At 37.9% G+C, this 72,089-nt stretch overlaps 2 protein-coding genes across 2 annotated transcripts; both read left to right on the forward strand.

Moving 5' to 3' along the window:
- Positions 1 to 2,098: 2,098 nt before the first annotated feature.
- LOC145994328 (uncharacterized) lies at positions 2,099 to 11,356 on the forward strand. Its single transcript, XM_083130436.1, has 5 exons — positions 2,099 to 2,209; positions 3,733 to 3,804; positions 7,145 to 7,262; positions 8,468 to 8,575; positions 11,233 to 11,356. The coding sequence occupies exons 2-5, from the start codon at positions 3,755 to 3,757 to the stop codon at positions 11,326 to 11,328; spliced, it is 372 nt and encodes a 123-aa protein (XP_082986562.1). The 5' UTR covers positions 2,099 to 2,209; positions 3,733 to 3,754; the 3' UTR covers positions 11,329 to 11,356.
- Positions 11,357 to 27,214: 15,858 nt separating this feature from the next.
- Positions 27,215 to 37,435, forward strand: LOC145994069 (uncharacterized). Its single transcript, XM_083130155.1, has 5 exons — positions 27,215 to 27,282; positions 31,161 to 31,232; positions 33,052 to 33,169; positions 36,189 to 36,296; positions 37,200 to 37,435. The coding sequence occupies exons 1-5, from the start codon at positions 27,215 to 27,217 to the stop codon at positions 37,293 to 37,295; spliced, it is 462 nt and encodes a 153-aa protein (XP_082986281.1). The 3' UTR covers positions 37,296 to 37,435.
- Positions 37,436 to 72,089: the final 34,654 nt, after the last annotated feature.

Consider the following 72,089-nt stretch of genomic DNA (forward strand, 5'->3'; position numbering starts at 1 on the left):
ATGCATTGCCATCTGTATTCAAGGCATTCATCTCTAATTCTCTAAAGCAGGTGAGAAATCCTTGAAAACCTGATTTATCATCATTTCTGTACCTCGCATTATCAAGAACATATACAAAGTTTCCTAGAGTCATTAGTCTCTTTATTCAATAACTGTGAATTGTACAGAATATTATTTTTCAAGCCACCTCCACCTTGTGTCAGCAAAACATTGATTTTGCAAATTCAGACATGCAAACATATGAACTATCCATATTTTATCCTTCAGTTCTGATGTGCATGCCTTACTCCGCCTGATGGAAATTGAAAGGCAGCCCAAAATTATATGTGCGGGTTATTTTTTAGGAAGGCCCATTTTGGCAAAAGAAATACTGCGCTGCTGAATTTTTAGTGAAAATGTGTTTTGTATTAGATTCTACATGCCTTGATCTATTTTTCCACATAGTTTCCATAGTTATTTAAACACTTGTCATAAGCACATAATGTACGATGAGCTTTTGTAGACCCTTCTCATAGAAGTCAGCCAGCAAGCCATTCCCCAACTCCCGTTTTCACTTCTTTGTTGCTGCCGAAAAACTTGCCGCTGAGGAACTTCTTTAGATGCTTAAATGTCGGAAGAGATGTAGTCACTGGTTGCAAGATCTCAGATTTAAGGATGATGAACCAATTGTTCCCAGCCAAACGATGTGATCCAAACGTCAAACCATGAGGCCTTGCATTGTCATGAAGCAGTAAAACCAGGGCTGACAGCAGGTTGCAGCACTTATTCTGGATTGCATGCCAAAGTTTCTTCAAAGTCAGGCAATACAGCTGAGTTTATTGTTGTCCCTTGTGACATGAAGTCCACTGTCCCAAAACATGGTTGCCATAATCTTGCACGTTGAGATTGTCTGTTTGCATTTCACTTTAGTCGGAGATGACATGTGTTGCAACTCCATCGACTGCTGCTTGGATTCAGGAGTCAAGTGCGACATCCATGTCTCATCCTCCTTGATGATGTGGCCAACAATTCACCGCCTTCCTCCTGGTATCAGGTCAAAAATGTCAGAGCATTGGCCAGTCTGCTCTTTTTGTGAGCACCCATCGAGAGAATAATTTCCTGAAATCAAGTGTTTCAGATATAATTTTGTACAGCACTGAACTTAACACTTGCGGATATTCCAATGACAGCATGGAGATTGTGACTCATCTGTTTTTCATGGATTTTGGAATCTACCAGATGCACAAAATTGTTACTGATTACAGATGGCTGTCCTGAGCATGGCTCATCATGCACCTTTTCCTGCCTGTCCTTGAACAATCTCACCCATTTCCGCACTTTGCTATCACTCATTGCATTGTGGCTGTGCACTTCACAAATCTGGCAATTCAATTTCAATTTCAATTTCAATTTTCCTTTATTAAAGGGCGAGGTTCAGCCTGCGGCTGTTCTACCACCCAACCCAATGAATTTCTGCTGCTGCCAAGAACCAGAGACTGACTGTATCTCACAGTCTGCAGGTTACTTAATCATCTTAAACATTGCAATCACAAACTGGCAATGTGGCACCAAACAGTGTCTGCTTCTGTGCAAGGGATGCCACGAGCACTATGCCTGCGTAGTTATAACAAGTTATTGACCTTACTTAAAAAAAAGAAACATGACACATATATTTCAATTGAAGCTGTGTTTTGGCAAAAAAAGGTCTCCCCTTGTAAGAATTTCCTTGTTTGATCCCCTCCCCCCTGAAAAATCTTGTGGATACCCATGCCCCTCATACATTCACTATGTTTTACACAGCAGCCATCAGCAAAGAATGAAATAATGTACCATCAATACTAACAGAAATTTCATTGTTACAAGAATTTGAGGAGGGAAGCTCAAAGGTTACTATCTCAACAATGATGTATACCGATTTAACAGAATTTCTAATTCTGATTCACATTTGAATGTAGTAAGAGGAAAAAAAAAAATTACAAAATAAAATTATACACGAAAATTTAATTACAAATTTTTACACAGCATCCTCCTGAAATGAGCTTCGTTTGTAAAAAGGTTCGAAGTTGATCATATTCACTGGGGAATCCTGAGTGAAGCATTATCTGAACTTCGGGAAGGTGAAGAGTTGAATGCATTGGCTAGTGTGAGAAGACATTTGAGTGAATTCTGTGGAGTAGGTGCCCTCTTCCTTCATGAAAAATAGCTACTTTGAAAATAAATTTTAAAATCTGTAAGTTTGCCTGTGTCACAGGGAGTTTGGGTATTTAGTATTGGTATAAGGATTGTTTTTTGTAGGTGTCTAACAAATAAAATGCAATGACAAATAATGGCTAGGAAACTTAGAAAGAAAAGAGTTTAGTGTAATGGATGCTCAACTTGATGTCATCACATAGTGCATTTTGGGAAGAAATCGCATGGATTCAGGAAAACATATTCACAGGTGTTAAGGAAAGCATATGAGAAGCCTTCTTATAGTGAGAAAATTTGTGATATTTTGTATGTATACATTCCTCATATGATCATGATAATCATATGCTGAATCACTTCAGTAAAGATCACATGCACAGTGCTTACCCGGCATGTTTCCAATTCAGGATCTGATATCTTTGTCCAAAATATGATGATTTTACACAATGAATTGTAGGGGAAGTTGTTTGCTGAATATCATCCAATAGGTTTGAGTGACATTCAATAGACCAAATGGATACAGCTTTCAGTTTAGGAGAAACAAAAGATTTGTAAACTTTGCTGAGAGTTGAGATATTATTAATTTCTGTAAATCAATAGATCAAACCACATAAATAGAAAAGCTTCATCCTAAAATCAATACAATTATTAAGGAAATTAAGCTAGCATTAGCCTGACAATAAAAGCAAATTCTCCTACATCTTGAATAAATTTTAAAGCAAATTTGCTCATGCATTCATTATTTAGTTAACTCAAGGGTGTATTTGTGGAATAATATATACAATTTACATATCAAAATGGTGTAGTTTTAAGCTTGCCATAAAATGATCTTCAATCTATTAACTTTATTTTTGTACAACTGCTAGTTGTAAAAATGGTAATTTGTGAGACACAAGAATTTAATCGAATAAGAGGACATCTCTGATGATGTTTATACTATTCTTGTATTATGTCTTATATTTGTGCCAATGACGACATCTATTGCATTATTGTAATGCTTAATGATGAATAAACATATTGATATTGATAGTGAAGTATTGTCTTTGAAAACATGACTGAATGTACAGTAGTATAATTAATACACTCTAGAGATCTGACCTCCATGGCAGAGTGGTTATCAGAGCATGCTATGATGCTGGGGGTTCCAATTTTGAATCCCAGTCTGGGCATGGGTGTTCTTTGTGAGGGCCCCTTCATCAATATCATCATTCATTCTTATCTATGTGAATAGCCAAAAGTGGCAGAAGTGAAATGAATCAAACCAATCAATCAACAACAAAAACCTTTAGAGACGGATCTGAAGGATATTGGTAAGGATGGTGAAGAATGGATTGATTTTTCCTGGGTTAGGGACAGGATGCTACTGTGCTATGGTAACAATCCTTCTGGTTTAGGAATGCCATATACACTTTTAGTTACAATAGAAGGATTGCAAGATTGAACTAAAAATACTAAAATCTCAACATATTTAGTGGTAATTAAATAGACCTTTAATGGAGATAAAACCTCATTAGAATTGAATTACATAAATAGAAATTGAATTAATTTGTTTTTTCTTTACTACAGGAAGATAATTTAATTTTTCAAGATGAAGTTCATATATGTCATTGTAGCTTTCTGCACTTTTGAATATGTCAGGTAAGATTTATTTTATTGATACTATAAAAAGAATCAAGTAATTATTGAATCTGATATATATATATATATATATATATATATATATATATATATATATATATATATATATATATATATATTAATGTTCATTAATATTTATCAGTGCAAAATGAATATCAGCACGATAACTTTCCATCAATTGTGCAGAATGTGTAAAATTAAACTGTAGAAAACTTTCAAATATTTATGAATATTTTGTAGGTGTATGTGATGCATATAATTTATTTTATATATTTATATTTTTTTGTTAAAATTTTATCTTATCAGAGTTTATACTCATTCATTACAACTTGCAAACTACAATATAGGATTTTTAAAGAATAAAAATATATTAATATGAGTAAATTGAATTTCTATATTATTTCAAGGTGAAAATGACCTAAATTAACACAAGGAAATGTTCTTTTTCAAAATAAAAAATGCACTAATTTTATATTTTCATAAATTAAAGAACTATCGTTAGGAATTTGTATTTTTTATTTAACAATGTATGCATGACTTCACATGTGCACATATGTAACCAAGAATGCTATTTTTCTCTATATGTTTATATTAATACAGTAAGTAATAATGCTCCTTTCTTGTGAATATTCCCCTAGAATATGAAAATACCTTCTCCTAATTTGAATTATATTTTCTTACATTTATCTTGCTTCAACCATAATTATTTTCATTTATTGTTCTTTGCCAGTAGACAGTTTTTTTTCATGCAACCTCAAGGCTTTCCTATCTTGTGCTTTACGTTTCAGGATCCACTGAATTTAATATTATCTAATCATCTGACATCTTCTTTCCTGGATCCATTGCCCACTAGCATTCCTTCCAGTGCTTCTTTTAACAGCCAGTTCCTTCTTAGCCAGTTTGTTTCTTTTCTTGATCACTTCAAGAAAAGAAAAAAAACTTCCAGCATTGCTCTTCTTTCACTAACTGTTTCCAACACAGTTTTATCTCTTACTTTGTCTGTCCACTTCACACACTCTTTCTTCACCATACCCACATTTCTAAAAGCTGCTTCTCTTCACTTCTTTGTAGCATTTAGATGTCTGCGTCATACAATGGTACACTCCACACAAATTCATTAGACTCTTTTTAGTTGTTTGTTCAGAGGTCCATAAACCACACTTCATCTTCTATTAAAGGCTTACTGCAGCTCATGTCACTGCTTATGATATATCTCAGGTATCTGAAGCTGTCAAATTCAATACTTTGGACTCAAATTCTCATGTTAATTTTCCTTGTTTTCTTCTCCCCAACAGTTATCTTTTTTTACAAATAAGAATCCTTCATAGTAAGTGTTCAATGTGAAAATTGAGCCCGATCTGCTTCTTTTATTAAAGTTGTGAATTTCTGTATTTGAAAGTCTCAGAAGGTGAAGTAGTGAAGAATCTGCCAGTCAGCTTTTGTAGCGGTTCTTGATGAACTTCATTGAAGAAAAAACACTTTCACACGTGTATGTGCTGCCGAACATTGATGTCATTCTTTGCCCAAAACTACGAAGGTTTGGAAAGCGTTCCTTTGAAAGATATTTGAAAAACTCTGGCCCCTTTTCTTGCCTAGTTTGAAGGAACACATCGCCTTGCAAATCACGCAATTCAAGTTGGAGAGACGCTATTTTAATTTTCAATCTTACGTTTTTTGGAGATATTGCTCATTTCGATATTTGCACAAACTTTAACAATCAGTCACAGTACAATCCGAGTTGGGACACTGGAAATCTCTTCGTACTTTGTGCGTAGTAAAACAGATCTCTATAGCGCCTCTCTGCAGTTTGTTTCTCAACACAAAGAGTGAAGCCTTCGCGGAAGCAGGCGAGTTCATTCCACATAGCGAAGGGATGGAATGCATGGTGTGAAGAGAAAGTTACGTCACTTTAGATTCTTCTGATTATCATTATTGACGGAAAAATTGATTCTACCTGTGAATCTTTCTTCACAGAGCATCCGTTCCTTCAGTAAAAAAGAACGTATTTTAATAAAAATAAATAAAATTAATGTATTTTGCAAACTGGCTTCGCGGGCCGCAGAAAAAGGCAATGGGGGGCAGCATGTGGCCCACGGGCCGCCAGTTGGAAACCCCTGATGTAGGTGATAGGCAGGTAACTCCTCTTGTAGTTTCACCTACCTGTGTCATTTCTTATTATTTTCTCACTTTTACTCATTGTTTCATGTACATATTGCTTACAAGTCTCCTCTCTTTCCAGTCAGCAATTAATTTCTTAAGTATCTTTGTAAGTTTCACTGAATTCACTCTATCATATCGTTATGGTGTAAGGTTCTGTCCCAGGGCAGTTGCCTGGAGACTCAAATGGGGCTGTTCACCTTAGCCATACCAGATTTCACCCTCTATCCTGGAGCATAGGCGTAACTTGACAGAGGCAATGGGGAACACTTGCTCGTCAAAGTTTTCATAAAAGTTTACAAGTTAATGGCACATTGTTATCCTTCAGAAACTGAGGAGGAAAGTAACGAGTAACTTTTATGATTTTTCAAATTTAACAGTTAATTATCTGAATAGTCCTGGATAATATTTTTATGGGCTTGAAAACTTTTTGATTCTGCCCCCAAAGTTAAGCTCCAAGTTCGATTCTGGCCCCACCCCTCCCCCAAAGTTAGGTCCCAAGTTATGCTATGTCCTGGAGGGTAAGTCCCCTTGACCAATTTGCAAGAGACGGAGGTAGAGCAAAATTTCTGTTACACAAATTCAAATTGAATATGTTTATCCTCATTAGCAATATAAGAGCACCCTACTTATGTTCAATTTAGAGAAGAAGTTAGAAGGGGTGAAAAGATGAGCATCTTAATGGGACAGGTACTTACCACGGGTCCCTGGATCGAGCCTCAGTGCTGGAAGGGTCAGCTGGATAGTGGTCTCACTATCTGGTTTGAAGTGTCTTATCTCCGGACAAGATCTAGCTTGAACCCCACATCCTCTGGCTGCCCCGTTCCTCTCCTCGGCTGGCAGCAGTCGAACTTAAAGTGGATGTCTTGATCTACTTGCCCTCTCCTGGCCGTCTCCGTGTGTTCTCCTCCTAAAGTAAGTTGCTTACCAATTTTATAATGCTCTTAGGAGTAGGGCAATGTTGAGAATAGGTTTCCGGGGATCACCGGTAATGAAATGCTTTCTCTGAATCCACAAATACTATAAATACTTCCTTTCCTTTCTCTAAGTCTCTTTCAGTCCCAATTAGCCTATTTGTTCCTAGGCATCTTTCACCAATTGTCTACCGTAATCCAATACTTATGCATGCAATCTAGATAAAGGTTGTTGCAAATATTAGCAAAAGTATTTAATTTATCAACAGGGCTACGGAATGTGAATGTGCAGTCTACTTTGACGAGGACCAGAGTGCACCAGTCTATACTTCATCAACAACACAAGTTGGAAGCTGTGAAGAGTGCGCCTCAAAATGTCAAACCAGTGTGAGTAATTAGTTGGTTTGTTAGTTCCATAACATTTGAACTCACATTCCTGGATTTTGTAGAAATCAGCAAATATTTTTGTTTATTTTTAGATGGTGTAAAGGTTGATTTAGCACAAAATATCAACAAAAATTAGGACTTCATGCAATATTTTAGGGCAAGAGAAAGCAAAGGTAAATTACAGAAATGTTCATGGATTTCAGAGGTATGTTGGATAAATAACTGATTGCATGCAATGTGGGAAATAACTGTCCCTGTTTTGTGATGTTTCCAGTGTTCAAAGTGAAGTGGATGCAAGGGGGTGGTATCACCCAGCTAGGCAGAATTACACAAAATGTCCCCTCATCTGGTAAATTGTCCCCAAGAAGCCCCCTTCCTCTCAGCTAGTCTCAAGGCTAAAGAAAATATCTTCCCACCTAACAATTTCCACTTTGTCTACTGGATGTTCCATCCTACAGTTGATCAGGGTTGGTGGAGATAGTTGGTAAACCAGGCACCAGCCCACCACCACTACTACAGGGCACCATCCACCAACGTCTCAAGCAATGTCGCTTATTTAAGAGCAGACATGGTGAAAGTCATGAAGTAAAACAGAAATTTGAAAAGAATGGAAGTTATTATTTACAACATTATAAATCGTGTTGAACACATTCAAATAGTGTTAATTTAGGGCCATCATGAGATATTATTAACTTCACTCGAGAAGTAATAATTTTGAGATTTAAGACTTCAAATTACTATTTTTCTCTCAAGAACAATATTTTATTGTAATCTGGTGTTTCATTATTTGTTTAACTCTAATGTTATGATCAATATACAATTTCTACCAATGATGTCTGTTGGGAAGTTTATAAATTCGTACATTGAGAAAATATAAAATTATGGAAAACTAAAGTTACCTTTAATCTCTTTGAGGAGTGAAATGTTTTATAAATATTGGCCAAAAATGCTTATCAACAATAAATCGTGCTTTATTTGCATGTCTTATAATACCGGAAAATTCAAATGAGGCAACCTGACGGTTTTTCAAAATTTATCATTTATTTATAACTTGTCAAAATGTAACTGTTTAATAAATTGTTACTGAATATTTGTTGTAACCAGAACATTGAATATTAACAAAAAAAAGTTTAGTCATTGCAAGAAAAATATGTTTTCTATTAGTTCTACTGTGAATGGTGAGTGCTATGTCTCTTTTCTTCTAGCTGGAAGAGAAGACTAACAATGGAGACATGGACCATGAAACAGATGATGGAGAGACTGTAGGTGAAAAGGTCTGCCAGGCTTACAAGGGTGATATCAACAATGGACATGTAAGTAACTGATTAGCTCTTAGATTGATTGATTGATTGATTGATTTAGTTTATTTTACTTCGTGTTTTGTGCCTCTTGGCTAATTTGTGAAGATGGGGATGAGTGATGAAATTATGAAATTGATGAATGGACATTCACAAACAACCAAGCCCAAGCGGGATTCGAACCCGGTACCCTTGGCATTGCAGCACGATGTGCTAACCACTCGGCCACAGGGTCCGGCAATTACCTCTTAGACATTGTTAATGTATTATGGCACAAATTCACATATTCAACACAAAGCAAAATAAATTTACACACTTTCCTTTCTGCGTGAAACAAACAGGATGTTGAGAGGCATGGTCTGCCAACCATTTTTTTCCAAGTACGGTACATTCCCAAATAACCTCATGATACTGGATCAACACTGAATATGAGCTCCCATAGGGAATCGAATCCTGGGACCACTTGCATCCAAAGCAAGATATGGGAGATCAAATTTACACACTCACCATAATAAACAGAGATGTATAGGACATTATAAGGAAAGAACTCCCTCCCTGAAAGCAATAAATACACAATACTATCTCCATGTTTCTGAATTTACATGAACTGAAACAATATTTTTTGTTAAATTATATGTTATAATTATTGGATATTTTTCTTATCTGTTTTTATGTGTGATGTTGGTACAATACATTCTAAGATGCACCGAATGATGTGTTGGTTTGATGTATTTTTTTATAGTCATTCCACAGTGTTTTCTTCTGCGAAGAAAGGTTCCCATATTCTTAAGTTGTTTGTTATTATTCATCATAACAACTACTCAAAATACTGTGGTATGTTCATAAAAAATCGTGTATCATGTAGTCACACACGTACATTTCTTTCATTAAAATAAAATATTATTCCCTTTATTCTCACCTGTAAAAAGGTGCTGGTATGATTTACTGTAGTGTACTACTAGAAAAAAAGCACTGGTATTTCATATTTTTGCAGTGTTGTTACGGTTTCATTGTTAACAACACTTAAATACACATACTTCAATTTCTAGCTAAACCTTCATGGCGTGGTGCTAAGCACAGGGAAGCACTTTACCTTTTTTAAACAATTATACATATTTTTGCAGTTATGTAAGTAACAGGGGATGTACATTGTACATGTTTTGAGGCTGCATGTTGTGCTGTTCGGGAGAAAGAAATGGGAACGCTGAGAGCATCAAAAGTGTTTGGAGTACCGAGATCAACGATTCAAGACTACATTAAAAACAGTGCAACAGGGGAAAACGAAGAAGAAAATGCAGTGATAAGAAAGAAACTTGGAAGGAATCCTGTGATGACACCCGATTTAGAAAAAGAACTTGTTCAGTACTGCAAACGAAAGAGTGGAGAGAGCGTGGTGTTGACGAGCTCTCCTTATAAGAAATGGCTAGAAGACTTTTATACTGCTGAAGGCCACAAAAATTCTACTCAGGCCTCAACTAGTGGGACAGCACAACAGAGGACTCCTGCTGTCAACAAGAAGAAGAAAGTTAAAGGGAGGAAGCGTAAAGTCTCAAGCTCTTCTGACAGTGAGGATTCAAATGAACTTCCACTAGTGGACACTGACAATGATCTCGATGTGGACCTTGACGATCCTGATTCTATAGATATCACCTGCGTGTTTTGTAACGAGGAGTTTTCAGACGATTTCAGTGGGTGGCTTATGTGCTCTTCGTGCTTCAACTGGAATCACAAATTGTGTGATGCAGCAAGAGGCGAGCAGCGTAAATACACATGTTCGTATTGTGTGAATGCCTGAGTTTTTTTGGGACTAGATTATGATGTAAGTGTAGGCCTACTAATTGTACACACGTTCTTCAATTTTTTAATACATTATCAAGCATTTTTCACTGTCCATCTTTGTAATGTAAGTCTTTTTTGGTGGAAAAGTTTGAACTTAGTTAACAAAAGGTTGTGTGCTCCCTAGCAACTCGTTTTTAACAGGTGCTCCTAATTTTGCCTGGTGGGCAGTAATAGGAACAGGGGTAGGCGATATTAGGAACACAATTTTGAAAATTCTCTTGGGACATTTTCTGACATTTTGCTACTTAACTTAAACTGGCATAGGTTCAGAAGCGATTTGAACTCTGGAAACCAAAGGAGAATAGTTCCTAGTGATATTCATTTAGTTTACAGCTTGATTTACCATCCCAGGAGGCTGAGATACAGAGAAATAGTTAGGGTAGGTGATATTTGGGACACCTACTCTAATAAGATGAAGACAAAAAAAAGTGCTCCCCTGTGCATAGCACCACGTCATGAAGGCGTATAGGGGATGTGGGGGTAATGCCCCACACTTTCTTGATCCGGTCGTGAGTGGGGGTGATGTGATCAGCATCACGCCCCTGACCGCCTTTACCCCCCAGGGTTTCCCCCAGGTACCCATGTTATTCGACGCTGGGTGGGCGCCGGGGCCGCTTCCATCGTTAGAAAAGTTCCTGGATTTGAACCGGCCGGGGATCGAACCCGGGAACTTTACTTGCAATTTTTTTTCAAGTAAACATTTTATTTAATAAATTTCTTGATTCTTTAATATATGTGTAACATATCCTTGGGACAGGTAAATGCATCCATGCTCTGATGAAATTCTTTACAATATTATTGGTCCACAAATGCATGTCTTTCTTATTTTTCAGACTGGAGGTTACTACAATTGCAATGGAGATTGGAATCATATTAAATCATCTCAAGAGCCAGTTTGCTGCAAGGGAGGTCACAGAGTGGCATGCTAAATAAAAATACCACATTTTTTTTTTTCGTGTTTCACATGTGACTGTGAAACTGGACTGATCTTCTCTTTTTATACACACAATGAATTAACTTGAAATTCAAATTTGTTTTTGCAATTTTTCGGTTATTTCTACAATATTTTGGTCTGTTACGTTTGTTGATAATAAAATCTTCAATGCATTAAGAACTATTTTTTTTAGTGTTACCTTGAAATTAAAACACATTTTATTCAGTTGTTCAATAACCTCTAAGTGCATTGTAATTCAGAAATAAATTCATGTAGAATGTATACAAAGATGTGAGAATTAATGTGCTAGGTATATTTAATTTTCATCTGAGGAAACAAGACATGCATGAATTCATATTTGTGCGTGCCTATACATTATCTTTTCACTGAAAAAAACAACAACAAAAAAAAACATATCAATTCACAAACCAGAGCTGTAACTATGAAGGGGCAGAGGGAGCACATTCCCCAGATGAAGAGAGGCACAGGTTGCCAATAAAGGCATCAAGGAATAATGGATTTCAAAGGAATGATAAATCTTGAAACATAAAATTAAATTTAAAAATTATATATATATATTGATTTGATTTGAATTTAAATTTTTTGGTGCATCAGTACTTAGGCTATTTTGCACCCATCACACTATACGGGCTTAGCCCCTTATCATAACAAAAATAAAAGCGTGTCTGAAAACTAAAATATCCTTACCTGGGTTAAAAGCTGAGGCTGTACTCAGCACAATGAAGGACAAAACACAGGACAACACACATACAGTCCTACGAAGATTATACTCTCCGTAGGTCCAGATGCCAGAGCCTCGTTAGTCTGCAAAATGCGTTCCAGGGTGTACTATGTGGAAGTCAGGTTGACATTTGGGCTTACCACATGGAAGGATCGTCCCTTACACATCATATGTAGTGCATATTGTAACATATTTTTTTCTTTCAAAATATCATGTTCCCTATAAAAGCAACAAGTTGCACTTACTGAAGCTCACGGGTGTAGTTGAGAGTCGAGTAGTAGAGTACACCCTCTGCTTAACCTAAGTTGTTAGTGTATACCTTCTACTACTAACGTGTATATCTTTATTTATATTTATTATTGCCCATTACTCCAGTGAGCTTATTATGGTCAAATACTTCTGGTTTCACATGATCTGGAATATATTGTTGAGAAAGTGAGAGGATATGAATACATAATGTGTGTCAGCATTTTATCCCCATCACTTCAGTACTATAGTGTAGGTACTCGAGTAACATGAGATCTGGCATTTGTTAGGAAATCCAATGTACAGAGTAGAAGTTTAACTTAACTTGAGATTTCGAGGTATCGACTAAGCCCCATGCGAAAGCTTCAATAATGTTCTTGTTTCTTTTTCTCTCAGCACTTGCAGTGGACATAAAGTCTCTTATTGTTAAACACGACAATTGAAGTATATATTGTTACAGTTTTAAACGCAGAGAGAACAAAAAAAAGTTATTTTGTAAGAATTTTTCACGTTTTCCTTTTTAGTGAAATTAGCAGTATTATTAAAATTGTTAACAGTATACAAACTGATGATGCACAAAAGCTACATCAACAAAAAAAAAAAATAAAGTACATAAAATGATGTTCTGTAGCCCATAAAATACTACTGTAACATTTATATTTAAATGCAATTATTAAAATATGTCTCCCATATATTTTATATTTAAAATGCCTTCTCTATTGTATAACATGCCTTTCTTATACCAATTATTGGTATCAGTGACGTGCGGTGACGTCGACACTTGGGGTAGCAATCAGTGGCGTGCTCAAGGGGGGGGGGGGTTGGTGTGGCTCATACCCCTCCCCCTTTAGGGGCCAGTATTCCTAAAAATAGAACGTCAATAACAGGAAAAGATTGCAAAATGATGAATGAGTACTAAAAAAAAGTACACGTACCCCCCACCCCCACCCCATTTGAAAATAAAAAAGATTTGATATGACTACTAAGGGAGAGATCCTGGGTTCGAATCTCGGCTTGGCCATGGGTATTCTTTGATTGTGTCCCTTCATCAATTATATTGTATTATCTTCGCGATTAGCCAAAAGTGGCGGAAAAGCGAAGTAAAATAAACCAAATCAAGCAAGCAATCAATGATTTGACTTGATTTTTGTTACCTAGCGTCGCTTTTTTGTCATATTTGGTTAATTTCGAAGATGATACGATAAATTAATGAAGGGACAAACACAAAGAACACCCATGCCCAGGTCGGAGTTCGAACCCGGAACTCCTAGTGTCCTAGCGCGCTGTGATAATCACTCCCGACGGTTGGTTGATTTGGTGTTTTAAGTCCACTTTATGCACAGAAACAAAACAGGTAACAAAACACACTTTTTTTGTAGTTTCTTCAATAATATTCATTTGGCTTTTTGAGTTCTGAGATACATTTTTCATTTTAAATTATTTCATTATTCACTGCAGAGTACAACACAGGAACAAGAATGCACGCTCATCACGGGTTCGAATCCCGGCCTGGATTGTTCGAGGTCCCTTCATTAATTTCATCACATCATCCTCATTTTCGCGATAACCAAATGTGGCAGAAAAGCGAATTAAAATAAACCAAACCAACATCGTGCGTTCTCTTGCCCAAATAAATACATCCGTTGGAGGCCAAGAGATTAGTAATTTTTTTAAAAAAAAAACACTACTAAAACGAGAGCGAGAGAGAGCCTGAGCAAATATTTGTAATTTAATCATTATATATTCCATATTTGAAAAAAAAAAAAAAAGAAAGCATAACATTATTGTCTGCACATAACACGTTCCCATTTCATAAATAATAAAACTACATCCCATATTATACATACATATTGTACAACGTGTAAAATGTTGTGTAAATACAGAGAACATAAGTACTGCAGAAAATTTTCCCTTGAGTTCTTTAGAGGATTTACAAAGGAATCGAATGGAAACCAATCCCGTATCTGTCCTATAGGAGATAGACTAGGGAACCTGAAAGCACGGGCTTTCAACCATTGCAGCGGGGGCGAGAGGGCAAGGGAGGTAGAGGCAGAAATCTTCAATTTTCCTTCGGAAAACCCGTTTCTACCTGGAACTGCTAAGGCGAAAGAAGAGCGAGCTAGGCCAGTTTTGTCCGCGGATCACACCGAGGGACGAGAAGCGCGTGAAAAAGAAAGTGTTGCATATGAACTGTGGCTTCAACAATACAATAACTATTGTGATTTGAAAAAATTAGAGATGTGAGATTGATTAATCTATCTCTGCTAGACTAGCTACTCCTCAGTGCACGTCACTGATTTGTATATCATTGTCATCAGCATTCTACCATGAATGAAGTCTATTTCATACATGTATTGATGGAAACATGGTCTCCAGTTAAAGTTTCATGCAACCAAGCATCAGATCCATAGCTAGAATTAATCTTCCAGAGAGGGCTCACCAGTTATTGGTGGGGAGGAGGCTTTGTAAACAAATTATATTTTTCAAAAGTTTAACAGTATTAAATGAGGGTAAATTATTATTAAATGAAGGTAAATTATTTGTGTGTGTGTGAGAGAGAGAGAAAGGTCATTAATTACACATAAAATTTAGAAATATCATACAAATACTACAATTTGTGTGCAAGTTTTCTTTACTTCTTGCTTTAAATTAATATAAATCAATTAGATTTCTTAGTTATTTCTGTCTTGCATTCTTGTTTTTACTTTTATTGTGAGTATATTGTTATTGGTATAAATCTGTTAATGATGTATTGAGAGGGAGAGAAAGCATTCAACATTTACAACCACACCTACTTTGTGGATATTTCGATATTATCTTTAGTATAGTATATTTGAAGTCAAAACTAATTGGTTATCAATTGTTTTAACAAAAACTCCCACCCGAAATTTTTGGTGGGAGGGATTTTTGAGACCAAGATTGTTGGTGGAGAAATCCCCCCCTGCACCCCCCAGGATTTTGCACCCTGGTTGTAGGGATGTCTCAGTTTACCTGAGGCATCCCTACAACTCTTCCTTCTTATGCATGTGGTAAGCTAAAATAACATATTTTGCATACTCCTAGAAAAATAAACAGGAAATTGTCCAAGGATATTGGCATAGGAATAGGCGTAACTTGGTGGGGGCAAGGTGGCACTTGTACCCCCAAAATTTTCAGCTTTATTAAAATTTACAAGTTAGGGGACCTGAGGAGCAAAGTCTCAAACGTCAGTTATTTAGCAAATAATCCTGTCTTTATGGGATGGAAAACTTTTCGAGTCTCTTCCCCCAAAGTTTAGCTCTAGGTTTGATTCTCCTGCTCAAAATTAGGCCCAGTTTGATTCTGCATCCTCAAAATTAGGTCCAGTTTGAATCTGCATCCTGAAAATTAGGCCCAGTTTGATTCTGCCCCTCAAAGTTAGGTTCCTAGTTATGCCCATGGGAATATGTATCCAAGCTTTAGGGAGCTGATGTCACTCATCTCCAATATAATTACTCCTATTCCTGTTCATTTTCAAATATTGAAGCAGTTATCACATTTTTTGACAAATGTTTTAAAACATGATGTGTTCATATTCAGTGACTCAACTAGCTTTGTACTCTGTGATGATGTACACAACCACATACAAGGGGATTTCTTCCAAAGTGTCAGGAACAATATGGGGTAGCTGCTCTGATGATTTCATTATACTTTATACTTAGAAGAAAATGGAATGCATAAAGGAATTATAGCATGTAGATATGGGGTGGTAAGGGAGAATAAAATTGGTGTTCTGTAATTCTGTTGCGGAAGACAACAAGGATACAGCATATTCTGCAGGAACTTCCATACAGCATGAGCCACCTGATGCCAGAAAAGCCAGTAAATTTTACTGAAAACCATGTAGCAATGCACTATTGTCAATTTGTCATATTTACCTACACTCACCCATGGACGACCGGAAGGGGGGGCAAGGAGGGCCATGGCCCCTCGAAAATGAAAGTCAACCAAAAATTATATATTTCACACGATAATTTCATTTCAGCGACAATAATATATGTTAATTATTGCATGAACATGATTAATTCAAATTGAAGCAATGTATTTTTGGAGGGTCATTAGTATTGGGGAAAATGTGCCTCGTTTGCACCCCCTGGAAAAAATATATCTGGCTTGCACCTCCCTGGAAAAATCCTGCAGGCACCCATGCTCTCACCTTATAACAAATACCTCCTAGATGAGAACCGGGCTGGCCCTAGGTAGCTGGGCATATAAACAAACACAAGGCACGTAGCCAGGAGGAGGTTTCGAAGGGCTGAAGCCCCTCCCCCGAAATCCTACAAATCTCTAATTTAAATAGTATATGATGGTAATTAATTAGCTTCGTTAGCAGGCCCGTAGTTAGAGGGGGGCAACTGCCCCCCTGAGAGCCTGCTTTGCCCCCCTGTGAAAAATACAGAACACATTCCTACCTGGAATTCTCACTAATCTTCACAATTATATCATGTGTTACTCTAGCAACATAACAAAGACACATTGATTTTGTGATTTATTAGGGTGTATAGGATTCCGTATAATGTCGTATTAGGATTGGTAGGGAAAATTTCCGTCCAGATTCAGACTTCGGGAAATGAATTGGAAATTTTTAGTATCTAGAACAGTTGTGACAGTTTGAGTAGTCTTGTATTAAAGGTGCCTAATGTGTTCGGACGATTTTCTTGGATGTGTTGTTATGAACTTGGAACTGCTAAAATTTTTGTTTTCCAAGTCTGCCTTTTGATAATAGTGATTCATGTGGCAGAAAGAGGGAGTGGATATTTGATTTTTGTTACTTAGCGTTGCTTTCTGCCACTTGTAGCTAATCGCAACAATGAGTGATGACGTGAAATTGATGAAGAGACACTCATAAACAGTGCCGCAACCACAGGGAGCAGGGGGCTTTGCCCCCCCCCCCCCGACCTTGGACGGAAGTCCATTCTAGGGGAAGCAAACATTGAAGTAAAAAACAAGACTAGGAGAATCTAAGAATAGCAGGACAATTGGGTACTCATGATGAAATTAGTTTCCATGTGTTCCTTGCATTTTTCTTCCAGACGGCCAAGGGCACTTGCAAGGGGCAATTGCCCCCCTCCATTTCAAACACAAGGCAATTAGCCAGGAGGAGGTTTCGGGGGCTGAAGATGGCGCCGAAGCCTGATGGACGCGCATTTAGTGTTCCGAAATTTCAACTGTTTTCCGGTTGCTTGGGTGCTTCTTTTACTTGTGATGTGGACTCGAAGTATTGCAAGAGAAGAAATGCTGGACAACTGCAAGTGTGTGGAGGACTGGTCGCTTAGTTACAGGCGATTTTCTTTCTCGGCCATGAGCTCGGATCGAAGTCTCGTGTGGACAGCTTCTGGAAGCCGCAAGAACAACGCTTCCCGTTCCCGCCAGCCGCGTGGCTCGACCCAGCATTGCCTCTTGGTTGCTTCGTTCTCCCTCCTGCTGGCAGGCGACATTCATGTCAACCCCGGTCCCCAGGCGGTTTCCCGTCAAGAATGTGGTTTCCGTATATACTATCAAAATGTGCAAAGTCTAACCAAAAAGTTATCGACTCTGGAAATGTTCTGTAGTGAATTTCACGAATACGACGTGATTGGTTTCAGTGAAGTGTGGTTTAATGAAACGATCGGCGATAGTGAAATACCCCTGAAGGAGTTTCAGGTATTCCGCAACGATAGAGGTTCACGTGGAGGCGGAGTTATGTTACTCGTAAACAACAAGTGGCCCTGCATCAGACGTCTGGATCTGGAGACGTCATGTGAAATAATATGGACTCAGGTAAATATAGGCTCACAAAAACTATTAATCGGTTGTTTTTATAGACCCCCAAAATCTGGCACTGCAACCTTGTCAGCATTATTAGATTCTGTGCTGAATGCTATGAAGGAAACTGACATCATTCTTATGGGCGATTTCAACCTTCACATAAAATGGCCATCGTCGAACTATGGCCTCTGCACAGACAATGATGACAGGTGGTTTTTTGATCATTATATCAAAGCGATTGGACTTCATCAATTTGTAGACTTCCCCATAAGACGTACAGAAACTCTCGACCTGTTGCTGTCATCGATCACAAAGGTCAAGGCCAAACCTGGTGAGCAATTCATCGCCTCGGACCACACCATACTTACTTTGGGCCACACCCCCGTCCATGCCGAAATCCAAGTCCCTGGAAAAGCCCCCAGGCCCTTCCCCCTCCTCCAGACGAGTCTACAACTGGAAAAGAATCAACTGGGAGCAGCTTTCTCTTGTCACCAGCCTTGTACCGTGGACAATGATGGACCCCCTCCCAGCGGAAGAAGCAGTGGATTTCCTCGTGGACTGTGTGCAAGCCATAATTAAAGATCACGTGCCCCTAAGGAAAACAAAAACATCCCGATTCCCACCGTGGTATAGTGAAGAGACGAAACTTACGCTGAAGAACAAAAATAATTCGTGGATCCTGTGGAAACAAGTCCCAAACGTTCATACACGGAACACGTTTACTCAATTAAGAAAACATAGCAAAAACTTAATGCAAAGAGACTATAATATTTACATTCAAACTGTGACGGGAAGTGCTGCTAAAAACCCCCAAAATGTTCTGGACGCTAATTAACTCACGCCGACAACACGACCGTATTCCCGTTCAAGTCTCCTGGAACGGTAAGTCTGCTACAAAGAAGGAGCGCACATCACTTTTTAACTCGTATTTTCACAGCAACTTTACAAATAATACCGCTTCTGCACTGCCTGAAGTCAAATCCATCACTCCTTACACACTCTCTCAAATCTCCTAACGCTCCTAATGATATCCCTGCCATATTTCTACAACGATTAGCCCATATTCTATCCAAACCAATCAGCATAATTTTTAACAAATGTTTTTCCGAGGGTGTATTTCCTCTTGCATGGAAGCAAGCAAATATAGTTCCTATACTCAAACACGGAAACAAAACTCACGTTACTTCTTATCGTCCAATTTCCTTACTTCCTGCACTTGCACTACTAGCCGAAAAAATAATTTCCAATCGTATTCTTGCGCATGCTACTCCGTTCCTCTCTCCCACTCAACATGGTTTTCTTCCTCATGCTTCATGTGACACAAATCTTGCTTGTTTGCTCACCAACGCGGTTAATTGCCTGAGTGCCAAGCAAGACATGGATGTCGTTTACTTAGATTTTTCTAAAGCCTTTGACTCTGTCCCTCATACACAACTCATCCATAAACTTTCAAACAGATTCAACATTCACGGACCTCTTCTTAAATTACTCTCATCTTACTTGCACAATAGAAAGCAAAAGGTTATCATATCTGGTTGCTCTTCGTCATGGCTCCCTGTAGTTTCCGGTGCGCCTCAAGGAAGTTCTCTAGGGCCCCTGTGTTTCACTCTTTTCATGGACGATATTCATGAATATATTTCTCCAGAATGCTCAATTTTATTGTATGCTGATGACTGTAAGTTATTTAGAAACATCGCTTCAGTTGAAGACACATGTTCCATGCAAGGCAATCTCACACACATTGAACGCTGGTGCCAAGACTGGAATCTGAAAATAAATCCCGAAAAATCCGTTTTTATGAGGTTTACCCTCAAATCCAATTGTACAACACCATCCTATAGATTATGCAACAAAATTATCCCGTTCGTACAACAGCACAAAGATCTTGGAGTCATTTTCGACAGAAAACTCACTTTCAGCCACCATATAGATTACATAACTTCAATAGCCATGAAAACCCTTGGGCTAATTTACAGATTTACAGATATCACACATGTTTCTGCCCTCAAAACCTACTTTACAAGGTGCGTTGTACCTATTCTTGAATATGGTTCCTGTATTTGGTCAATGGCCTGTAATAGCAATATAAAGAGAACAAACAAAGTGGTAAATTTCTTTATCAGAATAGTCAAACATAGATGTCCAGCCCTTGTAAACTTTTCCAAACATGAAATTGTAACCACTGTTCAAATTCACGATCCTTCCCTTCGCCGTCAAGTTTGAGATCTAACATTTCTTTTCAAAATCATGAATGGACAAATTTTCACTAACGAACTCTTGCCACATCTTCACATCCGGATCCCACGTACCAACAGCAAATGCAACAACTTCTCTTACACAATAGCCTCAAGGCTATCCCTAGAACAAAGGTCATTTCTTTATAGGCTACAAACAAGATATAATACACTAAATGATCCTCCAGGCTTCCATCTATCTAAGCAGGCTTTCAGAAATGCGTGCATCAAGCAGCTGAAGAGAAATTAATATTTGTTACACCCTTGTTATTGTTTTATTATTATTTTTTATTATTTTATTATTCTTGTTACATATGTGTGCGTGCTTCTTATTTGTTAATTTCTATTTTTCTCTCTGTTGATATCCTGATATAAAATGGATTCTCTCTGTATTCAGGATTTCTCAAATAAATAATAATAAAAAAAATTATGCAAATGAAAATACATTTCGTAAAATTTTATTGCTCGCTTCGTTCGCAATTTCCGCTATTCTTATAGTCCAAGTTCAGAGCCATATGGAGCGGCGGGAGTCGGCCCTGGGAGCCAAACAATCTCTATGAACAAAAAAAAATGTTGAAGAGAATGCAATGGTTCCCCGTAAAATTATTTGCGCCCTATTAAAACAATTTCTTTCTATGAAACTTAATATGAAATATTAATGATGACACTGTAATCCAAGAAGTCAATGATCAATGAAGGGATTCCTATTTCTTTGTCAGGTGTCAAAACATGTATTTCAACTATAATATATATAATACAATTCACACAATATTTTGCAAAATGGTTAACGTAACCAGTAGGCAAACATTGTCTGTAGTGATACAAGAATTTCCCCTTTGAAGGAAATAGAGTCTGTGGGGGACTAAGGGACCCATGTTTTTTTAATGTTTTAGCAAGTACAAAAAATGTAGCTATTACAAATTTTTACACAAGTCATCAAAGTGTAGATAATATGTAACCATTATTATTTAATTAATTCGAGTTTTCTTGCATAACACAACACAATGGTGTTGTTGGATTCTCGTTAGATTACTTTGTGCGTAAAAATCGTGCATACTGGAAACTAGAGGCATGATTTACAAAGGGTTCCCTTAATCAGTTTCTGCAGAGAGCCCCAAAGCTGTTGGTACATATTAATCGTCTATTAACATTATCGACCTGTATATATCAAGTAGATACAGTCCCTATTAGCCTATTTATGTTAAACCTTATATTCTTTGGCAACCTGGAAAGGTCATTATCGAAATATTGCTATTTGATGTTGCTCGAAGTGTATTTTTTGTTTGTTTGTTTGTTGCAGTTTCTGTTACTTATCTCTTTTGGGGGAGAAGGCACGTGCCTCTGTGTACCCTGCTATATCTGCCAATGCGACACAATATATAAAAAATTGACTCTAGGATTGACTTCACCCCCTAACAAAGAATTCCTGGCTACGGGCCTGTTCGTTAGCAGGATTAAACCTCTTGTATAAGTTGTAATGTATTGAAAAATTCCTCTTCAGGGCTTATACTTCTTACTTTTCCGCCTATAGATGGTGGCTGTTGATATGAGCTTCCTCCGAAATAGAATTCTGGATACGGGCCTGATTCAGATGAATTCAAGAGAGCTTAGTTTATTTATTTCTAAACACGGGTGTTGTGTTGTATATAGTAATAACGCAAAAATTGTACGATATGTAGACTAATAAAAACTATTTAATTGTGTAATATTGTCTTGCAACACTAAAATTGCGGTTACAGTCAAATTTTCGCTTGAGGCATTGGCAAAGAAAAAAATAAATCCACTCTCTCTTTTCTATGAACAAATATTTCAATTTTTCTCTCGCCAATTTACGTGAAAACTCGAGAAAATTTAGAGTAAAATTGAATTATATAAGCAATGAATACTTCATTTAAAGTATTAATGTATTTTGAGGGTAAGAGGAAGCTGACCTGTTACAGAACAGTTAAATGATAAAATTAATGTTCGATACTTCAGTCCACCATATCTAAGTTTCATTGTTAAAGCACAAGTTCAATGGCGTTATCGTTTTAACCTTTCAATATTTGACAGTTTTGTAGTTCCTATTACAGACATGATCTATTCATCAGAAATCGCTAAAAATGCACATTTCCGGTTCTTGCTTGCCCTTTATTTATCTTTTTAAATAACAAATTTTGAAAAAAAAAACACTGCCCCTTATTTAGAGTTACTTTAATTCCAGCTCTATTTTCTCGTTACAAATACGTTGATTGTTACTTCAGAATATGGATTTATCCCATACATTACTTTTAGTTGAGAATAATAAAAATGTTCAAGAGTAAAATTTATTTACCATATCACACCCTGCAAGGCTAGCCTGAAATTTCATAACTGTCTTTGAAAATATTTTCTTCCAGCACATTATTTTCCTTTAACGAATGTCGACATTGTAATATTAGGACATGATTGATAATGGACTTGGTTCTTCTTGAGAGTGAAGAAAGCAACGATTTACATATTTTTGCACTACACTTTCACTAGCCATTGTAAAGTAATCCAAACACAATTTTAATGTCCTCCTCCATCCCCTGCGACTGGAACTTTCCCCGCGAATGAAAAAACGAAGAACGCAAGGCTGAAAATAAAGGGAAAACTCCTGAAAATGATCCCCTACCCCTACTCCGAGAATTGAAATGGCAAGTTTGCTTGAATATACGTCATTTAAACTATTGGTAGCTTGTAAGTAGACGAATGTGAGTGCCTTTCCGTTGAATCTTAGGCTGGCGCAGCAAAGGGGGTGATGGATTTTGAAGTTACCTATTGTACGCTCGTCCACACCTCTGACATCATGAATATGTATATTAGTTATATTATTTCCAATATTTCTTTTTTCACTAAGGTAAGAGGCCCCGATATTTTATTGTGGGGAAGTTACAGAAAACTGCGCTACGCCACTGATATGATAGTCGATCTATAATATTATTTAACGGAGTATTGGTTCTATTATGGACAGTGACGTGCGGTGACGTCGACACTTGGGGTAGCAATCAGTGGCGTGCTCAAGGGGGGGGGGGTTGGTGTGGCTCATACCCCTCCCCCTTTAGGGCCCAGTATTCCTAAAAATAGAACGTCAATAACAGGAAAAGATTGCAAAATGATGAATGAGTACTAAAAAAAAGTACACGTAACCCCCACCCCCACCCCCATTTGAAAGTAAAAAAGATTTGATATGACTACTAAGCGAGAGATCCTGGGTTCGAATATCGGCTTGGCCATGGGTATTCTTTGAGTGTGTCCCTTCATCAATTATACTGTATTATCTTCGCGATTAGCCAAAAGTGGCGGAAAAGCGAAGTAAAATAAACCAAATCAAGCCAGCAATCAATGATTTGATTGATTTTTGTTACTTAGCGTCGCTTTTTTGTCACATTTGGTTAATTTCGAAGATGATACGATAAATTAATGAAGGGACAAACACAAAGAACACCCATGCCCAGGTCGGAGTTCGAATCCGGAACTCCTAGTGTCCTAGCGCCCTGTGATAATCACTCCCCGACGGTTGGTTGATTTGGTGTTTTAAGTCCACTTTATGCACAGAAACAAAACAGGTAACAAAACACACTTTTTTGTAGTTTCTTCAATAATATTCATTTGGCTTTTTGAGTTCTGAGATACATTTTTCATTTTAAATTATTTCATTATTCACTGCAGAGTACAACACAGGAACAAAAATGCACGCTCATCGCGGGTTCGAATCTCGGCCTGGATTGTTCGAGATCCCTTCATTAATTTCATCACATCATCCTCATTTTCGCGATAACCAAATGTGGCAGAAAAGCGAAGTAAAATAAACCAAACCAACATCGCGCGTTCTCTTGCCCAAATAAATACATCCGTTGGAGGCCAAGAGATTAGTATATTTTAAAAAAAAAAAAAACACTACTAAAACGAGAGCGAGAGAGAGCCTGAGCAAATATTTGTAATTTAATCATTATATATTCCATATTTGAAAAAAAAATAAGAAAGCATAACATTATGTAAATACAGAGAACATAAGTACTGCAGAAAATTTTCCCTTGAGTTCCTTAGAGGATTTACAAAGGAATCGAATGGAAACCAATCCCCTATCTGTCCTATAGGAGATAGACTAGGGGATCTGAAAGCACGGGTTTTCAACCATTGCAGCGGGGGCGAGGGGGCAAGGGAGGTAGAGGCAGAAATCTTCCCTTTTCCTTCGGAAACCCGTTTCTACCTGGAACTGCTAAGGCAGAAGAAGAGCGAGCTAGGCCAGTTTTGTCCGCGTATCGCACCGAGGGACGAGAAGCGCGTGAAAAAGAAAGTGTTGCATATGAACTGTGGCTTCAACAATACAAAAAATATTGTGATTTGAAAATAATTAGAGATGTGAGATTGATTAATCTATCTCTGCTAGACTAGCTACTTATCAGTGCACGTCACTGATTATGGAACATATTGATTGACTGATTGAATTCATTTATTCTACGTCGCTTTTCTGCCACGTTTGACTAATCGCGACGATGAAGATGAGTGATGAACGGACACTGACAAAGAATACCCAGGCCAGGATTCGAACCCTGTCGTTGTAGCGTACTGTGCTAACCACTCCGCCACGGAGGTCTGCTATAAGACATCTACAGGCACGTATCCAGGAGATAAGTCGGGGGCTGAAGACTCCCGAAATCCTGCAACTATCTAATTTAAATAGTGTGTAGTGGTAATTAATTTCAATTCCTTAGCAGGATTAGACATCTTGTTTAGTAAATTGTAATATACTGAGAAATTCATCTTCAGGGCTTCTATCCCCTCACTTTTTCGCTTTAGATGGAGGCTACTGATATGGGATGAGTCCTTCCCCCCGAAAAAAATTCTGGTTACGGGCCTGGACATCTAGCACGTCCATAGATATATACATGTGTCAAAAATAGTTGGTAACACAAAAATTTTACTTGCCATTTCAAAAAATTCTCAGTGGTCATAGAATCGTGCATAGTTAGTTAAGTTGCACATTACTTTTTCAAAGAACGCATGAACTCTAATAAATTTTTGTGTAACAATATAACGAAGTTGTACTTTTGTTATTAATTTTTGTGTATGGCACTTGGTTTCTTCAATATCGATAGAGGTCCCAGATATGATCCCTGGTAATGCAATATTTTTGTGTTTGTTCCATGACTATTTTCTTTCCAGTTCGTTACTCATCCTCATCTTTGTGATTAACACAACTCAACTGGTAGAAAATCGACGTAAAATAATGAACATAGCAAGTGTGCATTGCCGATTTCCATTGACTCTCCCCGACCGAAGCCACAACAAAACAAATGCCTACTCCCGTATTTTTATATGTTCGTACACCCAACAGCAAAGATAATAATAGGCGAATTGTCCATCACCATTTTCATTCAGTTTTATCCACAATGTGATGATCACGAATTGAATAAGAACGCCAATAAGCAGAATTCACCTGCTTCTCTTAAAACAACGCAGGAAGTAGAATAAAAAAGAATGAAAATATGCGATGGACAAATTGCTTGTTATTATCCTTGCCGTTGGCTGTACATCTCGCACTTTTTTACTTGCGGCTGTCTTGTGTACGTACAGCCACGGACACTTCTGGGACACTTCACTAACTATGAATGACATCGTTACAACCCAGAAGTGTCCATAACTGTACAAGTACTTCCGATTGAATAGGCTCTGCTAAATGTAACAAAGGGCAGCAACCGAACGTCATCCTGGAATAATTCTGGAATAATTACCATAGGAGCAACTTGGCTTGGACAAGGGTTACTCGCCCCTCCCCCTCCCCCGCGTCCATACAAATTCAAGGTTTATTAAAATTTACATTTTAGGGGTATTTTTTTACCCCCTCGAACCTGAGGTTCTGTCCTCCCCCTTCAATCCCAAAGTTAGGCTCCAAGTTACGCTGCTGCGTATTACGATGAAACATGAGGCATCTCTTCTATTTCTCGTCATTAAGTGCTTTTATGTGACCCATTTCAACAGACATTCACAAGAAAGAGAAAGATAGCCACAAGTACGCGCTTGAATTCCCACCTAGGGTAACGATTAGACCGAACCAGGAGTTGCTGTGCTAAAGTTCCACAATCGATTTGAACAATTCGATTTTCTTCCACTTGTGGATAGCCCCTATTGGTTGATTCCGTTCAGGTAATAAGGGGGGAAAATAGAGAAAAATTTAAGGTTAAAGAAAATGTGTTGCAACTGCAACACTTCACGCCATCCATCAGTGCTGTCCTGGAATGCACGTGCGTGTTCGAATCCCACTTCAAAACTGTAGGTCCAATCCCGATTAGCCCATTTGAACATAAAGTGTACTTTAACTCAAGATTTGCAACAATCGGTAACAATGAAACTGTTTACCCTAAGAATTCAGACATTTGCAGTTTTGGTTCACTCCTTGAGTTGAGGCGCCAACTTAAGATACATTTGGGGGGGCAAAGTAAATTTGGGGGGGGGGCAAGATCGACATAAACAATACTTTATGTATGTAAATATACATAAAATGTGTCCGGGGGCAGAAAGTGCCTTGCTCCCCGAAAGTCGCCGCCTATGTTTCGGTACCTGATGCTTTGAAATAAAGAAAATATTATGGAAAATTGACACTATGGGGGTCAATGGACTGGTTGATTTTGCATATAACGACACAAGTAAAATGCATTTCGAGCTTGGAAAGTGCACTGTTTATCTTGCCTGCACAACAAAGCTACAGGATGCCAAAAAATCTTACAGCAAAAACCGTTCTTTATAATCAGAAGATAATGACCCCTTGCTATTTTTTTGATGTTCTTCTGTCAAAAATTTGCGATTTCTCTTTTTAGTTTTCCCGATATTGATAAGCGAACCAGTTGTGAAATTTCCACAACGACTCAACCAGCAGGTATAAATAAGGAATGCATCCGCAGTACACACATTCATTGTCTTGTGCACTAAACGATTTCATCTTTAGTTCTCCGAACAGGTAAGAACTCTCTTGTTCAGTATCAACAGTTTTAGAAACTCTTTTAAAATGTATTGTGGGCATGGTTCATTTGCTTTGAAGTAACGATGGTCAACAAGCACGTTAGTATTTGGAATTGAATTGTTGTCTTAAGATGCACTACACACAGATTCTCACAGACCGTTTCACAATGTCCCTGCATCGAGGCGGATATAGGTGGTGACCCTTTCTCTCCCCTTGATTAATCATTAACAAAAAGTCTCATAAGCAGAGCCGGAAAGTTCGGGCATTTATTTTGATTAAAATAGGCATGCAAAGAGGCATTTATAATGTGGAAAACAGGCACAATGAACTTAAAAAGTGGCAAATACCAAGTCACTTATACATACGTATAATTTCATTCATTAATTTAAAATCTACATGGAAATGACATTTTTTTATTTTCCTTTCTTGCCTTGATTGCACATAACCAATATTTTTACTTTTTTAAAGTTTTAGACATTCATAGATAGTCGTCTGTCAGAAAGTATGCTTCTCATAACAGAAAATTATCTCTCTACTTAGACCGAAGCCTATACGTGAAACAGGCTATAGTAACCGCAGTCATATCGTCAATAAATGGTATTCAATTTTTCCAATTCCAGATTTGCACTCACTACACGTTTGCACTTTTCTGCAACAGCAAACCCCTTTTTCCCTGTCCCTTCCATCAGCTGCTGCACCAATTCCTCGAAGACTTTCATGGATGCTACAAAATTTTCACCCCTTATTTCCAGCTTTGTAATTTTCTGGCTGCTGGCATAATGTGCTAATAAATAACGTTTCTGAAAGAAAAATAAGTATACATACAATTTTTAAAAAAGAACATTCCAAAATTTCATTGAAAATGCCAAAAATAGGCAGTGGACTGCAAAATAGGCAAAATGAAAAAGCTTCTACAATATTAACAACTACATAGAACATGTATATCGAGAACACAAAATATCAATAAATGCAGCAGGAAAAAAGGTAATTTGTCAAACTTCCGAGCTCTACTCACCTATATAGAGAGCTTCCCTGATGACGTAGTAGTAACGTCGTAGCCTTGTAATCCAAAGGTTTCGGGTTCAGTACCCAGTGGAGGCACATATTGGTTCGGATCTTACCGATTAGCCTATCTGTGCATGAAGTGGGCTTAAAAAATCGAACTCAAGCTGTACTTTCATGGCATTGTGCAGGCAGCTCTGGACTGGACTATAGGTTGAAGTTGCGACTGGTCAAATAACTCAATCGAAGCACACGCATATTGAGATTCATTTGCGTACGTTGCAACAGCAGCATCATTTAAAAAAAAAAACAACATAGTACAAGTACGTACATAAAATAACTCTTCAGCAGAGTGATATATTTTTAAAAATCCGTAAAGTAATTATGTTCTGCACTATATAAATTGAGTAACGTAAAGGTGTTACTTGGGTCTTGTTAAACTGATCTCGCATGAATAAACTTGAATTATGGCTTTATCAAAAATAGGTGAACACTCCAAAGGTAAAATGCCTCGTTTCGGTACTATCCCTAGCTGCAGAGATTAGTTACGGATGCCGGAAACAAAAATTTAAAAGCACAATTGAAATATACCTATATATATATAAATACATATATATATATATATATATATATATATATATATATAACATAACCCTACAGCTCTACAGCACCATGGCGGGCCTTGGCTTACCTACCGACTGCTGGTCTCCCTCCCACACTGTTCCGCCGTCACCTGTTATAGCGTGGAGGTCTCAGACCAGTGTTGGGGTGACGGGTGATCAGCCCAACGAACCCCCAGCCGTTATTGTAGGTCTTCTCGACCAGGTTACGCTCACTCACTCGGAGCTTCCCAATTTCCTCACGATGGTGGGTTGCCACCGGCCCTATACGTAGGCTGAATAAATTCCGACCAGAGCCGGATTCGAACCTACGCCGTCCCGCAGCGAACGATCTCAAGACGAGTGAACGCCTTAACCCGCTCGACTACGGAGGAGGACATACATACGTACACATATATATATAGCAAGCTTTAGCAACTTGGAAATACATTCCAACAGCATCAAATCTGGCCTGTCTAACCTAGCCACGTATGCATGAAATAGCTTAAATATACAATACTTAACCTACCTAACCTATTTATATGCTTATTTCTGCTATTATATGCCTATGTGGATAGGTTAGACAGGTCAGGTTTGGTGCTGTTAGCATCTCCCAAGTTGCAAAGGCTGTCGCTAGCTGCTCGTCTACACTCTACAGGAAAACATTTTACTGTCTCGGGCCTCTCCCTCGAAGCTTTTTAAAGCAGGACCCTGCGGCCGAGTGGCTGTCGACCTCCTTGGCGGAGTGGTTAGCAGGGAGCGCTAGAACGCCAGGGGTTCCGGGTTCGAGTCCCGGGTAAGGCATAGGTACTTGTGTTTGTCCAGATGATAACAAACTGAGAAACTGTAACAAATGAAAAGTGTAAAAAAAATTGAGAAAAAGTGTGAATGTTAAGAGATACCTCCGTGTAGGGGGTATTTCCTTTTATATATATATATATATATATATATATATATATATATATATATATATATATATATATATATATATATATATATAAAGTGGTTAGTACATCGCGCTGCGACGCCAAGGGTCCCGGGTTCGAATCCCGCTCGGGCTTGGTTGTTTGTGAATGTCCATTCATTAATTTCATCATTTCATCACTCACCCCCAGCTTCGCAAATTAGCCAAGAGGCACAAAACGCGAAGTAAAATAAACTAATATCAATCAATCAATCGAAGCTTTTCAGGATCCTCCACTATCCTGCAAAAACCGATCTGATGTTCGGCCATTTTCTCAACAATGAGTGAGGCGGTCAGCGTGTGACTATTCTTTCCTCCCCCTGAAAAACTATTTGAACTTACAATTAAATTATAATTAACTTAATACTCGGCAGCTGAAATATCCTGGTCCGAAAATATCTGACGTTCCACGTTTTGAACTGTGTCATCAGTTCATCCATTATTTCATACTCAGTTCAACATATAGTAAAAATATGGCGAGAGGGCATTTTTTATCATGCGAAAGCACAATGAAAAGTAACTTAATTACTGTTACTTAGTTATTCCTTCAAAAAAACTATTTACTGTTATTCGGATAAAGTAAGCCTGTCTTGTAACTTTCCTTTGTTAGCAGTAGCTCGTTCCTTATTTCTAGTTAAGACTAATAAACGTTTATAAAAACAGCTCTTATGTGAAGTTATCTATACCACAATAAAGAGAAAATTGCAAAATTTGCAGGGTGACAAAATGGTTGGTAGTGCTAGACATGGAAGCTAAATCTTTGATGTGATGTAATAAATGTTCATTCCTAGTTTAATGGGACTTTAAAGTAACACTTAATACGGTTTATACTGTCAAATTTCAAACTTAAGAGTGCATAATAAAATTGTTCTTCTCAAACTATACGTGACAGATCTATATTATTTTATATAACTTTATTATCAAAAGTTAAGTCATTCTCGCCGACCTCCGCAGCGGAGTGGTTATCACAATGCGCTACAATGTCGGGGGTCTCTTGTTCGAATCCCGACATGGTCATGGGTGTTTTGTGAGTGTAACCTCATCGTATCATCACTCACTCTCATCTTCACGATTAGACAATAGCGGCAGAAAAGCGATGTAAAATAAATCAAATCAATCAATCATTAAGTCATTCTCGTTAGCTTCAATTTGTTACAACTTACTGCAGCTTTGTTAAAAGGTCGAATCACAATATAATAAAATTGAATTTGAAGTATTTATTGTAAAAGTAATTGATAGACTTTACTAGCAAATATAGAATTTAGAAAACAATGAAGCTTTAATTCTTTTTCTTGTAATTTATATTTCAGGAAACCACCTTCACTTTTCAAAATGAAGTTTCTGTATGTAATTGCCGTTTTCTGCGTTTTCGAATATGCCAGGTGAGATTTCTACTATGCTATCAATAAAATCAATAAAATTGTTGTAGTAGCACTTGCAGAGACGATTTCACACAGGTAAAACAGCGCCAGCGAAAATGCAGGGGAAGCCAGGCCGCTTGGTATCTCAGTGTTGTCGGCCCCTGTGGTGGAGTGGTTAGCACATCATGCTACTACGCCAGGGGTCCCGGGTTCGAATCCTGGCTCTGACATGGATGTTCGTGATTGTCTGTCCTGAAAAGAATTGAAATATGAATGAAGTGTGATGGGGGAAGCTTCCGCATAGGGGGCTTTCCTTTTTATTAAAAAAAAAAAAAAAAAGTGGTAGAGCAATGGCACGGATTGCCAGAGACCCGGGTTCGAGTCCTGGTCGAGCCTGCATTTTTTGCTGAAAATCTACATACTATCAATATAGTTTTTGAATATTGCTGTTTATAAGTGTTGTGCATGATATGATAGTTTTCATTGTTTAAGTAAATAGAATTAATTTGAATCGGCATTTAAAATGTATTGAGAGTATAATTGTACATTTAACTGCATTTAATATTACCTTGTATTATTTGGGAAATTCAAAAGTACATAATATGCAACATATTACCTTTTGGTCTCTAATGTCAGGATCAGGATTTTTATCATTTCTTCTCCCTTGGGGCAACCCTGGGGGAGATAAGAGCGGCTGGTCAGATCACCTCTATAAATGGCTTATATTGCAATATAGACTCAATCTTGCCTCCATAATGGCGAGATTGAGTGAGGCCCTGTTGTGCTACATGTGCTACATGTTGCAATGAGCAGTGCTCTCTTTTCTGGCGGCACGCAACGGTTTGCCGTACCGAAACTAAAAAACATATTATTTTAACGCAAGTGTGTGTGTGAGTGTGTGTATGTATGTATGTGTAACTATATGAATGTCCCATCATTAATAAACAAAATACAGTAGGTCTTGTGATGAACGTAATAACCACCCAATACAATAACAGTAGCAAACCATAATGTTCCACTTTCGAAGTTCCAGGGTTCGTCCTAGGCAGTGGCGTTCTTTACGAGTGTCCCTTCATCAATTTCATCTGTCATCATTCATTTTCATCGTCGCGATTTACCAAAAGTGACAGATATGAGACGCTAAATAACAATAATGCAAACACAAACTAAAGTTACCTACTGGATTTCAACTCTCCCTTAGTGTCTTCATACAGCGACTTTGGAATCAAAGAGATTACATATCCAATTCTCACTCAATCAAAAATTGTTGTATGGGATCGATGGATGAGGAAATCGGGGACCTACGAATGAGTAGAGTGACCCGGTCATAGAAACCTACAATAATGACTGGAGGTTCGTCTTGCTGGTCACACGTCACCCCTTAAGATGAAGTCATGCCTTTCGTCCAGGCGCAACCATTTCTCCCCCGCTCTTTACCAGAAAGACGAGTTTTCCCATTTTACTTCCATTCAAAAAAATATCAATTTTACCATTGGACTTGCAACCTTCGAATTTTTATGGGACATTATTGAAAGGTGTATTTCATGGTCCGTGCATTCAAATTTTTTGTAGCAGAAATGGTTTGATACTTGGTTTTATTTCCATTAAGTTTAGCAACAGCGTAGAACTAATCCCCCCCCCCAAATGGTCCCAGTTGCGGAAATTGCATAATCGCCCACCTGTGCTCAGGCATCTAGAAGTGATGCCAGCAGTCCCTGGCCCTCAAGGGCTGTTGCGCCACGAGTTATCATTAATCCAACCCATAAACATTTTTATAGAACCAATTTAAAATATCATTAAAATTAAAAACACATTATTTTTAAATACTATTTATAAACAGAGCTGAGACGTGTCAGTGTGCTAGCTATTTCGAAGAGGACCGGAATACACCCATCTACCAAGGTGCGTCATCAGAAGCTGCAAATTGTGAAGAATGTGCCTCTCAATGTCGAACCGCGGTAAGTTTGATTTGACCTTCGTAGCCTTTCTGTACTTATATGGGTCCGTGAGGCTCGAGCCTACTCAATAATTTGTCGTGATATTATTATTATTATTATTATTATATTTGTTATCGTGATTCGTGGTGGAGTGCTTAGAGAACTCAGTAAATAACTGATTTTTTAAATAAAAAAGCTAGAATGCATTGTTGCTGGGCATTAATATCATAATACATGGAAGGGAGGATTCAGGATTTTTTTTTTAAACTTATAATTCAAGTGGTTGAGCCCACCTAATGTTTTTGAAAAGTTGGCGCCCCTATTTCTGTACAATAGTATGTTCTAACAGTTGGGCTGAAAAGTTCGTAGGCTGACTCATAGATGGCGTTACTAGAATTAAATCCATGTGATTTTTACTTAGTACTAACCTTCAAAAGATACGTGTATAAATTTCACAGCTGCCGGATAATTAGTTCGTGAGATATAGCATTGTGAGTGAAGCAGCTTTTGTTATTGTGAAAAAATGGATAAAAAAGAATTTCGTGTGTTAATAAAGCATTGCTTTTTGGCGAAAAAAAATACTGTTGAAGCCAAGGCTTGGCTTGATAAACATTATTCGGACTCTGCACCAGGAAAATCAACCGTTGAGAAGTGGTTTGCTAAATTTAAACGAGGCGAAATGAGCATCGAAGACGATGCACGCAGTGGACGCCCCAAAGAGGCTGTTACCGACGAAAACATCAAAAAAGTCCACAAAATAATTTTAAATGATCGTAAAGTGAAGTTGATCGAGATAGCTGAGACTTTAAAAATATCAAAGGAACGTGTTGGACATATTGTGCATGAATATTTGAACATGCGAAAGCTGTGTGCAAAATTGGTGCCGCTCGTGCTCACAATCGATCAAAAGCAACAACGTTTTGATGATTCGGAGCAATGTTTAGCGATATTCAACCGTAATAAAATTGCTTCCCCATCCACCGTATTCTCCAGATCTGGCCCCAGTGACTTTTTCCTGTTTGCAGACCTTAAAAGAATGCTCGCTGGAAAGAAATTTAGCACTGATGAAGAGGTAATCGCCGAAACTGAGGTCTATTTTGAGGCTAAAGAGAAATCGTACTATAAAAATGGCATCGAAAAATTGTATGACCGCTATAATCGTTGTATCGCCCTCGAAGGCAACTATATTGAATAATAAAATCGAATTTTGTCAAAAAAATATTTTTTACTATGTTAGCCTACGAACTTTTCAGCCCAACTGTTAGTTCATATCAATCATTAATTGTATGCAAACAATGGAGCAGGGACAGGGGTGTGTGTACAGGGGTAATTGTAGCCCGTCAAACTTTTAGGAGAATATGATTTTTAGCTTCAATTTGTTCCGAGGTGGTACCAGTATTTTGAAAAATATCCATTTTCAAAACGTGTATAGTATTTGGTTCCTGAAAAAGAAAGACTTTGCAAATTTTATAAAAAATCAAATCATGTATGTATAAGATTTTTTTAAAATGAACATTTTACTCCCTCCTGCGTGCACTACTTTCTGCGCCACTATGTGGAATTAAGGTATTTGGATGGATTGGAAATAGCGAGTAACTTGTTATGTAGCTAGCATGGGCGTCGCCAAAAGAAATGTAGGGGGCTCAATAATATAATTATTATTATCGTTAATATGATTATTCTTATAAAATAATAAATATCAAAATAAACCAGTTGTATTCCAATTTTTTTGTTATTATATACTTGGGAAATGAATATCAAGCACATTTTTTTATTATTGTTGTTGTTTACAGTTCATACAGTTAGTGTACTGAAATACATAGTTATTTTAATTTGTTATTAATATTTCCACCTATCGTTACAGAAAGAAACAGTTATGGAGAAATTTTAGTCATAGTGTTTATGCTGTGTGACCACTCACATAACTCTAATTTTTGGAATCTTGCAAAATGTAAAACTATTTAATCTTTGGTAGAATTTGAAAACAAAAAGTGGTATATTTATTTTACACCCAATGTGCTTTCAGTTAGTTAAGTTCAAAAGACCGTACGAAATGCATGGTAAATACATATATATTTATATAGATGCTTTTGTTTGCTTGCGGTGGTAAGGCTCCATGGTCATCTTCACAAAATGTTCCGAGAGGGTTGATTGATTGATTTGGTGTTTTAAGTCCACTTTATGCACAGAAAGGCCAATTGGGACTGGACCTAAAGCTTAAAGTGGGATCCGAACGACTATGCACCACTATCGAACCCGGGACCCCTTGATTGATTACAAGGCGACGACGCTACCACTGCGCCATCGGAGAGACCCAAGAGGGTTGAAATCGAAATGGTGTGTCTTTAAGTTGGATATATTGACGTCATGTTTGCGTCATCATAACAAATCAGTGTTTAAAATAATTATATTTTAAGATAAAAGGGCAGAAATTAAAGAAATGGTACAGATTGAGAGAAAGAGATATCAGGAGAGAGGAGAAATACAGACGCGAAGGACAGAGAAAGGAAAAGAAATATAGGCGAGAGAAATGAAGGAGAAATGAAGAGTCTAGGTAGAGAACAAATAAATAAAGAGAGAGAGAGAGAGACGAAGAAAGGAAGGAAGATAAATATAGGAATGAGAGAGTAAAATTAAATTAGCGAGAGACAGAGGAAGAAAAATAAATAAACAGACGAGGGAAAAGATAAATAAAGATTCGAGGTGGGAGTAGAGAGAGAGAGAGAGAATGAAGAGAAAGAAACGAGAGACAGACATACAGAGAGAGAGAGACAAATAAAGAATCGAGGTTGAGAAAAGGAAGAAAAATGACATGAGATCGATAAGAAGTTGCAGAGAAGAACAGAGAAAATAAAAAGGGGGGGGAAACAGAACGAAATGGTCAAGAAGAGAAATCAGACACACTAAAATCACGAAAAGGTCAAAAGCTAGAAAGAAGATAAAAGAAAAAAGTAAAATATAAAAGAGAGAAGAGAAGGTCTGACATTTCTCTTTATCCCTGACACAGACCTTGCTCAATCCATTTCTGTTTTTTTTACAGTTCGAGAAGGCTACCAACAGTGGCGATATGAACCACCAAACGGAAAATGGGTCCACTGTAGGTGAAGAAGTTTGTCAAAGGTACAACAAAGATATCAGCAATGGACATGTAAGTATTAACAAAAATGTACAATAAAGTACAAAAAGTTATGAAACTTGTACTGCATGCTCAACATTTTTTTTATACAGCAGTTTCGTTAATTTTATTTTTATAATGCATGTTTTTTGTTAATCAGAAATTTTGATAATTCGAATAAATTTCCATGTCCGCTTGGAGTTCAAATGAAAAATAGTCCACTGTATTCATATCAATATTTTATTTATGTCGCTTTTATGCTTCGTCGGGTTAATTTATCCTAATAGCGATGATGAGGATGACTGATGAACTTACGAAAACTGTAATGGAACAAATACAACTGTACAGTTATGCTTGACCGGGATTCGAACCTCAGACATCTGACTCGGTAGTGATATGATTAATTTAACATTTTTACAGACATGCGCCAACATGGCGATGTTGCTGCTACATATTCTTAAATTTACATGCTTTCTTTACCTGAAAGGGAAAATTGAGCGAAAGAGGGAATTTTTGCTCCTTACAAAGGGAAATTTTACCCTCCGGCTGTGGCAACACTGGCAGTTCAGCTGGTGGCCATGATGGAATGTCCGAGAAATCCACCCGAACCTTAAAAAAAATAGCACAGGACTGATTGATTGATTGATTTGCTCTATTTCACTTTGCTTCTTGTGTCACTTTTGGCTAATTTACGTAGATGGGGATGAGTGATGATATGATGAAATTGATGAATGGACAGTCACAAACATCCATGCCCAGGCCTGGATTCGAACCCGGGATCCCTGGCGTCGTAGCGCGATGTGGCACAGAACTGAATATGAAAAATATCATTTCTGCATATTTCATTATTTTATTATACGTCTTGGCTACATAAAAAAATCTAGCTATTAGTAAAGATGCATTGTGCAGTTTTGTATATCTTCTTTATTTTCTCAGGCCGGAGCGTACTACAAATGCAACGGGACATGGAATCGTATTGGGTCATTCAGTGAGGCCGTTTGCTGCAAGGGAGGTCACAAAGTGCAATGCTAAGATAGAATTTCTCATTTCGACTTTTTAATTGCAATTGCTTTATACATAGTTACTGGATGTGTCTTCATTTTATATGCACAATGAACTGTTAGCCATACTTATGAAATTTTAAATTTATTTACATGATGTAACGTGATTATTTGCAGAACTTTTTGGTCTATTAGTGTGTTAATAATAAAGTCTATAATGCATTATAAAATATCTATTCTCTTTTTCCCGTTAATTCTGCTTGTCACCATGAACGTTAGACATTAGTTTGTTCATTATGAGAGAGAAAAACGGAGACTCGCCCAAGGCGTGAAATATGAAATATGGAGAGGTTAAGGTCTTAATTCACACACACACACACACACACACACACACACACACACACACACACACACACACACACACACACACACACACACACACACACACACACACACACCGTTGCCTGCCTTAATAGGTAAGTTTTTCACTGTACTCCAGGCTTTAACATCTCAATCTCAGTGATGTGGTCCCAAAATTTCCAGACTTGTGAAGCGCTAAGTGTAGAAACTATGTTTCCATCATCTTCAAATTACCGTAATTTTCCATTAAATATATGAATTAAATCCATTAACTTCTACAAATAATATCATTCATGGTAGAATGCTGATGCCGATGATATACCCACGAAAATAATCATGCAACAATCACAAACGTGCATGTCTAGCACCAGTAGCGGCTCATGCTACTTATTATTAGGATGGCTGCATTCATAAAAAAAACAAAAAAAACCTTACTTTAACTATTTGAAGATGAACTCCATGTGCCGGTCTTTCATTGAATTATTAATTTTTACTTGTACGATTTACCATTCAGAACACCAGATTATGTAACTTACTGCCAGAAAACAAATAACTCTTTGAATCGTTTCGAAAACTTAAACTATCACGCACTTACTGACAAACAAAACGGACGCTTTACATGCCGGCCACCGTTTCTCTCGGTAATCGCATGTTTATGCGAGATCATAGCAGTGGGCGCTTGCTAACTCGGGACAATTTCTGTCCCCATGCAGGAGGAGCTTACGCTGGCATGGTTGCCGCTGCGTCTGACGCTTATGTTCGCCGCGGTCGGAAGAGAAGCAAGAAAATCTACTCCCGTGGTTGCTCCAACAATGCTTGACGGAAGGTGTAACAAAACGGGTTTCATTTTAAATGTGTGAACTAACTATTGAGTTCACAAACGATGTGGTTTAATGTTGGATATTACTTCAATTAGAAGCAGCTAAGTTAAAGATAAAAGAGGAATGTCTGCCAACCCTAGATCCGACAGCACCCGTAAAGCTGGGCGCGTGCATTCCAGTTGCGTGTAATGTTAAGGCATACGCGTAATACTTTGCGTTATGATTTACAGTGACCTTTCTCTTTCACTGAGTTGCCTGATATGCTCTTCAAAATGTGCACAAATATCGTGACCATGATAATAAGTAATATTCTCGAATGTAATTATGTGCATTTGCAAATTCTGTCCTACTTATTTCCTACAAATTATTTTTTAGTGAAAGAAAAATAATAATAATAAAAATATGACATTCGGCGGAATAAAATCTACAGCTTATTGCAAAGTATGATTGAATGAGTGGCGCAACCACAGTGGGGTCAGTGCGCATTTTCCCCTTACCCTTGGATTCAAATAAATTATCTGGGGAACAGGCAAGGTGCGGTGCAACTATGAAGTAAGAAGTAGGACTAACAAAAAAATCTAAGAGTAGCCTCACGAAAGACGATATTGAAGATGGAATTAGTTTTATGGAAAACTGATGCCGAATATCGACTGTCGTCTTGAAATCATACGACTGCCTTGTTCATAGGACTAAGCAAAGCAAACTCATACAGGAACAAGCTTCGAATTTCATACAAGCATTTTGATCTTTCTCTTCATCGTTTTAATTATATATGATATCTACTATATCTTATATAATTTCTACGTGTGTGGTAGTTTCATATGTGCGTATTTCGTTTTCTGGGAGGCAATTCGTGATTTTTCATTACAATTTTCTGCCTTTAAATATAATTGTGTATGAATTACTGATTTTTATCCGCTATTGCAGATACTGGCACTCGTCCTCCAAAAGGCATCCACAGGGAGGGCAAAAAAGGGTGAATTTACCCGTCAAATAAAAAATTTACGCTAATAAGTCGGTCTAAATTATCAATTTTTATCTAAAATTTGGTAATTTGTTTTTGCTCGCTACGCTCGTGCCTTTTATGTTTGTATGAACCACTAGTATTTGCACAATGTTAAAAGTTAATAATATTTTGGAAGTGTTCAAGACCTGTTAAATTGATATTGTTTTTGATTTGAAAAAATCAAAAATATATATAGTAGCTCATTTTGACTACAACAGAATTTCTACATGTTAGAATGAAAATATTGTTCCTTATTAAAATAATCTTTACCATTTTTCAAAAATAGATTTTAGTATTTCCTTACTTGCTCCTCTCGCAATGAGGATGCTTTTACGAACTAGTTTTCTCTAATAATGGTAACAAAAATACTAATAACAATGTTAATAATAATAATAGTAATTGCAATGCAAATAAAAATGTATGTGCATATGCATCAAGCCGCGAAAGTACATTTAGGGAACGTGAGTACAGGGTCCCACACATTATCGATCTCGGCCATTTTGGAGGTGGTGTGATCAACACCACGCTCTACCGCCTTTATCCACCATGGCTGCCCCCAGGTACCCATTGATTTGAGGCTGGGTGAGCCCTGGAGTCACGTTATAGGGGTACAAGGCAGGAAAAATTCCGACCTTAGATCAACCACCCCGGAAATCGAACCCGCGTCTCCCGCGTGGCAGTCAGACACCCTACTGACTAGACCACCGCGGCCGACAAAAAATAATAATGTACATTACTTACAAAAGTTTTCACAAGCGATTTTGGCCACAAATTTATCATTGGATTTTAAAAAAATCATGAGATATTTTCAAATGTACACCTCGAAAATAAAGCAAGTCTATAAATCACCTCATGGTTGTCAAATATGATGTCTATATTATGAAATAACACTAAATTCATACAGAAGATTCCAATTCTGTAACAATATAACTTTATAATCACCTGAAATGGATATGTTGTGAATGCACAATCTTCAATATTTTTCACGAAACTTTCTTCTTGTGTCAAGCTGTCTTCGAAAAGTTTCTTTATTCATTCTTTTCATAGAATGATGTATCCTCATTCGTACAAAGAGTTTAAAGAGGTGTTCCTTCTGGAACGTGGACACATGGTATTTGCCTAATTATATCCAGCAATAAATCACATCACGGCAACTGTTTAGTAGATCTCGTTTCCTCGACTTGTAAAATATAAAATATCAATATACACTTCTGGATGCGATATTTATTAATTTCTTGACGACATTATATGACAGTGACAAACAAGTAAGGGAAATATTTTAAAAACCACCCCAGTGGACGGATATGTATATTATAAAAAAAAGGTGAGGATATTTCTAACAGTTTCCATGTTATTGACGAACAAAATTAAGCATTGTGCGACTATCAAAACATTCTGTTCTGTGCATGAATATACAAAGAAAACACTTTTCTGGTTCTTTTGGGAAGCGGAAGAAACTTCCTCCATTGTTCTTGCAATTTTTTGCAGAACACCAAGTCCACCCTCTTCTCCTCATTGTGCTGCTTCAAACAACACTTTTACCGCAGCCACTTTGAACAGTGCACGCGCAAAACCTACAGCGGCGAAAGCGCGCTGCGCTCAAAATCCGTCCACCAATCACCTTGCCCGCCACGCGAGGGACACGAAGATCAAAGGAACCGACGCTTCGGTATCACTCTCTATAATCCTCTCTGGTCATAGTGTGAGAGCTTTCGATTTCTACCACTTGGCAGCGCCACCGTATATTGGGCTGCGTTGAATGTGAGTCCGCTTTTTAGCATTGACAAGGGCCTAGCAGGGAGGGAAGTGGAAGCAGTGCTTAAGTTAGAGTTAACTTGGATATGTACTGGCAGTCCCCGAGGGGGAAGCGGCTTCATATACCAGTTTGCCGCTTGTTGCGCGCCAAGTGAATTTGAGAGCTCCACACAGCGCAACGGGACGCAGTAAAATAGCGGAAGTATAAATATTTAATTTTTGCACTAATGGTAACAAAATATAATTTGTTTGGAGGGGCTGCAGTTCTGTAGCCCCCTCCTTTCATCGGCCGCCACTGTACAGCACACAACACAAGCAGGCCCGTAGCAAAAATTCTTAGTAGGGGGGGGGGGGGCGAAGTCAATCCTAGAGAGGGCAAATTTGTAATATATTGTGTTGCATTGGCAGATATTGCAAGGTACAGAGGGGCACTTGCCCCCCTCCTCCAAAAGTTATAAGTAACAGGGGAGGGATATCTTGAAACTCCAACGAACAAAAAAAGTTCGAGCAACATCAAATAACAATATTTCGATAATAACCTATCGGACTACCAAAGAATATAAAAATAAAGTTTGACATAAATAGCCTAATCGGGACGGTATCTACTTTATATTTACAGGTCAATAATGTTAATAGACGATTAATATGTACCAACAGCTTTGGGCTTCTCTCAGTGGCGTGCCCAGGGGGGGGGGGTTGGTGGGGGTTAAAACCCCCCCCATTGGTTTCGTCATTTAAAAAAATTCAAAGCAGAAATACATTTTATTTCATAAATTGCCAATATTGTAAAATGTTTACATTTGGCAATGAGAAATGTATTGCTGCTTCAATTACTTTTGATAATATTGGAGTTGAGTTACAGCAATGCACAAGCATTCATTCATTCCTTAGTCACTGAAAAGGAAGGAGAATTTCCTTCTCAGTATGGTCAAGAAAAGAGCCGCAACCCTTGGAATGCGAACTGAAGGAATCCCTCCTCCCCTTTCTTTCACGCACGATGACCCTCTTAGGAGAATGACCCTCCCTTTCCTGTTACGACAGTGCTGCTAACTTCCCTTTTCTTTCTTTCCCCCTCTTATACCATTTATACCAGCAGAGCAAAGTTCTGTGAGATTTGAATCACTACAATTAGTAGGCAAAGTAAGTCAAAATCTTATTTCGCACCTGGATGCATATTTATTTCAAAATATCAATAATTATAATAATAATAATAATTGTTGCAGGCAGTAGCGAGGCATGGTTTTACGAAGGAGGCAAGCGATGTTTTGTACAATAGCATGCCGGGAGGAAGGGAGGGGTGAAGGTGCGTTATATAGCGCAACTGGCCCAGTCAGTTTCATAAACAAAATAAAAGCAATTAATATGCCAAAATATTATACATTTTACTCTTGTGCTCTTTACAAATTAGATATTTTTTTCGCAACCAATTTCCAGCCTTCAGTTTATTGAATTTTCTTGTAACATGTGTGAAAGATCTCGCTTGAATTTGTGCGTAAATAATTTAGCAGTTGCCAACACTACTGACACTGACACTACTGGTTGCTGTCAACACTGGTGACGTAATTTGAGCTGGACCAAGCTGGATGCATGGTTCAGACATTCGACCGCCCGGTATCTTTGTCCCAAGTCCTGGTGTTCACTGGGGTTGTAGCGAGTTGCAGTCTGCAAGGTAGCAAGTCGAAGTTGTCGTGTTGTGTGTTACGTTTCTGCGTGTGTAATAGATTTTTGACGTGGAACTAAAGATGGATAGAAAAAAAAGAGGAGAAATACATTATTATATTATTTCAAAAAGAAACAAAAAATGGAAGTTGAAGCTTCACCTTCCACAAATAAAACGTCAGAAAAGGTCGATTTAAGTTCAGAGGAATTCCATCCGAATTGCGAGAGTGAAACGTTCGAACTTTCAGACTCTTGATATTCAACAAGAAGGCATAACAGAAGATATTGCAAACCTTGTTGCAAAATTATGTCAAGGAACTGTCGAGGTAAGTGACGTTCATTATTTGATAGCAGATATATCCATAGGCGGATTTAGAATTGTTTTTCTGGGAGGGCATAGCATGTGCTGTAAGCATACAATCGTGTGTGTGCAGGGGAGGGGTGTGCCCGCGTGTGTATGTCTGGAAGACGTGTGTAGGATGTCACCCTATATCACCAATAAACTTTTGCAGGGCGAGAGAACATTATGATGAACAAGTTTCCTCAATGATTTCAGGGGCCTCACCGATGGTGGTGTAATCAAAGAGGTCCTGGGTTTGATCCCCTGTGAAGGTGCATTGCACAGTGGTACGTATCCCGATTTAAACTTTAAGACCAGTCCCGATTAACGTATCTGAATATAAAATGGACTTTAAAATCATTTACTTTTTGTTTTGTTCACGAACCCTCGAAAAACGATATTACCTATCTTATAGATCCACCAAGGTATTTGAAACCCTGGCGTCGGAGCAGTGGCACTAATGTCGCTAGTGTATATGTATGCAACCACATTATAAAATCACGGTTGGCATGGACAGTTTTATTATTTTGTAGGAAAGGGATAAAGTTTGTATTACGACACGGGATAGACTAGATAGGCATCCCATTAACTGTAAATATTCCTTACAAATCTTCTGAATATTTCTCTTGTACAAACGCAACAAATACAATAAGTAATATACGTGTGCAGTAATAAATTCATTTTCTGAAAGCATCTTTTCTGGCATCAGTGGTCGAAGTAGGGGATGCTGCCTTCAGTTAAGAAAGTTTCACAAACCATACCCCCAATTAGAATAATTTTCATATTGAGCATCCTCCACCTACTGTATTGTCTCCATGTTGATCCATACAAGGATGTACCCCCTCGTATTTCCAAAATCGATCAAACATCCCCTCCCTTTTCGGCTACGAATTTGCATTTCGAGCACTGTCTGGCAAGATTTTGTCGGGCTCAGTGACAGATCCTGTGGTGCGGTACTGGGCTTCGGAGGGGAAGGGGGGAGTGGCCCCTTCAACAGTTGGTTTCGCAGTTCCATAACGTTAACATTATACAAAATTCCTCTCCATAGACCTAATATGAAAATGAATATGACACATTAATGACACTGTAGTAGAAAATGTTAATTACTGAAGCGGTTCGTATTTGTTTGTCGACTGTCAAACAAATGTTTTGACCAATAATATAATAATACAATGCCAAAAATGTACACAATATTTAGCAAAACCATCTCCACAACAAGTACAATGTTGATTGAATTGATGTTTTAAATCCGCTTTATGCACAGTAAGGCTAATCGGGACTGGGCCTAAAGTTTAAAGTGAGATCCGAACCACTATTAGCCTCCACCGGGTATTGAACCCGGGACACCTTGATTACAAGGCGACGACGCTCACACTGAAATGAAACTGTGGTATCGTCATCTTGCAGCAATGCAAAGACGTCTAGTAAATGCTCTTGAAGCAATTGATATATGCAGTGAAGTAATATTTCCCTGGGTAAACACACGTTTGCTCATATTATGTACAATCCCGGTAACAACAACATCAAATGAGAAATCATTCTCAACTTTGAGGCACTTGAAGACCTATCTTCGAAATACCATTTCCGAAGAAAGATTAAATGGGTTAGCTGCTCTGAACATTCACCGGAATATAAAAGTTACTTGTGACGACATACTGTCAGAACTCACACAGAAACCTCGATGCCTAAATTTCAGAATTTAAATTGTTGAACTGTGGTACCTTATTTATTACTGTCTTTAAGACATCAAGTAGTCTTAATCTCTTTAATGTTGTTACAATGTTGAGTGTACATATTTTTTGTTTAAAAATTATATTTGAGCAATTAAATATAAAATATTAATAATTTGGAAATATTCAAGCAGGTGCTTTTATATGATGCAATAAAAACATGAAGCATCCATAGCAAATACATTGATTGCGTTCATTGGGGTAAAATCCAAGTATATTAATTATCTAATTTATTACAAGAAATTTGACCTGTGAACTGGAAAATGTGTTAGATTGATAACCCCCCCCCTTACGAAAATCCTGGGCACGCGCCTGGCTTCTCTGCAGAACTGATTAAGGATGTCCTTTATAAATCGTGCTTCATAATGTTTCCCTCTAGTTTCCAGTATGCAAGATTTTTACGCACAAAGGAATCTAACGAGAATCCAACAACACCATTGTGTTGTGTTATGCAAGCAAAATCTAATTAATTAAATAATAATGGTTACATATTGCAGTAGCGAAGCGTAGTCTTACGAAGGAGGCAAGCAATGTTTCAGTACAACAAAACATGTAGTACAACGACATGCCGAGGGGAAAGATTCAAGGTTTATAGCCTCATTTACCCAGTCGCTGGATTTGTCAAAATATCGTAATAAAGTGACTGTACTAAAAATAAACCATATGATCCGCAAACGTCACATTTACTTTTTAAAAAAAAATCCAGGTAACGTTATTCATATGATATTAAACGTTTTGCATATGCGAACTTTCCGCATACGACTAAAGGGAGACGGAATTTCTTACTTACTTATTAGTACCTTTATTTGTTCATTATTATTTAATATGGTCAAACGGTGACCAAACCGATTTAGATAAAAAAAAATGGGAATCATTTGTTTATTTTACGCTGCATGATGTAATTTAGTATTTTTGGGCACCCTAAAAACCGCATTGGAGTAAGTTAAACACTAAATAAAAAGTTAAACACAAACAATAAAAAATTCATTTCAAAGCAAAGAAACACATGCATAGACGATGTACTCACCACAATAAATTTCAAACTCTTGGTCCATTGGATACCACCCTTTGGAAATGTCGCACAAAGCCCCTTGGGCTAACTTGTTTTTAAGTCCGGTAAATGCGGTGTTGGTATCTCTCTCGAGCTAAACGAAGCAATTTTCAATTGCTCAATAATACACCCGCACTTCACATCAACCGTTCCTAAATACGCGTTCATTCCGATAAATTCACAGCACAAAACACGAAGCAACAAACACTCACACTATCCCACGCGCTTTCCACAACTGCAAGCATCCACACAAGATCACTTTGAAAATCTCTGAAACAACAGAAAGTGATACCAACCTATTTCCTTAATTTTTTTTATCCGTCACAAAAGATATATCAGTTTGGAGATAAAAATTACGCGGAGGAATCAGAATCATTTCAGCAGAACGAGTATGTACATTAATATTTAAGTAATAAAGTGTCATTCAATGGCGTGCCCGGGGCGAAGGGGGGGGGTGGTGGATGGTAGACATAACCCCCTTTTGGCCCAGTATATCTAAGAAAAAACGTCAAAGGAAGGAAAAGATGACAAAATGGGGACCGTAAAAAGACCCTGGGAACACCACTTGCGTCATAATAATAGAACTTAAAACATATTCGGGCCTCCCCGATGGCGCAGTGGTAGTGTCGTCGTCTTGTAATCAAGGGGTTCCGGGTGCGATACCCGATGGAGGCACAAGTGTTTCAGATCCCATTTTAAACAGTAGGTCCAGTCCCGATTAGCCTTACTGTGCATAAAGTGGACTTAAAACAACAAATCAATCAATCAATCATTAAAACATATTCTTGTGCTCATAATATGCAGAATGTATACGATTTACTTCTATGCCATGTACAAATATCAGTAGATAGTTCTTTCTCAGATAGCTTTATTTTCACCCCAAGTTTTATTCAAAAGCAGTCAATTTATTGATTGTAAAATTTGTGAAAGAGCTCACTTGAATTACTGCGTAAATAATTTGGCAGTTGCAAACACTGGTAGCGGTCAACACTTCTGGCGTAATTTGAGCTGGACCGACCAGGAAGCAGGGTGCAGGACCAAGGTCCGTCCAATCTTCCCTCCCTCCCTGAGAAAACTCTTCACGGGGGTGCAGAAATTCCACTGCCCCAACTCCCAATGTCAACTTTTTTTACGCGTTTTACATTTCGCGAAATCTAAAATAATTTGTAATATAATATGATATATATGGAATTTAGAACAGTGATAATAACTTCTTTTCGTTATTTTATGACTAACAATTATTATTATATTTGCGATCTTGTTTACGTGTTCATGAAGACAAATATTCGTTACTAGTTTTTGCTGGCAACGTACCCATAGATGAATCCTTCTGCTTTCGGTTGAACTCGGCTATTTTCGGGAATCACGCAAGCTCGGAAAGCACAGCTTTTTGTAGAAGCTTTGTGGACGAGTTCCACCAGAATTTCACGCTTCGCCATGTGACTCCTTCGGAGGCCTTATTTTCCCGCAGAACGGCTGCAAGCATTGAGGCTGGTGCTTGCTACAGAGCTGCTGGGGGAGTTTGCGGCCGCATTTTTTCGCGAAATCGAGTGCGATGGAAACTAAATACGGTTAGAACATTAAGTACATTAAATGATATTCGAGTTATGCAAGCAGTGCTTGCATTGCTTGTACTATATCTTCGCCTCTGACATATTGTCTACACTTTGATGAATTGTGTGAAAATTTGTAATAAATTTTTTGTAGGCCTATTTGCTAAAACGTTATAACATGGGTCCCTTAGTCCACCACGGATTCTATTTGCTTCAGATGAAAGACTCTTGCGACAATGTTTGACTACTGGTTACGTTAACCATTTTGCAAAATATTGTGTTGTTGAAATACTGTGTTTGACACCCGACAAACAAATAGGAATTCCTTGATTGATCAATGACTTCTTGGATTACAATGTCATCATTAATATTTCATATCAAGTTTTATAGAGGGAAATGTTGTATCCTCTTTACATTATGAAAATACCTTCCTTAATGACTACGGTACGAAACCGAACGATATAAGGGGCCTCCTTCGCCTTACCCCATTTCCGCGGCACGAGGTCTCTGGGACGCTTATCGCCACCACTTTTTGAGCAGAAGCGTAAAAACCCCAAATATCAGTTTCTTTAATGCTGATACTGATTTGTGCCAGTCACAGAATGGCTTAAGATATATGAATAAAATTAGGAGAATCCACTCCATAGCAGAAGAGTTGACATAATTATTTGTCAAAAAATTAGGTTGTGCCTGAGATACTTTAACAGACACTATGTAATATTATAATATAAGAAAATCAATAGAATATAATTTGAGAGATTTTCAATCGTATTTATTTGACTGCAGCTTTTTTCTACTATTCAGTTTCTTGAACCTATATTCATAGGGTGCCGCCTGACGAACACCGACAACTTTCACAGTGTTTACAGGACATCAAGGCAAGCAACTTTTCTCAGTCATTATTTGCTCGTCTAATTCTTCTTTCGATGTTACAAGCAATCGAAATATGGCATCTTTTGTCCTTAATGGATGCAATCCCCTTGATAACTTCGCAGTTCCAAATGTCATTTATTTTTACTGCCGTTTAAAATTCTTATTTTTCCATGGAAACGATATAATGAGAACAGTTAGGGTTAAACTTAACTTTTCCTTTATAAAATGGATATCATAACACACACCTATGTTGCTTATCATATTTGATGTGTTTGCAGAGAGAAATGATTCATAAGATTTGATTGATTGATTGATTGACTTGCTTTATTTTACTTCGTTTTTTGTGCCACTTTTTGGCTAATTTGCGAAGATGGGGATGAGTGGTGATATGATGAAATTTATGAATGGACACTCACAAACATCCATGCCCAGACCGGGATTCGAACCCAGGACCCCTGGCGTCGTAGCACGATGTGGTAACCACTCCGCCACGGGGCCCGGCTCATAAGATTTGAAATTGATATTTACACTCCATAAGATGCTTAGAGTAACCCGTATCAAACTACACATTTTATTGCTTTCTAACCGAAATAATAAATGTGAAACTATCACATTTTCATCGTGTTTGATAATAATTTGAGCCAGTAAGCTGTCCTACATCTTTCACTAGCTGACCTCCATGGTGGGATGGTTACATAACACACTATGAAGTCAGGGGTTCGAGCCTGGGCATGAGTGTTCTTTGTGAGCAGAGGCGAAATTTTTATCTGGAGGGGGGGTCAAGTACCAGGACAAACGTGCCAATAATAATAATAATAATAATAGTGGTGGTAGTTACCCCCGCACCCCCTACACGCCTTCATGGCGTGGTGCTAAGCACAGGGGAACACTTTACCTTTTTTTAGTGGTGGTAGTGGTAGTAATAATAGTAGCATTAAAATACGTTATTATCGTCGAAAATCATGCAAAAGGGGGTACAAGTCGGTCCTAAAGCATTTGTGTTGGAACAAATGATTTGAAATAATTTTTCCAACACGTTTCAATTTCAGATTAGCTAATAATGGAAATCAAGCACACAAACTGTATTTTTGAAAGACAGAATAAGCATGACGAACGTTATTATTTTTTACATATGACACGTATAACTTCTATGTACAACATATATTTTACACAAATGCAACATGGAGCGACGTAAAATAAGAAAATACATGTGCAACATGTTAACTCTAAATTGTGTACGTATTCAAAGTTTCTTTGATATATATATATATATATATATATATACATACATACATACATATATATATATATATTATATTATATTTAAATACATTACATGATCAATTCATCCGCCAAATTGTCTCTCAAATGTGCACCCTCTACTTTTGCGAGCGAAGCGAGCAAGAAAATTTTACGAAATGTGCTTTTATTTGTATAAAATTTGAAATCCAGGGGGCAATTGCCCCTCTGTGCCTCCTGCAAGTGCCCTTAACCGTCTTGAAGAAAAATGCAAGAAACACTTGAAAACTAATTTCATCTTGAGTATCCATTTGTCCTGCTATCCTTAGATTCTGCTAGTCATGTTCCTTTACTTCGATGTTTGCCCCCCTAGATTGGGCATCCGTCCAAGTTTGGGGGGAACAATTCCCTGCCCCCTATGGTTGCAGCACTGTTTGTGAGTGTCTCTTCATCAATTTCACGTCATCACTCATTGTCACGAGCTAGATGTGGTAGAAAAGCAACGCTAAGTAAAAAAAAAAATATTAAATATCCACTCACCTCTCTCTATTACATACTGGGGAAACAAAAAAATATGCAGTTCAAACTACATAGCAACACATCCAAGAAAAACATCCAAACACATTAGGCACCTTTAATACAATACTTCTCAAAATGTTACAACTGTTCTAGATACTTAAAATTGCGAGATTATTTCCCAAAATCTGAATCTGGAAGGTAATTTCCCCCCCCCCCAATAATGATACATTATACGGAATCCCACACACGTTAATAAATCACAAAATCAATAAATGTATTTTTTATGTTGCTAGATTAATACAGGATACAATTGTAAAGAGTAGTGAGAATTCCAGGTAGGAATGTGTTCTGTATTTTTCACAGGGGTGGCAGTTGCCCCCCCTGCCCCCCTCTAGCTACGGGCCTGAACACAAGCCCCATACAGGATTACTGTATACTGGCTGTGAGTCCAGACGTCAGAACCTTGTTAGTCTGCAAAATGCAGTCCTGTGTGTACTACGTGAAAGGTGACATTTGGGTGTCTTAGGAAAGGGTCACCCCATCCTTGCTTTTAAAAACACACTTCTTGAACCTATGCAATGCAACTAATGGAGTTACAAAAATTCAGTTATTAATAAAATGTAAATACCTTATACAGGTAACAACAACAAAAAAGTCACTGCTGTGTGTGTGTTCGGTAAAAAAAAAATGCTTTGCAACCTGAAGTCCTTCTATTTGAAAAAAGAGGTGTGCAAGAAAATTAAGGGGTGTGCAAACATCCCTTCGCACCACCTGCCGCCGCCCCTGGGGTCTTGGTATGATAAAATCTCAGTTTAGCCGATTTGGGTATAAATTTGCTATTAAATAAAGCTAAATTAGCGGAATATGGTCTATTACCGACATGGCCGTAGGCAGGATAAATTTTCGGGGGGGGGGGGGTTCACTCATAATTATTCACATGTGTGTCGCAAGAAATTTGAATAATAGAAATAATAACAATAATAATTATTAAATAATAATAATTAAAATTTCATAATAAGAAACTAATTTATTCCAAATGTATTATTATTATTATTCCTGTCCTTATATCCTTGAGGAGACTTTTCTGCTCTCTCCATCAGAAGTGCGAATATGCAGCCCAACTATTTTTATTTTTGTTATTTTTGTACGTTTTATGCAGTGTGTACTGAAATGCACAGCTATTATATTTGTTTAAATTAAATTTTAGATACCTTCAGGAAAACTTAAAAGTAAGAGAAATTTTAGTCCTATATTTTATGTTGTTTGACCATTCTCAAAACTTACTTTTTTGGAATTTTGAAAACTGTGGAACCAGATATTCTTTGGATTAAATGGTAAAGCATAACCTGGTGTCTGTATTGTAACCTCAATTTTTCGATCTAACGCTGTTTTTCTTTGGTTATTCTGTTCGAATACTAACTAACTGGACTGGACTTTATTTCCGTTATTAACAATAAAACGAACAAATGTTCTGCTATTTTGTAACTTGCAATAAACGATATCAATTCAGGAGAGGGGTTCTATGGACCAGTTCGATCCCACTTTCCGACGCTCATATGGTTCCTATGCTTACCAAACAGCAATATATAAAACCACTATGTGCTATACAAGTATGTGTTTTATAGGACCGCATATAGGTTAAATGTATGTACTATATCGACCGCTGGGTGAAGGATAGTGAACGTAACGCGCTGCGAAGCTGGATATCTTAGGTTTGAACTCTTATCAAGGGGGATTTAAACCCATATCGAACAGGGAATTAAAAAGTTGGAACGGGAATTTTGGTAAAAAATAAAACATTCAAATGCTGACCAAGGCAGATTCATTGTATAAAAAAATATACACTAAAAACGAAATGCTTCCACCCTCTAACAGGGTGTTCTTCAGACAAAAGTTCACAATAAATTGAAAGAGATCTTTGTTCAGCTCATATTTTTTTTTATGCAATAAATTTTCCTTGGCCAGTCCTTTTGGGACAATCACAAGGGAATTTTCAGTCTGATTCAGGAACAGCACTGGAAAGAGGACAGCAGAAGTGAAAATGAAAGGGTTGCAGGTGAGCTGCAAGAATTAAACCCGTTTCCCTCAAATTTCAGAATTCAAAATGTTCGAAAATTCTATCTCGATCATTTCAGCATTGTCTCCCCTGTCGTATTTTTGTGAAACTGTGAATAAATTTTTGATGTGTTACAAATTTTGGTTTTTGAACTTTCATTAATCCAACACGCCAGAAGTTTCGGGGGGGTTGAACCCTAACCCCCCCCCCTCTAAATACGGCCATGATTACCGAATATAGGCTAATACTTCTGTGTTGTCGTTATTTACTACTGATCAAAGATATTTAAAGGACATCCCCGCAACCCCCGCGGTGCGGGGAGCGGACGAGCTTCAGGGGCGTAGTGAGAATGATAAAATAAGAAAGACTGATAGTTCGCAAAAGTTTTCCTTTCGGCCTTAAAATAATTTTCAACCAAACATATATTTTTATGTCCCTACAACTGCAAACAGAAAATGTTAATTACTAAAAAAGAAGAAAGTGATTTATCAGATTAGAAGAAAACATTTATTAGCTGAACAGTTCAAGTCATCGAAGGTTAGACGACAGGCAAGAAAATGTGCTGGCAACGCTGACATTCAACCTTGCAACGAGATTTGCAAAAATTTGATATGCAGGCTAAGAAGACAAAATCCGATATTGCCACTTCCTTTCAAATACCTTCCTTTTCTACAAGTTTTCGGGCCTCCCCGATGGTGCAGTGGTAGTCGTCGCCTTGTAATCAAGGGGTCCCAGGTTTGATACCCGGTGGAGTCACATAGTGGTTCGGATCCCATTTTAAACCAAAATTTGTAACACATCAACACTAGTCCCAATTAGCCTTATTGTACATAAAGTTGACTTAAAACACCAACTCAATTAACCAATCTGCCATTTTTCGTAACGTTGGTTCACTTCCCGTTGGTCCACTGAACGCGTTCCTCGCTTCGTTTTAAAGCACATAATGTGGTTGGTAGTTTGTCATTTAATCAATTTAATTTAGGATTAGTAATTTTAAAAATAATATTACAGTCCTTGTAATAATAGCAGTAAAACATTATTGCATTCCTTATGTTGTGTATGTATTGATATGTGCATATCTTTATTTGAAATTTCTAATAATAGTTGTTATGATTAGCACAGCGCGTTACGACGCCAAGGGTCCCGGGTTTGAATGCCGGCCTGGACATGTGTGTTCTTTGTGAGTGTCCCTTCATCAATTTCGTCATATCATCACTCATCTACGCTATTAGCGAAAAGGGAAATAAAACAAAGCAAATCATCAATCAGTCAATAGTTGTTACATCTTACATATGCATGTCTGTGACCGAGCACGCAGCATACGTCCCAGGTTCGAATCCTAGAGGGGGTGTTTCTTCGGGAGTGTCCTTTCTTCAATATAATCTGGTCACCATTCATCCTCATCGCCACGATTAGCCAGAAGTGACAGAAAGAAAGTAATAAAAATGCAGGGGCGAGACGAATTAAGGGCTGGGCTACCCGACTGCACGGGGCACCACCCTAGGGGACTGCAAACTGCGGCATCACCCTTGAGTAGCGCCAAAAACTTAGTTCTGATTACATAAGTGTGACCTCTGCATAATTATAAGTGGCCTACATTGCAAAATCATGTAGCAAATTAAGCCAAGAGAGTAATGTTATTTTGCTGTCACTATGGAGGTTTAAATAAATGCATACCTGCAAAAAACTTGATCTGTAACAGTAGCACTTAAAGTATTTTAAGAATATAGCCACATTATTATTCATAAATATATACATACATACATACATACATACATATATATATATATACATATATATATATATATATATATATATATATATATATATATATATATATATATATATATATCCACCCCATTACAGGTTGAAGAACTCCTCATCACTAGGTAGGACTGTGGGAGGGAGACTGGCAGTCGGGAGATATGCCAAGGTCCTTACGGGATGTAGAGCCACGGTTTATATATACATATATATATATATATACACGTATAAATTGGAGGAAGGTGGAAAGTTGGGAGGGTGGGTGGTAGGACGAATTCCCAAACGTGCCGCTTGGCGCTTCAGTGTGAAGTCTGCCTTAGATCGCACTAAAGTTGCATACAATATGTAGGCTATCCTTATAGTAAAACACAGACTAGTTCACACTAAGGGTTGTAAATTTTTGTCGTCATTTCTCTTCATTAATCTGCTCTTGATTGACGAAAGTACACTCTAAAGATATCAAAGCTGAATTTTTGTTCATAGAAGCAGCATAGATTTATTGATCCGTATTTCGTACCTCTATGAGAAACTTTAATGTCTTATTGACTTAGTAATAATAGTGTAGTTTACATTCAACCCTTGGTCGTGTAAGGGGTGACATTCTGATAAGCCACCGAAAAGTAAACCTCACTTCACGTAACACCCCGGTAAATGCTTTTTGCTGGCCAACGAGGCTCTGACGTCTCGATCTACGGCCAGTTTAATCGTCTGTAGGGGTTGTGTGTGTTTGTTTGAGTTGGTGTTTTAAGTCCACTTTATGCACAGTAAGGCTAATCGGGACTGGACCTACAGTTTAAAGTGGGATCCGAACCACTATGTACCTCCACCGGGTATCGAACCCTGTGTGTGTGTGTATTGTCCTTATATGTGCTGAGTGCCCCTTAGAGCCACATTTTTTAAACCAAAATAAGAATATTTTAGTCCTCAGACACGTGTTTTGGTCCCGTATAATGTGACGGTTTCAAAATAGCTTAAGTGCTGACGCACACACAATTTTCAATTCAATTCAATCAAATTCAGCCCTTCTAAATTTAAAAAATTGGACACATGGAATGTTCTGTGCCAAAGACATTCCCAGTAAGCACAGAAACACAGGCAAAATAACCTACCACGTCAGAACACGATTGGCGGGGCTTGACCAAAAAGGTGTTTGGTTTGCGTGCGATGAGTGAAACCCAACTTGCTCTGCTCATGAGTCAACCGTTTGCGTTGTGCTTGCGGCGGGACTTACGGTGTGAATGTACGTGCTTCGTTTTGACTGCTACGTTCTATCTTCTTTGGATGCATTTGGAGTCATAAGTGTACACTGTACAGGGCCAACGAAATTAGTAATAAGTTGTGTTTTATGCAGCGTATATTGATACACCTGTAGATTCAATTTTATCTTCTGCTAAATATGCTGTATAAAGAAATAAACTGCCGCAGTACTACTTGAGGTGAGTGTACATTTAACTGCTTTTGAAGAGGAGAGCCTTGGTGTGGTAAGTAATTTCGATAGCTTTGCTTTAAACTTGTTACAGTTCGTTGCTTTATCTTGTATACTACGTATTATACTGTGCATCGAGACACCAAGAGCTGGAATTTGGTTTCTTTCCGAAGATAACAATTTTGTGCAAATAAATTCAAGATGTGGTGCTACAAAATGCTTCGTTATTAAAAAAAAAAGTAAAGTAAAGTGTTCCCCTGTGCTTAGCACCACGCCATGAAGGCGTATAGGGGGTGTGGGGGTAACGCCCCACACTTTCTTGATCCGGTCGTGAGTGGGGGTGATGTGATCAGCATCACGCCCCTGACCGCCTTTACCCCCCAGGGTTTCCCCTACGTACCCATGTTATTCGACGCTGGGTGGGCGCCGGGGCCGCTTCCATCGTTAGAAAAGTTCCCGGATTTGAACCGGCCGGGGATCGAACCCGGGACGGTAGTCAGACGCGTTACCGACTGAGCCACCGCGGCCACTTCGTTATTAATCATTTTATTTCCCTAATGAAATCCTAGTTGTTTGGACTAGCGTATTGTATTCAAGGAGTTCCGTGTTCGCTTATGTGTGTGGACGTACACTTCGCAACATCTTATTTGACCGCCCCGAAAGAATTCTAAGTCCCGAAATCGTAAACTTAGCAACATTGCACTTCAGCTCCAGGTGAGAGTAGCCAACTTTGAGTAGGTCCTTCCACTAGACGAAAAACTCTGCGGTGATAGGTTTTCAATTTAACACTTTCCATGAACTTAGAAACTATAAACCGCCATTATAATACACAATCAAACAGAAATAATAAATTGGAAAAAGAACCTTGAAGGATATTTACGATTCTGCTTGCTCGACTTGAAATTTGGGGGGTTTGAAACAATGAACAGAGTTTTTCTCCACCTGGAGGAAATTGCCATCAAGTTTGTGCAGAAAGAAGCAAATTTGTGAGGAGTTTATGCGACATTTTATTTACAATACCTTGCATAATATCGAACAGTTCTCAAAAACACATATTTTACACGACTTGTCGAGAAAATGTGTTTGAAACACAGGAAGGTGGGAGTCTTCATTAACGTCAACATGTTTTTAAGGGTAATAAGTCGTGAAGTTAACGTAGAGCAGTTGGTTAGGCAATGCTATCCTTGTTTTTCATCAAGCGTGAAAGGTCGCGGGTTCAAATCCCACCCTCTCCTCTTTTTTTTCCATTTTTTTGTTTGCTGAACAGATACCGTTGATATTAGAATATTTAAGAAATGAATCCGATGCACACTTGTGGGACGTCCCTTCTGCGCATATTTCTCCTTAGAAGTTGGAGATTTCCACGATTTAAAGTTAAAACTTTTCTTTTTAGTTATTGTTCATATGTTGTGTTAACACACATATCATGATTAATTCACAAATCACATATATGTATTCAGGATGCAAAATGTAATGTTATTTAAGTTATGTATTGTTTGTTCTTCACTGACACCTAAAATATTGATTATTTGATTACGATATACTAAAAAAAGACACACAGTTATGTTAAGTAGTGATGTAGTGCAGTACTGTAACGAAGGAGAGCGTTTAATGAGTTCAAATTGCTAAGATTGGTAATTTTATGTCCGTTCCTTCGTAATGACTGTTGTCAATCCCCTCACCACCATCTTACCATGCGTCTAAAACTAATAGTAAATCGCTAATTAACATAAATAAATTGTTATTGCGACGAAGGCCGATTCGATAAGAAACTATAGCTCTTTTCAGTTCTTACGGCGGGCGCTCTAGAAGCTGGCAAGGGAAGTGGGGAGCGGGGAAGCGACCAATCCAGCGCGATAAGAAACGTAGCGGCCAGTAGAACGAGTTTCACGTAGTGCTTTTTCTGGCCGCGTCGTGTGTCTCGGCGCCACTGCTGTTGTCTGGTTGGTCTGTTGCGTAATCCCCGCTCCCCACTTCCCTTGGCAGAACTAGGACCGGCCGCCGTAAGAACTGAAAAGAACTCTACTAATAAGTATTTATATAGTGAGTAACAAACAAAAAATTCAAATCCTCATAATGATCGTTAATTCCTCACTGCTTTGTATCTAAAATGTTTGTCTTCTTTGAACAGAAAGTACGAGTATCAGATATAAAAAACTTTCCGCACTAACTTTGCAATATTCGAAACCACCATTACAGACTTAGCTCTATGTAACTTGATTCTGCGCATTCCACGTGGCACGTGACTTCCTCCTATCATCGAAATAACTTTCTCTTACTATTTCCTTTCCTCTCGTGAAATACAGAGACCAATGTTAACTTCTTAGCACGGTGGATAAACTTTACACCCAACGATATACTCCTGAAAAAAATCCTGCCTAGGTGGAGAATCGAACCTACGACATCCCTCGTAAGAATCAAGCACGCTACCTTTCCTCCAGGTAGGTCATGTTATGATTAGCTACCAGTTTGAAGAAACCAATTCACATATAATGTCATATCTATAATTTCCTCATGGCAATTTTCATGAGGAAACGAATTCAGATAAAATGAAAAAGGAAAAATGATGAACATGTCTATTGGTGTTTTGTCATATTTTGTAAATTGTGTAAAAATTCCGTGTTTTGAACAAGCAATCGTTTTGTTACGAAGTATTTTGTTGTTTGTTTAAAGTAGGAACAGGAGAGCGAAAAGGAGTAATTTGAACCAGACCCCGTTTGACAAGAAACTTCAGCTTTTTTTCCAAAGACTGTATGAAAAGAGACAGGAACGTACGAAATATAAAATATGTGTGAAATTAAAACAATGGAAACTTTGAAAGATAATACTAACGAACTTCAAACTATGAAAAACTTATTTTCGTGGTGGAAAACTCAAAGTCATTTTCGAAATATGAACTTGATGTTTTTCTTTATTATGAAGTGGAGATATGGGACGATACGATCCTTCAGCAAGAACATTTTAAGTAAGCTACCTCTAACTTTTTCAATGGTCATAATTACTAATTAGGGTCCGGAAGTTGATGAAAAATCAACTTTTTTTCTGACCCTTAAAAACAATGCTAAACCTGATATCATGTCCGTTTCCCTTCAGTTAGAGCCGGAAAACACTTTCTATTTTACATATTTTTTTTTGCATTTTTCGGCCTTTTTTTGGCTTTTAGTTTATTTGTCAGTATTTTTAACAGTTTTTGTTGCATTTTTACTTATTTTTGAGGTTTATTTTTCTCCTCCCATGTTGTTTCGTGCATTTTAAATGCATTTACTAGTAAAACTTACATATTTAGATTTCTTGACATGGTCCTTTTAGCAAATTCACCATGAATCGAAAATACGGTCAATGGAAAGGCATAATACTCGTATTATTCTTAACTGAAATGTTTGGCAATGGATTAAAATACTTTGTGTGAAGATCTACTTTGAGGTTCTTTTTCTGGACACTATTATCGCTTTAATCTGTAGTTTTAAAGTAAAATTAGTCACAATATTAAATGGAATCACAGTCTGGTATACGCGAAGCAGAACTGTATTTTCGGATGCTGGCCGACTACAGTATCCCACTCTGAAAGGAGATAAATTGGTTGATTTGGTGTTTTAAGTCAACTTTATGCATAGTAAGGCTAATCGGGACTGGACCTACAGTTTAAAGTGGGATCCGAACCGAGTGCATAAAATAAGGTGAACCGTGTGGTGTAGGGGGATCGTTTGCTTATGGAATGGAAGGTCATGGGTTCAAATCTACTTCTTTGCAAAATCTTTTTCAGGAAATAAACGGATTTGGACGAGAATGCTTATCTACGGTTCTTAGATATTTCTGTTGATATTTATGCGATTTATGTCCAGCATTTCCGGATGCACAAAGTTGACATGTAAGTTCTTAATATATGTTAACTTATAACAACTGAATGAAAGGAAAAGTATTTCCTAAAATCCTGCCAATCACTGAAAGATTAAAAACATTAGTAGAAGCATTACTTGAAGCATGCACAGTGGCGACGATTATGGAGTGTGGAGGGGCAGATGACCCAGCACTATGCTAAACATTATCTACCAACGGTAAGAAACTGTCCTTGTCCTCCCCCACCTTGCCCCATCAGTTTTGAAACCCAATCGCCGCCACTGAGCATGCATCGCATAAATATTTACAGTAATATCATATAATCTTATATTACGTTATTAGAACACTTCGTACTCGGTAAATAAAAAGGAAAAAATAATAAGGAAAGGGTGGGATTTGAACCTACGATGTTTCGATCTTGACGAAAACAGTAAAAAAACGAAAGTGTTGTCAACTAACCAACTACTCCAGGAGATTGCTAACAGAAAGCTCAGTAAAGCACATTAATCTCAGTTGAAGCAACATTGTGCCGGAGTTTCGAACCATTTTTCGCCAAGAACCAAGGAAAAGACACACTTTGCAGAATCGTGTGGTGTTGTGCAAGGTATCTTTACTAAACATTTCGCATAAAATCATCATACATTTGCCTTCTTGCATTCAAATGTGACCGAAATTGTTTCCAGGTGGATGAGAACCTGTTCAGGGTTTCACAATGCACATACATTTTCCTATTTTCAAATTCAGAACGAAGAATCTTGAAATATTTTCAACATTCGTATTTCTACTTAACATTTTCTTGTCTACTCATATATTTTATTACTGCTTTAGGGTATCTTTACTTTATGGAATGTGAAAGAATGAAAAAAAAATCACGAGCGTTTTCATTCAGGAAGAAGAAATGTTGCAAAGTTGGCTACTCTTAGTTGGCTCTGAAGCGCTATGCTGCCAAATTTACGAATTCCGGACTTTGAAATTTTTCAGGGCGGTCAAATAAGATGTTGCGAAGTGTACAATTCAGAGGTTTGATGCCACAGTTTGTCGACCTGGTTATTAACCACTGTGCTTGAAGTGAACTTCAAATTACTTTTACAAGTTCTTGTGCAATTTTTATCTCAGGGTGCTGGTGAACCAATGTACCCGCGAACAGGGTTGTTTTAAACGTTTGAAACACACGACTTTGCTTTTGTTGGACTTGTTCAAAACACATTTTCATACTTGATATTTGATAATCTGTGCTGGTTTGCGTATTTTGTAACTTTGTCTTTTCATTCATTCCATGTCATTTTGTTTACTGTGCAGAGAAATCTGTTCAGTGGCTGAAAATGTATATTTAATTAACAAAGAAACATATCGTGATGAATACCCAGCACGTATCTAGAATTAATTTCGGGGGGGGTTGAACCAAGTGTCTCAGTAAATTAATTAATTAAATTAAAATATTAATACAATATCTTTTTTATTTATCGAATATTTGGTCTTCTTGGCTGTTACCCACACAAGGAGAGCTCTATACAGGGTGATTCTGAGCAATGGGGACAAACTTCAGGAGCTGATTCCTGACAGGACAAGGAAAAAAAAGTCCACATGTACAGTCGGCGATAAAAATGGGACACCTAAATCCTGAAATCCTCGCTTCTCTGCAAGGCGTTATGTGTGTTGCCTTACTCTATGGCGATAAGTGGATTTTAATAGCAAATTTTCAATGGCAATTTCTACCAACGCCGTAAATTTAGGCAACACGCTTGAAGGAACCGAGAATTTCAGGATATAGATGTTCCATTTTTGTTGCCGACTGTACATGTGCCCGGAAATGCATGTGTTCCAAGACCCATGGCACTACCCGCCCTCCTGCCGGGAGTCCCTCGTAAGAGCACAGTTGCTTAACATGGGGAAATAAATGAATGCAATTCTATTTTTTCAAATGGATTAAAATTCACGTTTTCAGATGCTCAAAATGTCTATTTGTTTTAATGTTTTGATAAATTTCTCTAAAAAAGAAAGAGTAGTATAAAATACGATATTACTGGGACATAAAAAGTATGAACCCCCTTAGACTGGTTTTGGCTACACTTAAAACTATGTCAAGATGCTTATATAAGCTTATTGCCTACAGTGTGCCACCTGTTGATTTAGTAAAAAAGCCCCCGGGATTTCCCGTAAAAAGTATGACCCCCCTCAGATTGATTTGGCTACACGTACAAAAGCTGCATCTGTCACATTGTTGTCCATAGGATCGTAAAAAATATGGCCCTCTTGGCATTGTTTTGGCCACACTTAAAACTAGGCCAAGATGCTCATATGAACTTATTGCTTTTACTGTAATGCTCTGTCAAGTGTGCTTAAATACTTGACAGTCAGTTCAGAGTATTAATATGTTAACCCGAATATTTTAATTGGGCACCAGGCTCAACTTGTTTATCTAGTACTAAGATAGTGCATTATGCAGAGGCTTTTAGAATTGCTCTGTAACTTTGTTCCATTTCATCATATAAGACAAGTGCATGATCATCACTTATTTTAAAATTCTTATACAATTCCTCCATAGAGCATTGTATAAAGTGTATGATCTTTTTTGTATAGATCAATCTGATATTTGACCAATCCAGCTTATCTGTCACAATCCAAAGCATGTGTGTTAACTTATACTATCCCAGTTTGTCATATAGGGATAATATGTGCTGGCATTATTCATTGTAAGAAGTTCTGTCTCAGTGTTTGCAAGCACAGTAGGTAATTTCAAAACAAATCTATTCTGATATGCTCTTGGTACTTTTACAACTCAAGTCATGCCATGAGTACACCTCAAGTCGTGCTGCAAGGTCAATGCTACAGGTTGCGTGCTGACAGTTAGTTTATTTGAGTTACTTTATAACGCATTTGCGGTTATTGCTTTTTCTATGTACACGACAAGCCTGTGCGGACACGCATTTACGGTAGGTCATTGCTTCTGTAGATCAACGTAGTAGGTTATCAGCTTTACGACCCGTCGTAGTTTGTAAGACACCTGCGTTGTTTTTTTTTAAAAGTGTATAGTTTTATTAAGTATATAGTTTTTGATTTAAGCCCCAAGAAATTATATATAAATACCAAAACCAAAAATGCCAAATCAAAAATATTGTAATCAATGCGATAAGAATATATCTAGCCCTAATTGGGCTAAGCACCAACGTAATTGTGATCCTAAAAAACGCAAAATGCCCACTAAAATATGTCCAAAATGCCATAGAAAATTTTGCAATGCATACTTCAATAGACATATAAGCTCTTGTTCTGTACAGGCATCAACATTGCCCCCACAGCCATCTATATCTCGTCTAAAAAGAAAGCTTGTTACATCCGATAATACTAGACCGGCAAAGCGACCACGCAATGCACCTATTCGTAGTAGTTTTGACGGTCGACTTAGTGATTACTGTTTTGTATCAGAGCCAAGATGTGATATTAAGATTTTTTTGAATAGTGTAAATTCTGATGTGCAGGCTATTCTAAACGCACAAAACGGCTATTATAAGCTATCTCTTAAATTGTATACTGAATATAAGAAACCAAATGGCACACAATTTACACACCCACACATAACAGAAACTGTAGCCGTATACTCAAATACAAACTTAGACGAAATACTAAGCAGGTTGATAGACCAATTGCTTATCAAACATTCTGAGTTTGCTGCTAAAGAATCAGGATGGAGTCTTTGCGGATCTCCACACAGGCTCTATGTTAATATTTCTAAATTCAGACCTCTACAAGGTTCGACATATCTGCATTTACCTGACAATATCAAAAACAAAAAAGCTGTGGTCAACGTAGAAAATACCGACCAGAAATGCTTTTTGTAGTCTATTTTGGCTGCTTTGTTACCAGTTTTAGAACATCCAGAGCGAATAAGTCATTATAAACAGCATGAACATGATTTTGATGATGCTATGGATGGCTAAGAATATCCAATGCTTGTCAAGAATATTGATAAATTCGAAAAAAGGCCAAAGATAGCAATGGCCGACCATTATCTATTAATGTGTTTTCCTCTGCTCGTGGCGATTGCTTGATAGAACCTCTTAGAATCAGCAACCTTGATGATGACTCTGCTGTCCCGATCGATCTGCTCTTAATTGATAGAGACGGTTCTTACCATTACACTCTGATACGCAATCTTCAGGCTCTAGTCAGAAAACAACTAGGCAAATCCAATAGAATATACAAGTTGTGTCGAAGATGTTTGACTGTGTTCGATGGTCAAAAAATAGTAAATGGTGTTGATGAAGAGAATACCAAAATTGCTAAAAATAAGTTGGCTGAACATTTAAAATACTGTGGCAACCAAAAACCTGTTCATATGGCTATGGCTAAACCAAACGAAAATGCCGAATTCAAAAAATTCGAAGCCTTGTTGGAGCACCCAGCGTATATAGTTTGTGATTTTGAATCAAATCTCAAACCGCTTGCATTCTGCAGCCCAGATCCCAAAGAGTCTTCAAGTACACCGTATCAGCTACATGAACCTTCTAGTTTTTGTTATGTGGTTGTACAGGATGGTGTTGTTAGTAAATCATGCTTATACACGGGACCAGATGCTGTTAAAAAATTTGCACGTAAAATAGAAAATGAGTGCCGTCGCATAGCCCATGATATATTATTAAAATCAGAACCTATGCTACCTTTAACAGAGGATCAAATCGAAGATTTCAACAGTACAGAAAAATGCCCGGTATGCAATTCTGAATTTTCGGATACAAATATCAAGGTGCGTCATCATTGCCATACGGCCGGTCGATATAAACAGACTTTGTGTAGTAGCTGTAATATTAAGATCCAGAGACCAAAATTTGTCCCGATATTTTGCCACGGTGCATCTAATTATGATTTTCATCATCTGATCAGATACGAAGGGTTTGACAAGCAGCATTTAAATATTTTAGCACAAAATGACGAAAAATATATAGCTATTAGCAAAATAATCAGTGTTAATGGCAGGCCCATATACCTAAGATTTCTAGATTCATATATATTTGTGTCGGCTAGCCTTGCCACTCTGGCCAGTCAATTATCTGATGCTCAATTCAAAATTACATCTCGCACGTTTCCAAATTTGGACCTGAAATTGCTTATGTTACCGAATTTTCTAAATTTGACGAGCGTGCTCTGCCACCGCAAGAAGCGTTCTACAGCAAACTCAGAGCATCAGGAATTAGTAATGATGATTATCGCCATGCCCAGTTGATGTGGACCAACTAAAATTGTCAGAATCTTGGTGATCCTGCACGACCATCAAACTATATACTTTATGTGGATGCCAACAGCCTGTATGGTTATGCCATGATGAGAAAACTGCCATATGCAGGGCTTGAGTGGGTCGAAGATTTTAATATTAAGGATCTTCAAGACTTTGATGACAGTGACTATGGCCTGTTCTTAGAGGTCGATCTGGCAATTCCTGATAATTTGCACAGCCAGTTTTCTGATCTGCTGCCAATTGCTGAGTTCCAGTGTCCACCTGACTCTAAACAGAAGAAGCTGATGATGACTCTGGAGCCAAAACAGGGTTATGGCATATACTACAAGAACCTCCAGTTCCTGATGCGTCATGGTGTTAAAGTAACCAAGGTTGGCAAAATCTTAAGGTTCAGGCACTCAAGATGGTTGAAGCCATATATTGATACAAATACCGAGCTTCGAACACCTGCGATAACACAATTTGATAAGACCTTGTTTAAATTGATGGTCAATTCGGTGTATGGTAAGACCATAGAAAATGTCAGAAAACATACTGATGTCAAACTGGTTACTGGCTCCAGCCAAAGCAAAAAATTGGTAGCAAAGCCCAACTTCAATTACAGAAGAATTTATGACGATAATCTGGCGCTTTTTAACATGAATAAAACAAAGATCAAGTTTGATAAGCCTATTTATGTAGGGGCTGTAATATTAGAATTGGCCAAATTACACATGCTGGAGCTATATTACGATGTGCTGAAGCCTTTTTATGGTGATCGTATAAGACTGATGTATATGGACACGGATACCTTTATCCTTGATATACAGACAGATGATGTTTATAAAGATATAGCACAGACTGCATTGTTTGAATATTTTGATACCAGCGAATTACCTGGCCATCTGAATATTCAACCACACAACAAAAAAGTGCCTGGCAAGTTAAAAGACGAGACACTTGGCGATCTTACTGTAGCATTTGCTGGATTAAGGGCCAAGATGTACAGCTTTGAAACATCCAGTGGTGCTGTTACTAAAAAAGACAAGGGCGTTGGTACAGTAACTGTAGATAAAGAGCTCAGATTTGAAGATTACGAAGATTGTCTCAAATCATGTAGCACAATCAGAACATCAGATAGCAGAATCCGGAGTGTGGATCACTTGTTGACCACAAATATTGTAAAAAAAAGTGGCTCTGCACCCACATGACGATAAGAGATGTGTTTTATCATGTGGCATACATACTCTACCATGGGGTCATTGTGACTTATTAAGTGGCAATCAATGCCCAATCACAGAGCAGGGCCTCCCCCATGGCGCAGTGGTAGCGTCATTGCCTTGTAATCAAGGGGTCCCGGGTTAGATTTCAGGTGGTTGCACAAGTGGTTCGGATCCCACTTTAAACTGTAGGTCCAGTCCCGATTAGCCTTACTGTGCATAAAGTGGACTTAAAACAGCAACTCAAACACTGAGGCCAATCTCAGAGCATGCCTTGCAATAAATAAACATGCCAATAAACTTATTTGGGTTCAAAAAACAGGCTATTATGGACCTGCCAACACCAGCACCCACTCCTGATATACAATCTATTCTACTGTATCTAAACTAAGTGGTTTGTTAATTATTCGTCTGAATAGCATACTTACAGATGTTGATGTTAAAAGAGGTAAAACATTGTACATATTTAACAATAACTTAAACCACTGCCAGTTACCTGTAGATGGTCAATTACAATTTATTACAACCCCCGAGGGTAATGTCAAGGTTTGAGTAGGCAGAAATATTTACAGAATTAAGCACTCAAACATGGTTTCTGGCACTGTATATACTGTCTCTGCCGGTGACTGTTTATATATTGAGGTCCTGGGACACTATGACAAGCTTATACCTTTGTTTATAGAATTAAGAATCAGATACTCTATAATAAATAACCGATAAAAAAACACAATGCCTAACGATATATTTGGCCATACAAGGCGCGAAGATCACAGCGACGAGATTCTGATGCTTGACGTCAGAGTCAGAAAATGAAGAAGTGATTTACAAGCTCTACAAACCACACTCAATGCCAGTCTTCAACTTGAGATTACTAATTTACAATCACAATGCATGGACCCTCTTCTTAAAATCGACTCAGAACTTAAATTGCTGCTTCAGGAATACACTGACTTCGCTACACTAGATAATCTACAGAGTCTTGAAGAGCCGTAGCAGCTCTTCAAGCCAAATTTAAGACTCAGGCTACCAACTCTGAGCAACTGAAACAGCAACTAGAAGAGCAGATTGGTAGTGTCCAGACACAGCTCCAAACAATTGTTCAAAGCATAAAGTCCCAAGATGATTTTGATCTAGTGATTTCTACTTTAAAAGAACAGATTCAATCACTACAGATACCTAATCTGGACCCCTTAAACAATATCATACCCGAGGTCAAAGAAAAAATCGAGACACTAGAAAATTTGATGAACAACCAACCATCTTCGGATGCTCTGAGTGTTATTACTCGTAGTGTTGCCAACATTAAGCTACAACTAGAGACATACGAGGATTTTGGCAAAATTTAGAGTACCATAAACCATCTTGAGGGTACCATAGCAGCAGAACGCAACGATCTGACAAATGTACAAGAAACTCTGGAGTCCCGTTTACATGGTATCGTAGACACCCTTGCCAGTGTTCAGCAACAGATCACCAAACTTGAAAATCTTAATACCGAATCTGAGCTATCCCATTTTCATCACTTGATCGATGATATTCAAACAAAGCTTGAAATTTTACAACAATCGACACCTACTCAGGCAGACATAGCCCTGCTCCAAGATGCTATGCTTAGTGTGGCTGACGCTAGTGAATTAAATGATGTAAAATTGGTTCTTGAGTCTCTGCAGAATACGGTGGCCAATCTGCCTACATCACAGGAACTTAAAAATATTAAAAGAGCCACACATCGCATATTGAAATCTGAAGACATCAAGAATATTCAGACAGAGATCAAACAGCTTACTCAGACAGTGGCTACTCTTCCAACCAATCAGCATATTAATGAACTGCATGCCCTGTTTGAGGATATCAGAACCCAACTCCATGATCTTACAGCCAAAAGTTCAAAATTGGCTGTTGTTGAAAATCTACAGCAAATTGTAGCCAACATCAAGCAACAGCTAGGGACCATGGATGGAATCCAACCAAGCAAATGCTATGTCTGTTTTTGCCACGCAGCTTCAAGAGATTGTGCAACAATACAAGAAACTTGCTGTGGACATAAGAATCAAACCAGGCGACGACGAAATTGTTAGGACTATCAACGAGCATCTTGAATCTGTAATGAGTAGATTGCTTACAGCAGAAAAAGAAATAACTAGCCTAATTGAGAATCCTAAGCACACAGTAATCCTTGAATAGTACAGTGTCCCCAACAAAGAATACGAATCACCGTTTACACCAGGTGGCAAACTGTATATGTTGTCCCCTCACAATTTTATTACCAGTTCTTCGTAAGGGGAACACTCAAACCTGTCAAGATCAAATACTGGTTACAACCACAGGCACACCACTACCCTACCTTATCAAAGCCAATGCTGACAACATACCAAAAATCACCAGTGTGGAGTTAGAGGATTTTACAGACTCCGATACACTAGAAACAGCCTATGCTGAAGATGATGGTTCTTTGGAGTTTGACATACAAATAAGGGATAAGCTGTATTTAGAAAATCCTTTAGTATCAGCTGCTGAACACCCCATAGTTGCAATATTCTTGTTTACGTACTATGTCTAGACAAACCATAGTTGACGAGCTACACAGACCAGCCAGACGTAACTATAAGCGACTGCCAGTGGTCACAAAAGGCATAGACGATCTGTGGCAGGCTGATTTGGTTGAGATGGCAAGTGGACAGCTGAAAAACATACACAAGATCAACAAGGGCTACAAGTATCTACTTACTGTCATAGATACATTCTCGAAATATGCCTGGGCTGTGCCGCTCAAATCCAAGACTGGAGCATGTGTAACAGAAGCTTTTAGGACAATCATCAATCAGAGTGGCAGATTACCGCGCTATCTACAAACAGATAACGGTAAAGAATTCTATAATTTGGTGTTTTTCTACAATTTGTTAAGAGCCAGTCAATACGACATTACTCAAGTTACAGCGATCTCAAAGCCTCTATTGTAGAAAGATTCAACAGGACCCTAAAGAGTCATATGTATAAGCAATTTACGCTTTAAGGTAATTATAAATGGGTTGCTATGATACCAGAACTTCTAGATCAGTATAACAACTCGGTCCACACCACAATTAATAAGAAGCCATCTGACGTAACCAAATCTGACGAGCAGCAATTGATCAACACTGTTTACTATCCGAGATATCAGCCAGATACCAGAAGACCTAAATACAAGGTAGGTGATCAAGGATTAGAAAATATAAACACATATTCAAAAGAGGCTTTACTAGAAACTGGAGCACTGAATTATTTACAGTGGTTCAAGTTATACCTGGGCCCGTAACACATATACAATAAAACACCATCACAACCAAATCCTCAAGGGCCGATTCTATGAAGAAGAACTTATCAAATCTAAACAGCCTGACACATATCTCATAGAAAAAGTCATCCGCAAAAAAGGCAACAAGCTACTGGTCAAATGGCTAGGTCATCCGGAAAACAGCTGGATCAAAGCAGACAAAGTGATACTATGAACACCTGAGATGTTATAAAGCGACTACCAGAGCCCGAACAGCAGACTAAGAAAAATGGCAATATGCTACCTGATAATATTCGTTGTCTTATTGTTGGGCCGTCGGGTTGCGGTAAGACTACGCTACTGGTTGATATTTTTTTACTGGCACCTAACTGGTTAGACTGAAAAAACAGGCACTTGTACGTCTTTTCTAAGAGCTTAGAACAATTAAAATATCAGCAGCTGATGAAGCTATACGATGGACTGGATATAGGAACTTTTGAATCAGATGTTAAGCCACTCGATGACTGTCTCGATGACTCTGTTGTTGCGTTTGATGACATTATACTAGATAATCAAAACGAAGTTCGAAATTTTTTTACACAGGGGCGGCACAAAGAGGTAGATTGCTTCTACCTAGCGCAGACCTTTTCCAAAATACCGAAACACCTGCTACGAGACAACAGCAATTTCATATGTGCGTTTCGTCAAGATCATACTAACCTCAAACACATACATGACGAGTATCTAGGTGCAGACTTAAGCTACAACGATTTTTCTAAGTTTTGTGGTAGGTGCTGGAACCAGGACAGCTACGGGTTTTTCACAATCGATATGACAATGAAGCCCAATAGTGGTAAATATAGGGGTAAAATCAATAATTTTCTAGACGTAGAGACGTATATAAACAACCATGAAACGACCAATCGTTGACGATCTTAAATTAAGAGACTATCTTGTAAAACGTTCAAGGGATGGAAATCAGAGAACCGAGGTTTTTATGAACAACACAGACGCACAGAACAGCCTATTATTGATGCTATTAGTGAACTGGGTAAAAATATTAAAACTGTTACAGAGCAGAACCAAAATTTGATCACAGAGCTTGTGCCGGTAGCTGCTCGGAACATATTAGATTATCCAAACACCCCCCCTTTCTAGTATTCATACACCTAGTCCTGTTCGTCCTCGAAGAATCGAAGCTAGTCAGGATCCTATTGAATTGGGCCTTCTTGCTCAAAAATATTTATGCACACCTAAAGACAACAAAGACGAGGTCTTCGGTTTATATGCTGACACAGAGCGTGACGGTAGCATCATACATAAAATTGGCAATTTTAGAGTTACGTTTATGGGCAATGATCTGATTGTATATTCAGAATCTCATCTTGGAGGAAGAGGCGGATTTTTAAGTATCCTGGAACACCTGGATTGTGGGAACTGATGACTCGTAAACGTCCTGACGACTATACAGATCAAGACTATGAGCACTACAAAGAAATACTATTAAATCAGATGTCCTGTACCAAAACAACGACCCTACACAAAAAAGAGTCGAGTCTAGCTTCTTCTTATAAGGCGCTACAGCTCTTTATGGGTTTTGGCCTGCTCAATTACATCCTTCCACTCTTCTCTACTCAACACAAATTTCTTCCAGTTCTGTATCTTCAGTTTTCTTATGTTATTTCTGACATCGTCTATCCATCTGGTTTTGGGCCTTCATTGTGATCTTGTAGCAATAGGTCTCCAATTGTAAATTTGTTTCACAATTCTTTCTTCAGGCATTCTTTCAACATGACCCAACCAGCTCAATCTTTGTGTTTTGATAAATCTTCTTATATTCTTACTCTTTATTAATATTTCAAGCTCTTCGTTTGTTTTTATTCGCCATATATTATTAGATTGTCTCGTTGGGCCATATATTTTCCTTAATATCTTTCTTTCAAATATCATTAGTTTTCGAATTATATCTTCTTTCAGCACCCAAGTTTCACAGCCATATGTAACCACAGCTCTTATTATGGATTTATACAGCTTTAATTTTATTTTTCTGGTAACTAGTTTGGATTGGAATATCCTCTTATTCGCATAAAATGCTCTGTTTCCAGCTGCAATCCTTTCTTTAATTTCTTCTTCAACTTCATTGTTTCCATTTGCTATTGACCCGAGATATTTAAATGACTGTATCTGCTGTATGTGCATTGTATCTATATCCTCTTTTTGTTGTTGGATTTTTCTTCTTGTACACCTCATATATTTTGTCTTTTTTTCGTTCACTATTAATCCATATTTCATTGCCTGTTGCTTTAGTTTCACTAGTGAGTCCACCATTGATTGCTTAGTTCTTGTAGTAATTACTATGTCGTCTGCATATGCACAGACCTGTCTTAATCTTGTTGAAATGTTTCCTCTGATTTCCAACTTCTGAATTATTTCATCCATGACTATGCTAAATAAAATTGCTGATAATGGGTCTCCTTGTTTTACTCCTCTATTTATTGCAAATTTCTGACTAAAATCATTGTTTTCCCTACTACTGCTGTAGTGTTTTGTAATGTCATCTTTATTAATCTTATTAGTTTGTTTGGAACATTAATTTTCTTTAGACATGTAGGAATTATATTTCTATTTACTGAGTCAAATGCTTGCAAGTCTAGCAGTGGAGCAAAATACAACAACTTAATCAAGCCCATATGGACACAGATCAAGACAGGTAGCGGGATCAAACAGTACAGCACCCTGCCTAAAGAACTTGTCTGGGTTGACGATGTAAGAAAACTAATAGATAGGCTGCTCGTCATAGCCGGCCAAGAAAATGCCGGTAACCACAACTTTTACAACGAAAAAGTTGGAATTATGGATATGATAGCCACGAAATTGTCTAATTTTATAGACAACGACACTAAGGGGATTGGATATCTTATAAAAATTATTAATACTCTACCGCCTAAATTTTGGAATATCTCTGAGGGTCGGGGGCTGGTTAATGACATCATAAACAAGCTGCCATTTGAGCTACACATACCAGGCTATCAGTATTGTGGTCCCGGTACCAAACTAGATCATAGACTAAACAGAGGGGACCCTGGTGTTAATCCCCTAGACGCTGCTTGTAGAGACCATGACATAGCATACAACACACATACCGATCTTG

This window comes from Lepisma saccharinum, chromosome 10 (genome assembly GCF_977018435.1).
Source record: "Lepisma saccharinum chromosome 10, izLepSacc3.1, whole genome shotgun sequence".
Taxonomy (NCBI): Eukaryota; Metazoa; Arthropoda; class Insecta; order Zygentoma; family Lepismatidae; genus Lepisma; species Lepisma saccharinum.

What these genes read in the sequence shown, in the direction of transcription:
- LOC145994328 (XM_083130436.1), top strand. Translation starts at nt 3,755, where the DNA reads ATGAAGTTCATATATGTCATTGTAGCTTTCTGCACTTTTGAATATGTC. An exon ending in CCTCAAAATGTCAAACCAGT is followed by an intron (nt 7,263 to 8,467) that starts GTGAGTAATTAG and finishes CTTTTCTTCTAG; the next exon opens with CTGGAAGAGAAGACTAACAA. An exon ending in GTGATATCAACAATGGACAT is followed by an intron (nt 8,576 to 11,232) that starts GTAAGTAACTGA and finishes CTTATTTTTCAG; the next exon opens with ACTGGAGGTTACTACAATTG.
- LOC145994069 (XM_083130155.1), top strand. Translation starts at nt 27,215, where the DNA reads ATGCATCCGCAGTACACACATTCATTGTCTTGTGCACTAAACGATTTC. An exon ending in ATCTTTAGTTCTCCGAACAG is followed by an intron (nt 27,283 to 31,160) that starts GTAAGAACTCTC and finishes TTTATATTTCAG; the next exon opens with GAAACCACCTTCACTTTTCA. An exon ending in TGCGTTTTCGAATATGCCAG is followed by an intron (nt 31,233 to 33,051) that starts GTGAGATTTCTA and finishes ATTTATAAACAG; the next exon opens with AGCTGAGACGTGTCAGTGTG.